This window comes from Falco biarmicus, chromosome 12 (assembly GCF_023638135.1).
Source record: "Falco biarmicus isolate bFalBia1 chromosome 12, bFalBia1.pri, whole genome shotgun sequence".
NCBI classification, from domain to species: domain Eukaryota; kingdom Metazoa; phylum Chordata; class Aves; order Falconiformes; family Falconidae; genus Falco; species Falco biarmicus.
Window position 1 is genome coordinate 34134683 of NC_079299.1, and position 69992 is coordinate 34204674.

Consider the following 69992-nt stretch of genomic DNA (forward strand, 5'->3'; position numbering starts at 1 on the left):
AAGGCTGTTTTGGAGTGTTTGTTCTGGGCTTTTACTTCTATCAGTCTTAACTCTGCCACTGAAATATGGTCTAGTTATGAAACAGGGTGGGGATGCCGGCTGCTCTCCAGTTATGAAGGAGCCACAGCCCGGAGACACAGCTGTCTCCTTTGGGTCTGCCATGGAAGGGGATGCTGGGTTTTCCAAGTCCCGTTGCTGTTCCTTGCAGGTCAACTGAGGCATGGCCACTGGAAAGCCCCGCTGGTTCACGGGGTCCTCCAGGATGGCTGGTAGATTCCCGAGCCAAGTGGTAGTGCCTCGTAAGCCGAAGCTAGCCAGAGGGACAGAGAAGCCTGCAACTGTAAGTACCTGCTGCGGCCAGGTAGGAGCTGTGTAAGGCTGGAAACTGCCCCCGCGTCCTTCCTCTACCTGCCCCTCCTGTTGTCTGGCAGCACTGTGAAGCTGGACACCACCTCCCCGTCTCTCTGCTGCCATGCTTCTGTCGGAGGTGGTGACCATGGTGCAGTAGGGGATGGACTGTGTGCTGCTTCAGGGGAAGTCCAGAGTTGTGTCTGGATGTGCCACTGGAGCCATTTAAATGAACGTACCGGGCATTGCACCGGAATAGCTGAAGCGTGAGCGTGTGCTTCTCTCCGCCCCCTTTGTGTGGGCAGTAACGTTTTGTCACCTCGGGATGCTTGCCAGCGCTGCTCTGACCATACCTGCCCTCCAGGCAGCTGGGCACGTGGTGGGCTGCTCAAACTCTGCCTGAAGGTTTCGAGAGGTATGGCTGGTCCCAGATGGAACAGGTTCCAAAACAGTTGTTCTGTCCCGTATCCCGTGTGGAGCACAGATCCAGCGCTGCAGACAGCAGCGGAGTCAGGGCAATTCCTCCTCCCCATCCTCAGACAGCCCTTTGCTGACCAGAGCTCACTTGGCTGAAGATGACCTGGTGCTGAAGCTCTGTCGAGGAGATACCTTTGCATACTTCTGTGGAGGCGTCTCGGAGGCCCAAACAGAGAAAACAAGTGCTAATTCAAAAGAGATAACTAAAACTTGGAGCCATTCCTCTCCACCTCAGTCTTGGCACAACACTGATTTTCTGCTTTCCTGACTCACCCAGCAGTGACATCTCCACATGTGTGGTGGTTGTGAGCGTTGTGCAAGGGTGGAGTTAAGGGATTTCTGGTAACTCCTCCCAACCTTTTTCAAAGGTCACTGGCTCACTCCGGCCAAACTGGAAAGGAAACAAATGCCCGAAGAGCAAAACCCCCAACATGTCACATCAAATCACGAAGGAGAAGCTAACGGGACAAAGCTACTTGTTTGGAGCATGTGTATTGCGCTCTCTATCATTAATTTACTAATGGTAAATATTTCAACAGGTAGTTATGGGACTTCCAGGACTATCCTAGCGGCTATGATCACAAATTATTCATCGGTGGCTCTTGAAGAAGAAAAGCCTTTCTGAATAAAGGCAGTTCTGTAGCTCTTGCTGGTGTTTTGCATTTCAGCTGACTCCCTCTGCCCTCCTGAAGGAGATGTCTCTTACCACCAAGCAGAGGCTGGCCAGCACTCGGGAGATGCGGCGACCCCAGATTATCCAGATTCTAGACATGAGCGAAGCCTCCCATCGTAAGGTAGCCTTTTCTTGCCCTTTTCCTTGCTGTTTGATGTGACGTTTGAAGAGAGCGCGTGCTTGTGACAGGCTTGCCTCCAGCTTATCTAAATGCCTTGGTGACTAAGTCCTGTTGTTGTTTCAGACTGCTGCTGGTGTGGAGTTCCTTCTGCTGGGGGAAAGGTAAAACATTTTTCCCCAGTGAGATGTTGAAGTCCTGACCTGCGCTAAGCCCATATAAACAACCTCTGTTGAAGTTGGTGGCTTTTGCTGGAGATGAGCTACTGCGGCTAAAGCATGATACTGGGGGAAGGCTGGGGCGGGCCACAAGGATGCAAGCTTGCAATTTCCCACCTTCCTGCTGAAATAGCCAGCCCTTGGTTTGGTGTAGTCTCTGTCGAACACTTGGGGTCATAGGATGCCCTCAGTGGTGGCAGCGTTGGCCTTTGAGGGCTGAGGGCCTACGGTAACTACTCAAGGTGTAGCTAAAGCAATTGCATGAATGCTTTGGGTTGGAACAACGAGTGGGACCCGTACAGGGTGTTAGATTTTTCAGGCTGCCAGGTACACAGGGGAATGGCCCTGGGCAGAGGGGAGTGGGTGTGCTTTATCTGGATCAATGTTTATTTACACGTGTGTTTAAAGCTGCTTTTCTTACAGATCTGCTTAGTATAACACACGTTCCAAAGGGGTAGATGACTGAGGTAGGCTGTTGAGTGGAAAACTGCCAGCGAGAGACCTGTAGCAAATTGGTTAAGGATTGCCCTAGACAGCGCGTGAGGTTGGGAACGCCTCGGACGAGCGCACACAGAACTGGCCGTGTGCTGTGGCCGCTGGCTTCAGCACGACCCTGACTCCTGTGGAGAAGCAGGAGACGTGCCTGTGTCTTGTGAGTGTGAAGAGTTCAGCTGGAAGGGGGGAGGCAGAGCAGGGAGGAGTTTTCTCAAAGTAACGCCTCGGCGCTGTAAGCATTTGCTGTTTCTGTATGTTTTCAGACCTGCTTCTGTAGTGGTATTAAAGAAAATGGCAATAATAGAATATAATGAAGCATCCATTTAAAGCTCGTGGGAAAAGGAGATGCCAAGTCCAGCTTTACTCAGATTGCCCAGTGATGCTGGGAAAGTACCTGGAACTTACCACCTCATCTGTCGCTTTCTTAACGGCGGTGTTCCTTTCTGGCCTGTCTTCTCTTCTTCCTGGTTTCTGGGCTGTGTGTCAAAAAAGAGATTTGAGGATGCGTTGGGCTCGGTCTCTGTGTCTCAATGTAAAGATGATCCCCAAATTGTTTCCCATGGGGTCTCCTGTAAATTCTTGGCTTTCCCTTGCTCCACGAGTGCTTACAGCTCTTGCAGTGAGTGCTCTGGAGCTGTGTGACCGTGTTAGCCCAGGGCTCTGCCGGAGGTAAGTGCTGCCTTGCCTGTTGGAGAAGGCGACCTGGAGAAACACCTGCCAAAAGAGCTGCTCGCTTGAGCCTGCTCTAGTGTGGCCCAGAAACTTTTGATCTGCTCAGAACACAGGTGGGTGAGCTTCTGTTCCCCTAGCGTGAGCTGGGCAGGCGTACTCACCAAGGGACTGTCCTTCGCTGGAGGCCAGTGTTGTATTCTCTCACCGATGAGTCTTTCTCCCCGCGGCTGAAACTCTCTGCTCTCTTTTGCATCTCCAGTTCTCGGCAGTTGCCCTGGAACAGAGCTTGTTCCGGCCTTTCCCATCAGAGGTGGTATTTCAGAGCTACGTCCCCGATGAGGTCTATGAAGTGCCACTGATTCTGAGGAACGTGGACAAGGTAAGTGCTGGGATGTGGAAGTTTAACCCTGTGCTGGAACTGGAGAGCAGTGTCATCCGTGCGGTGCACAGCACAGCCAGTCGCCTGCTGCAGCACAGCGCATCCAGAATAAAACGTCTCACCGCCTTTATTTTGCAAGACGGTGGAAATCTTGCCATGCTGAGGTTTCTCCCCCTGGTTTTGGCTGTGTGTTGGTGGTACCTAGCTGAAAGGAGCTTTTCTGGTCAGCACCTTTCCCCGTGGAAGCCCTGCACGGGTGGGAATGTTGGGGGCTGTACAGTTCTTCCCTGCCCTCGTGCTTTCCCTCGAGTGTGCACCGCGTCCTGGTGGCTCCGTGGTTAATCTCAGTTTCCACAGGGCACCTCTGCCTCTGGGTGAGCTGCACAGAGAGCTGAACGGGCTGTCAGAGCTCGGGGTGGGGTCTTCTCCACTTTATGCTGGAGTAAGTTATAATTAGTGGTAACAGCGCTTCAGGAAAGGTGTTTTGAAACAGCAGTGGAAGCAGGCGGATTTAGCAGCAGCAGCGGGAGGCCTTTAGGTGCCCCTTCAGGCTCCTGCTAAGCTTAATTGGGTTCTGCTCAGGTTTTCCTGAGACAACGTGATGCTCTGCTTCCCCTTTGGAGAGCCACGGCCTGTTTGGAGTAAAGTGCCCTCAAAGGTCTCCACCTTTACTTGAAAAAAACGATCATTTTGAGACTTCCCAAGAAAGTTGAGAATGGAAAATTTGAAAAATGTCAGCAGTTTTGTTCCATTGTCAGGAGGGAAACTGGGACCTTTTGAACTTCAGCTGGGGAAACGTTTGCTGGAATGAGGCATGTGCCAAGGGCAAGCTGGTGGGAAAAGGCAGGAGGGAGGAAAGGAGCTGAGCTTGGTGTTCTCTCCCTGCGCACTTTCATACACGCAGGGGTTTCTCTTGATACATAGCAGTAAGTGCACGGGCAGTAGAGACAGGTCAGAAAGAGGGGTGTAATTAAGGATACTCTTCTGTAATGAAGAGGAAGGGGTATGCGTGAGGGCAGGGTGGGATGGGAAGATGGAAGTGTGCACAAGAGACGGTGAAGTCGCCTCCTTTCCAAATTTCCCTGTTGGGGAGGGCAAACAGGTGGACAACAAAAAAAAGCTGTCGAGGCATATTGCAGGTGGAAGAACAGCAAGTCCAAGTATCTCCTGAGATAACAGGTTGTGACAGGGATATGGGTGAAAATGGAAGACCCTTTGGCAAGGAAGGATGCGGGTGTGCTCCCTCAGTTATTCCGGGAGAGTACTGCACCATTCCTGGTCTGGCATTTAACTTGGGAACATTGATAAGATGCAGCATGTGTGCCTGCACCCGGGGGATGCCACTGGTGTGATCTGCGCTGAATTTTGGGCAGTCTTTGCTGTAGGTATCCTCGTCCCTGATTAAAATGTGCCTCAGTCCTCACTTTCTCTCTTCCTACTCTGTGCTTCATTCCCACTGAGTCTTTGGCTTCACCTGCTCCATTATCCATGCAGCACTTCAAAATGTTTATCTTTGCCAAGTACCAGCCAACAGGCAAACAGTTAATTTGCTCTATTCATGCTTCCTCAAGTGGAAAAGATCATCTGCATTAACATTTCTGCCATTCCCAGTAAATGATAATAAACTTGTACTGTGTAAAGCTGCACCTTGGGATTTACGTGCCCTGTGAAGGGGGAGGCAATGTGTGAACTGTGGGTTTTTTCCCAAAACAATGTCGTTTTGAAGCTAGTTAGAGCTCAACCACTGGAGAGCATGGGTGTAAAAGTAAGATAAGCTCCAGGAAAATCTTTGGTATGTTTTAAATACAGAAAGACAGAGAGGATAATCCTGCGAGGGTGTTATATTCTAAATTGGTTGGCTTTTGGCGATGTCCTGGAGAAAAGCAACGTTGTGCTCCGTCTCAAGTTTTTCGTGCCAGTTTCCCACATTCCTCTGAATCATACTGAGTTACACTGCATGGTAGCCTGAAGTTGTCTGCCCCATAAAAATCCAGCTGACAGCAAAATATGTTCCGCATAGAGGCTCTGTAATCATGCAACTACAGAAGTGCTGTACTATATACTTCCTGCTCTTACCTGTGTTGTAAAAATTGCTTTTCTATTTTCAGGCTGTTCCTCAGCACCCTCAGATGTTCTGGGTGGCTTTTGCTGAAGGTCTGAGCCACACGTGCTCCCCTTCTAAGGGACATGGTGACCAAAATGCTTGTCTGCACTGTGAAGTTGGCTCCTGGAACTCGCTGCCCCAGGACATTGCTGGGTTCCAAGGGCGTTTGGAGAGTTCAGGACTGCCTTGGCCACGGGTTACCAGGCTCGGGTGGGTGGCGCAGAGTGAGCCTCCATTTTTTCCAAGCCTCATGTGGGGTTGTTGTTGATCCGTGAAGCTGCCCACCAGTCCAAATCACCTGCTTCAGACTTTGAGATTTGGCGCTCAGGGGTTGCTCTCTATGTGCTAGGAAAATGCCTGTGTGCTGTCTGTGTGCTGGTGGTGCCCCAGAGGGCAGAACCGTGCAGCAGGGTGCCTGCAGGGCCTGCTGGGGGTGGGCAGGGGTCCCCAGGGATCTGGCTTGCCCGCGCTGGCAGCTGCCTGGCTACAGTCACAGGCAGCAGGAGCCTCCGGAGAGCAGAGGTTGGCTTTTAGTAATGAAACCACCACCAGGCAGTGCCAGTCATGTATCTCGGGGCAGAAAATGCCTTTGAAGCCCCTAGTTGATAGGCACAGCCTGGGGGGTCGCCTGGCTTTCCATCACTTGGCCAGGTTGCTGGCTCTCATCCTCTGCATCAGCCTTTCCTTGTAGCATATTGTGCTTCTCCCTTGCTTCTTTCCCAGCCATCTCTCTGTTTCTGGGGTTGTCTCTTTGTCTTCCTGTGTTTCCTCCTTTTGCTCTTCATTTGCTGCTTTTATTCCCAGTAAGGCCACAGTATCTTGTGGTCCCCTCTTGCTGGTCTGCCTACATGACTGTAGCACCGCAGCTTGACTGCCCCGCTCAAACCCAGCACGTTAAAGTGAATTTCTTCCTTCCGCCAGGATTAACACGTACTGTTTGGTGTTCAGATAATACATGCCCCTTCTAGGGGCATGTCTGCCTGGATGTGTACGGGCAGAAGCCAGCAGATTCTCTGGGCTTATTGAATACACGGGTGACTTGATTCAGATATTATACCGCCGTGCTGCTGGTGTCTTCCCTGCTTGGCCCTTCCTTCCTTGCCCTGCTGCCTCTGGCCTCGAGCTGTTTTGCCCAGGCAGAAGGGATTAATGTTCACTCTTATGTGTTACGTGCATGTACCTCCAGAGCTAAAAGTGCTTTGTGAAGGTGGTATCACCAGGCCTCTTCTCCTCCTGTTTCCACAAGCTGCAAGATCATACTTTCCTCTCTTTTCTGCAGGTTCCTGGGCTGGTGAAGGTCATCTTGGAGAGCTCACCTTATTTCAAGCTGATCAGCCACCATGCTGTGTGCCGCAAGGTACTGCCTGGCATGCTTGCGACTTTCCGCATCGTTTTCTCCCCTGATGAGAACAAGGTGAGACTGGAGGTTCCGAGAGGTGTGTGCCTTCAGTGGGAGGTGAACCTGCGGGGCTGGGTTCAGAACAGGGCATCTGCTGTGGGTTTTGAGGCACTGTCCTGGTTTCGGTGGCATTGCACTGGATCTGCAGCTGGGGGAAACTTTTCCTGTGGTGAAGATGATGCTGTCATAGGCTGGAGGCTCTTCTATGCTTCAGACTGTGATTATCCTTTGGTGCTGGAACGTTTAATGCCATGTCTGTTGGCTTCAGGGATAAGAGTGCACTGTGTGGTGGGGTGGCCTCTCATGGTGTTGGTTTCTAGTATCTGACTATTGCTGCATAATTACGGGTTTGCTCTGATAATTATAAATACAAAAGCCTGTTTGCATAAATACAAACCTGTTGTTTGGAGGACCCAAAGCTGAGCCTGATCAGAGTGAGGACCACCACCTTTGAAAACTGGAGTTGCTTCTTGAATGCATATCGTGTTGGCCGCAGTAGTGAGACGGCGGAACGTTCTGTCTGAAGCCGGCACTTTTCTTGCACACCGGTCATAGCCCATGCCGTGCTGCGAGGTTTGCTCTAGGCTGTGGTCAGGCAGCCTGCAGCTGGTCACATCCTGGCTGGCAGCACCATGCGATGCCACCGCAGCAGGGACTGACGAGCTGTGCGTTCCCTCCCTGTGCTTTCCTGGGCGTTTTCAGGGGAAGGCGCACGTGGGACAGTAGGGAAATGGCAGGGAGGGGTGCTGGTAAGGTGTTTAGCCATCGCACCTCTCTACTCGATGTTAGGGGCTTAATTATGATGGAAAACGCTAGGGGAATGGCTAGATCCAGAGAGCTTTCCCCTTTCCCATCTGGCAACCAGTTCCCTGCCTCACCCTGGGCTGGAGCGAAGGTGATGCTTTTTCATACCCTCTGTGTTCCAGCCTTGCCGCTGTGCTGCCCCTGAGGATACTTGCCCACCTGTGCTCCAGCTGTGATTCTAGGGGAGAAGATGCGCTGTGCTCGTGGCAGGGAGCCAGCCTGGCCCAGACACGCTGAGCTCCAGATGTCTTTAACCAGCAGGAGGCTGGTGTGCTGCAGAGGACTGAGGCATCTGGAGCGCACACAGGAGTGAAGGGGCAGGTAGCATCTGCAGGCAGCGTGTTAGCCTGGAGCCTTTGGGCAGTCACGCTGGTGTGGCTGTGCCTGCGTGCATGGGGCTGTGGTTGCTGTGTCAGCTGGCACCTATTCCCTGCCCCGTGTGCCATGCTTTTGCTCGGAGGTTGGAACATCGGTGCTGTGGCCCTGGCAAGTCTGGCACTGTGCCGTGATGTGAAGGGGCGGCGGTGTTACCTGGAGGCTTGCTAACGCAAAAGGGTTTGGTACCTGGCATGGAAGGGAGGAAGCCCTGCAGGGGAACACAGACAGACAGGCTGACTCTTTACACCAGCACTCTGCTGCCTCTTGGCACAGTTCTTTGCGTGACTTTGTGGGTGATGCAAGGTGAGGGGGTCGCTCTGAGCCAGCTGGTGTTTCTGTGCCAGGCCAGAGGTGCAGGCTCTCTTTGGGCACAGCTGTTCTCTCATCTTCTGTTTGCTGCTTAGATGTAGTTGAACACCCTGTCCTATCCTCAAACAGCATGGCTGTAGCAAACTAGAGAGGAAATGCCCTGTGGTGCCTGGCTCCCCATGCTTGTGAAATGATCTGTTGCTTTGCGGAGGGACTGAGAAATTGTTTTACGTCATTCGTATGGAAGGTTAAAATGATGTTGGCTTAGGGCAGTTCTCCATACTGCCCAAGTGACATAAGAGCTTAATCTCACCGAGGTAGGCTTTGCAGGGGACACTGCTTCCTTTAAAATGTGATTGACTAGTATTCATGAGCATTCATTTTTGGGATGGAAGTAAATCGGTTCCCATGAAGGGCAAAGAGCTGCTCTTCAACTACAGAGAAGCAGCAGAGCAACACATGAACATCACCCCAAATAGAAGTAGGGTGAGGTAACTCCCAGGAACACTCATGTCCAGTACTTTGTCCCTTGTCTTGCCCTTGAACTGGTGAGTGTGTGGCATTAGGGAGCTGTGCCAGCGAGGTCCTCTGCACAGCTTGAGCGACACCCTGGCGGTTTCTGCCGACCTGGGTTTTGTGCTCCTTGCAGGGCATTGGGAGAGGGATGTGGGCTGCTTGGTGAGGAGCACATGGGGACTCTACAGCAGAACCAGAATGTTGTATAAATCGAACTTTTTGTCTCGTACTTGATGGAGTGTGAGTCAGGAAAGTGCCGGAGTGCTGTCGCTCAGCTAGAAATGCATCAGTAGCATGGTCAGGATGTGCAGAGCACCTTGAAAAGCCCTTAGCCAAGAGGCAGGCTTTGGGAGATGGTTCTGTAAAGCCACCTGTGTTGGGCTTGCAGTTGCTTGCCTGCAGAGTATCTGTGTGTTAGTTGTGGAAGGCTCAGGAGTGCTGCCTTTGAATAACTCCTACATCTCTGATACTGCATGATCCACAGGGACTGTGGGTAACCCAGTGAAGTGGGGTCTGGGTCTTCCTGATGAGGAGCCGGTTTGTGTCATTCTCTTGCTTTGAATCTGTTCTTCCCTGGCGTAAGTCTGACTTCAGTGAAGTCACTCCTGATTGAAAGGAGTAAAATTGTGCCTCAGCCCTAAGTAATAGGGCCATGTGAGTTGTTAGTGGCTGAAATGCCACGTAGCCCTTTCTTGGAAAATGAGCAGTTTCCTACTGTCTCGCAGTCATTTGGGAATGTGCCACGTGGTCAGACTGTCAGAAAAGGAATAGCTGATGCGCCTCTTGGTTTATTGGCACTCGTGTTATAAATGAACTGCTAATTTTTCTGCTGGGCAACATTTCCAGTTTGTTACTCTTGCTGCTTCTGATTTGCACGTTTCTGTTTTATGGCTCCATTGTACAGCGTGGGTGTTCTCGTGCCAGCCCCTGTTCCCGTGTGTTCTTGCGTTATGGTCTGACGGCCTCTGCTGAACTGGAAACCATTGTGGCACTGACCGGCAGATAAACAACAGACAGAAATACTTCCATTTGTGCGTCCTTCAGGCTTATTAGTAGTTTATTGTAAAGGAAGAAGGAAGCAAGAAGCACATAAAAACATAGCAGAGCTTATTCTGTGTTGTCCTCTTGCTCTTTTCACTGTAGCAGTGCACTGTTTTCAGGCAGTGCAAGTTCAGTCTGTGAGGTTTGTGAAATTCATTGCTGATGCTCAGTGGAGACTGAATTAATGCACATTGATTACTCTGAAATATGACAGGACGGTGAGTTATTGCATGACTGAAATGAAGTCCTTTAAAATTCAGCCCAGCCCTGCTAGATGTTTTGTTGTGCACAGAAGCTATTCCAAGAATACTTTTAAGATGACTCTTGTGAGGAGGAAAGGGGCAGAAGACCAAGGCAAATGGCGCGGCGCCACAGGAACCTGAAGCCAAGTGACTCATTTCAAAGACTCCTGCGAACCGGCGGCTGAGGGGGGCAGGCGCAGGGGCACCCCCTCTGCTGCGAACGGATCTTCATCCTCTGGTCTCTCCTCTGTTGTCACGGCCCTTATTTTCCAGCCTTTTTTTATATCAGGGTTTCAGCAGGAGCTTTCCCTGCTTGGCTTGCTGTGTTACCTCATGCTACAAGGATCTTTTCTTTGCAAGTTGGCTGCTGCAAGGAATTCAGTGAAGCATTTGGGATAGGTTATGCAGGGAAACTGACATCTGAGTTTGGGGTTCTGGGCAGTTAGGCTTGATATTGCTGCGACAGTAATTACTGTTAGCCTGAGTTTACAAAGAGCCTGAAACAACACCCAAGACGAGCAGCTGCTTCAGTCTCAGTGGGTGCCAGTTCAGACGCCAGTGGTGATACCTGGAAGGCCAGAGCTTGTAATTTACTGCTTGTCACAGGGGAGCACGAGAAGGGGAGCCATCGTACAACTGTCTGTATCTTCCGTGAAACTGAGAGGGGAGTTGTATGCAGGATGAAGTCGTATTTTCATGAAAACCTATAGCCTGAAGCTGTGTCTAAGCACAGCAAACTTTAAAGCATAGATGGGATGCAACCCCTCTGTCATCCAGGCACGTTTATTTAGAAACCTGGTCTTAAACAGTCTGCTAAGGGTTTGCAGTTGCGAAGCAGAACAACATTTTGAACTGGTCTCAACTGTGCCCCTAGGCTGCAAGCAAGTGCGTAGCAGGGTTAGTGCCCTGGTAACACGAGGCAGTGCTGAAGTAGAGACTTTGCAACCTGTTGCCCCCAAGGGAGGGCAATTCGGCTTTCAAAAGCTTAAGGGACCATGGGTTCACAGTGGCACAAACAGCCAGCTTCTGCCTAGCACCCCTCTTGCCTTGGGTTTCCCCCTGTTTGGGCTGGCGCTGCATTCAGCCTGGTGCAAGGTCCCACGTTGGTGGGGTGGTAGAGCGTGGCTGAAGGGTCAGCCCGCTCTGAAGTGCTGAGTCAAGCCTTGCACGGGATGCCATGTCCCACGGTGTCCCTGGAGAGGGGGCTTGGAGCATAATGTGCATCTGCATGAATGGCGAGAGGCATCTTTCTCTCTCAAGGTCGTGGTTGTCTCTGTGAAACCAAATCCTTGTTGCTTTAGCCTTGCCCTCAGGTCCCTGGAGAAATCCCTTGTGCATTGCTGTGCAGGTGGTCCCAGCGCCCCTCACCAGCAACGGAGCTGGGAAGGCTGCCTGTGCTTGCTTTGGGGGGGGATTTATTTCTTGGGCTCTTAATTGCATTGCTGTTGATCCATTTGCTCCTTAGCAATGACAACACCTTGACAATTACTTCCTTTTACTTGCTCCAAGTAGCTCCAGTTGTTGAAGTTCCTTTTTTCTTTATCCTCCTGCTGATCTGAACTTGCATCCTCCTCTGCCTACCTGGCACCTGGAAGAGGGAGCTAAGTAAATATGGCATGCCAAGACTTAATAAGGCAGGTAGCTTTCAATTGGCTTTGCAATGCCTTTGTTACAGTAGTGTGGCCAAAAGAACAACAACAACAAAAGCAAATAACATTCTTCATTTGCTAATGAGTTTCTGAGGATCGAAACAGTGCAGGACGTGAAGTAGCCAGATAATAGGTGCTTTAAATTCATATGGGCTGCCCATAGCTTTTATTTTAGAGGGCTTAGGCTGCAAGATTGAGTACAAAATTGCTAACTCAGAACGACTTGCTGAAGATGAAACGCTTTCCTGAAATGCGGTATTAAATCATGCAGGTTGCTTGCTGCAGTTCCCTTCCTAGTATTTTACCTTCCAAATAGGAAAAGCAAAAGCCCTTCTGCAGTTTCTAGGGTGAATATTTGAGATGTCTAGAAAAGGAGATTATTCTTTTTGTCTTGGATGGGGCAGCATCTGTACTGACAAGCTTAAACCCCAGCTGAGCAGGTGGTAGGCGAGGTGCTGGGTGGTGGGTGAGGCGCTGGCTGTCAGCGCTTGCGTTAGAGCAATAGGTGCGTGTCTGTGCCTGGGCTGGCTGCCTTAGGGCCCTTCCAGGAGGGGATGGGGACAGGAGCAGGAAATCCCAGCTGTGGGGGAGTCTGGATCGGTTCTGCTGAAGGGAGTTTGCTGCTGTATGCAATTCCTAAATCATTAAAATCCTAAAGCGCTTGCTGCTTCAACAGTGATAAAAATATCAAATTAATTAAAAGCACTGAGGAAAAAATCAGGGCAGCCAGTGAGTGACGAGAAGCAGAGTTTTTATCAGCTCATCCATAAGAGCGCTGCTGGGGGTAATGGCTCCTGGCCCTATGGCAGCAGATTTACCACTGATTTCAGTGGGGGCAAGGTGATAGTTCCAGCGCAGCGATGCCACGCCATACATCTGGAGACTGCTCTGCTCATCTCTACAGTAACATGATTTTGGTAATTTGATTTGCCTTCCTGCTGCTAAACGCCAGACAGCCGGGGCGCGGGGGGGATTGCCTGGCTCTGTTCTGCAGAAGGCAGTGGCTGGGACTGCACAGCCGGCTTTGCTCTGGTGGGGTGTCTGAGTGTCCCCCGTGTGCAGCTCCCGATGCCGCCTGCCTGGGGTGGGTGTGCTAACCAGGCACGCCGTCACTTACTCCTCTAGAACAGACCTTACAGAGGGGTGTGATTACGGCATCAGCCAGGGCTGTCTCCTGTGCCCCCTGAGGCTGGGTGAGATGTAAAGGGAAACGGAGTTCAGACACAGGAAGAACTAACACCCTTTAATTCTAGCGCAGAGGTGGCATAGGCTGCTGAGGGCAGGGGTGGAACTGTTAGCACTTCTAGGTACTTGTGAAACCTCTCGCAAAAACAGTTTGGGTCTGGAGCTGAGCCAGCTCTGGTGTGGGGAGATGGATCAGGTGGCTTTTGAAGGGTGCGTGTCCCCAGCCTTGGCCCTATAACGCTGTGAGAAGGGGCAGGAAATACAGCCGTACCCTGCACTGCCCTGACGCTGCCGCAATTACCGTGTCCAGCTTGTGAAGTATTTCACCGAAGACTGACCATTGACTATGCATGTGGTGAAGTCCTTTTGAAAGTGTACCTGAGCATCCCCTGCCAAGCTTCAACGAGGTCGCCGCGTTGCTGGCACTGGAGTTAGTGCTGTGGCACAGCTGGGTTCTCAGTGGTGCTTCCAATAGTCTGCAGTGGCGATCGAAGCAGGTTGCGTTAGTGCTGTGATCCCTTGCATGAAGAGACTGTTCTGGTGTCTCAGAATCAAAGCATCAGATAATTGTGGTGCTGCCAGCTTGCTGCAAAAGCAGGTGAATCAATGGGGTTGTTTCTCCTTTGCAAGTTAACGACCCTGTGCAAGTCATGCTACTGGAATGAAAGCTCATGAAGGTAAAAAGTACTGTTGCGTTACTGAATGATACTGCTACAGCCATAGAAAACAGCAGTTTTCCTTCTGCCGTGGGGAAAGTACTAAAAGCATTGTGCTGAGATTGTTTCTTTCCCCGCAGGATTATTTCCACGAGCTCATCTGCATCACAGAAAGGGGAGAAGTTTGTTGTGCCTCTCCGAGCTATAGGTGCCCGAGCTATCCTGGACTTCCCCGACCAGGTGAACTTCTCAGCCTGTCCAGTCAAGTACAGCACCCAGAAAACACTGCTGGTTCGCAACATCGGTAACGGGGCAGCCCGCTACTGCATCAGCCCTCAGAGGTAGGGAGCTCATCTCTTTTTGTGCAAAACACTGTTGTGTGATAATACAGTTGGTAAACAGCGACAAAAAGGAGCCAGAGCGTGTGAGCTGCTGTACTGCTGCCGTGGCTGGAAATGGGCAGGGCACGTGGGGTTTGCTGTTGATTATAGTGTTTGAAGCATGGCGCAGCCTCTGCTAAAACCCTGCAAGCTGCAGAGTGGAGTTTTATAGTGCAACGGTGTCTTCAGTGCACAGTCGTGCAAGACTGATTCTGTTAGATTGAACGAGCAAATGTAGGAAGGCAGCTGGACTGCCCTCGGGCTGTGTAAGATCCTGCGTGGCAGACGACAGCTCTAGGAGCTCAGTTCCTGAGGACCAAAGGCAGTGTTAAGAAATGGGCAAGCTCTGAGCTGGTGGAAGAGACATTTAAGAATTTATCATCAGCTTTACCAGCAGTTTGTCTATAGTAGCAAGTGCAATCAGAGATGATAGATCAAAGCAACTGGTATTGAGACCCTGACAAAAACCCTGTGGGGTCCAGAACCTGGTTTTCCAGTAGGTTTGATCTGGTCCCTGGGATCCACTGTTCTTCATTAGAATGAGCTCTTAAGTGGAGATGAGCTGGCAGCGGCTTCAAACCTGCACTTTAGCCCCAAAGCAGAATGCCGATGGGCGCACAGGCAAAAGGTGCAGCAAATGCCTGGTGCGTGGGTTGGGAGCCTTTTCTAGAGCTTTGTCTCTCTCAGATCTCCTGGAAAGTGCTCTAGCATGCTGTAGTAGCTACCAGCAACCCCCTTGATCTTCAGTACCTTCTGAAATGGTTGTGTGGCCCTATTGGCCAAATATACCCATTCCCTGGGAGGCCACAAGCACGTGGCATTTCGGCAGTCTCCTGGTCAAGCGCCTGATGTGTGCTGTGTCGTGGACAGCCTGTACTGTTCCTCTTGGTCTGAGAAGACAGTCACTGGTTTTCCAGTTTGCTGAACTGGAGAGGGTAATGCGTTTTGGAAACTGCACCTGCAAGGAAACCACTTCAGCTGGCTGGTAGTTAGCTCCGAGTTGCTTGGTCCCAGAGGTTTTGGTGTAGGAGCTGAGGTCCAGAATGCAGCAAAGACGTGCCATCTGCCTTAGTGCACCTGAGTTGCTTCGGTTTCTTCCCCAGGAAAACAGGGGTCAAGAGAAGGCTCTTTGCTCTTTCTCCTGGGAAATGCGAAGGTCCAAGAGGCTTCTACCAAAGCCTGGCAAGGCTGTTGAAGCAGGCTTCCAGGATGCTGTTCAAGCAGGCTGCTTCTTTTCACTGTGGAAATACATAGGCAGGAACTTGTAAATCCCTGTACAGCTTCCCTCTGGGATTTCCAGATCTACTTGTCACCACCAAAACAAGTACCCAGTCGTGTGTAGCATCTCTTGGCAATGTCCTTGCCAACTGTTCTATCGCGTGATACGGCGTACGTTGAATCCTGCTTGATATGGATTTTATGCTGAACTTCACCAATTGAATGTTTCAGTCCTGACTTGCAACAAAGGGATGGGAAGCGTTACGAAAGCTTTATTTCAAACTACACAAGAAAGTACAATTCTGAATAACTGGATTGCGTGTGCGCAGAGATCAAAAGCTGGTAAGATTTCCCATGTCAGCCAAAGGCATCAGTCATCTCTTCCATTTCGTTATGAACTTTTGAAAGCCAGTCTGAAATTTCAAACTGATGATCTTTGAATATAAGCAGCGTTTTATTCTAATTAGGTCGCCCCCACTTTCATTCAGATTTCTTTTTTAAGTACTCTGAGGTTCCTGTCTTTCTGCTCTTTTATTTTTTTTTGCTTTAAGTGTTCAGCGAAATGTCATAATGAATTCCTCATTGGGAACTTTCTTAAAGGTTGAGTTCCTCTAATGCCTGTGTGTCTACCATCTGCCTATATATATGCACAGATGTATAGGAAATAATATGAGAAATTTGGGGAACACGTGAAATGGAATTGGGCTGCTGGAGAAGATAAAATCCTAGAATAACTTTGGAAGAGACCTCTGGAGATCATGTGAGCAAACACAGTGCTCAAAGCAAGACCAGTGTCAAAGTTTGATCAGGTGTGCACTCAACACGAAAAGTAAGACCAAGTGATACCAGCCTTCGTCTTTCCTTCTCAAGGCTGTGCAAAGCCATTTATCCCAGCATCTCCCTGTATGTGCTGTGCTCCAGCCCCTAAGCTCCTCTTCTGTAGAAAGGCTTTCGTGCCCACCAGCCTGCACTGCCAGGGATTCTTCCATCCCAAATACAGGTTTTTGCATTTTCCATCCCTCGGCTGCATGCGGTTCTGCTGTGTCCCCTGAATAGCAGCCCAGCCCTCCAGTATCTCGACTGTACTCCCCCAAGCTTGTATCCTCCACTCAAAATCCGAGTGCTCCCCACTCTTGACCAGGTCACCACGTCCCCTTGCAGCCTGGGAGCAGAACAACCACGTTCTCCCTGCGCGATGAGGCCATGGTGTGCCAGGAGTGGTTTCTCCAGCCAGTGCTGGGGACTGCGCTGGGTGACAGTGGGTTCCCTGCTGCTTGTGCTGTGAGAAGTTGCTCAGGTGCCTGCCCCGAGGTCCCAGGTGAGCTCAGTGGCTCCAGCAGCCCCAGCAGAAAAGAACTGGCCTCCCAGCTGGCATGACAAGTTGGCTGGAGAGTCTCACCAATACACTGCTCCACAGGCGAGTAGGTCATTAGCTGTTAATTGTCTTTGAACAACTCTACTTACAGAGGCTTTCGCGGGAGAGACCGTTTTCCTCCTCATGTCAGGGGATTAATTTCCCTGCGTTAGAGGCTGTGACCAAGGCTGCATCATTATTAACGACAGGGGAAGTTTTTAGTTTAATGTCATTGCATTCTTTTGAATGACTCCCGTAATGATTGTTCAGCATCACAAACACTTAAACCTGTGCTTTGGACATTAATGCGTGATGTTTCCTGTCCTGGAGAGCTTAATGTGTAGATATGAGACGCAGTATTTAAGAGTTATGGCATAGGTGGTAGGCGTGCCAGCCTTACAGACTTACATTCAGGACTGTTTTAGTCTCTTCCTATTTAGTGGAGAACTGAAGCAGCTTTAGTGTGTGCTTAACTTTTGCTGAGTACGGATGTAGTGTTGTGTTAAAGCCAACATCAATATCACGTAATAGTTTTGTGTGCCGCTATGTGTAAGCATGCGTGCACGTGAGAGGGGGAGGAGGCTTAGTGGAGTAGAAGGGAATGAGAGATCAAAGTTTGCGGACCATCAGCTGGCCTCTGTGTCCTTCATTCTCTCTCTGCACAACTGAGACTTCTTAGTTGCTGCAACTTCTGTCTTCTGGCCTGGGCGAATTCAGGCTCTTGCCCCTTTGCAAGGCAGCTGCAGGCGCCACAGTTTCCTAGTCCAATGCGCCGCTCGTATCACTTCTCTCTGCCTCCTTTCTCAAAATTCCCTTGGCATCAAGTGTAACCTACCAGCTTTCACCTTCAGTGCATTTTTCAGCCCATCTCCAATGCTAACCTTTCCTCTCGGTCAGTACTGCGAGCTCTGCTCTTGCAGCGGGTCACTTCATAAGGACATTCCTTGCCTCTTACAACTTTATCTAAGGACTTGTATGGTGTATTTTACTCCACGGCAGAGCTCTCAAATGAATCCACGGGGCCAGTTCAGCATCCTTCTGCTGTTGCTTGTTCAGAACTCTCCCTTGCCGTGGTATCTACCAGAAAACATGGACACGTTTTGACTCCTCTTTCGTAAAGGGGGTGTGTGTGTGTGTGTGTGGGAACCCTGACACCAAAGCACTCCCCATTATGCAGCTTGGCTCTGTGCCTGTCCTCCCCCTGCATGCCCATACCCAGCTGTTCACTGCATAGTGTAGTAATAAAAAAAAATAACAATAGTATAAATATAAAAAGTCTTTTCCTGCCGTTCTCATTGTTAAGGCTGGTTAGTGAGTTTCTTCTCCACGGCATTCACGGAGATAATTGTCATTCCAGTACATTTCAGTTGAAAATGGTGCCTGGAAGCAGATCTCAGTGCAGCACTGCCTTTTCCTGACGTTACACTGTGCTGTGCTGTGCTATGGGTTAGAGAGGATCTGTCTGAGAAGGTCCATTTAGGAATGTCCCATTAAGCTCTGGAAGCTCAGGAAATGATCCTACATGGCACAGTGCCAGGAGCCGCCTTGCATCCCTCCCTGCAGTACCCATTATACTACATGGAGGTGTGGGGCTGGAGAGTTACCATGGGATGTACAGGGATGTGACAACAGAGCCTACGTGCAGGGAAAGAGGGAAAGAGAGAGCTTGTGAGATGCTGGCTCTGTGCAGGATTTTTTCAGTATGGAGATGGAGTCTTGGATGCTTTGACCTAACAGACTGTGTTTACTGGAGTGGTTACAGTGCTCGACTTTGGCTTTTATACCATTACCAAAAAATTACGTATGCCAAGATTAAGTGATCTTTGGGGTTTTTTTCCTGCGATAGGTCTTAGTTGACAGAGGGGGCAATTCAATCACCAGTAATTTTACTGTCGGTCTTGGGGTTGGAGGCAGCTTTTAATGAAATCAATTCTCACAAACTCAGATGATTTTATAATGCAAATTAAGGCACCAGAGGAGTAAAGGGGTTTTGGCTGTAGAAGAGAAACATACCATGGGACGAAGTATGTTGCAGCCTCGTTGCACGCTGCACTGACTAAACGTATGGTTCCAGGAGGAAAGGCAGCGCGGTAGTCGGGAAAGCCTGAGCCACAGAACTGTCAGCGTTGTTCACTTGTCAGTTGGTTGCTAAATTGTCAGGAGTATTTTGCCCGTGGTATCCTCATGGGATTTAACTTTTGCCCAGCTTGGGGAGCTGATGCCTGGTGAAAGCAAGCAAGATGTAAACGCCAAGGCAGATCACAATGAAATTGCTTACTAATCTGGTGTTGTTCCCTTTCTGAAGGGCAATTACGGGCAAGATCTCAGCAGGTTCTGCTGGGAAGGTCTCCCTCAGATTGGTGCGGCTAGATGAGTTTATACAAGCTGGGGATTGCAAGGCACCGTTGGGAGATCTGGACCTGTGAAAGTTTAGATGTTGTACAACAAAGCAAACGTACAAATGGACGTAGTTGAAAAGCATGTCAGAAGAAGAGCTATTAATAAACCTCCAAACCTTATCTTTCCTGTTTTGTCAGGAGCAGTAGTTATTCATTACAAGGGTAGATCTAACAGGACAAGAATTACCGTAAAGAACAGCTCACAATTAATGGCTAAAAGGCCAAAGTTGAGCCTGCCAGCTTCATCTGTTGGCAGTGGTTTTCATGTGGCTATTAGTGTGTCAGGGACGTTTCCTTAGCATCTCTTATCTGTAGGCTGCAGGGAACAGCTTAGTGATGTGGACTGAAGTTCAGAGTTCAGGTGAAGCACGGACCTTACATCCCTCTGGGTCTTGGAGAAGCAGGTCTACGTGAGGGATACCAAGCTCCTGCTACATCAGGAACCAAGTTGTCCTGTGGGTACAGCGTGGGGTGGGAGGCAGGAGGTGCGGTGTCTGACTTGTGCTCTGTTTCTCCGTCCTGAGAATGAGTCCTGACCTCGGTGGGATCCTCCTCTCTGGTAATTTGAAGATGTGAAGGTATCTACTTTCTCGGGCATCCCCTGAAGTCATCCTCAGGAGTGTCATTCCCATCCCAGCTATCTGAGGGCAGGGGTATGCAGACATGGGGATGGAGTAGGAAGGGCATGGGATGGGAGGTAGTGCTGAAGTGTGGCCCTTAACCGGCAGCTTTTCTGTTCTGGCAATGTTTCTGGTAAAAACAACAAACTAAAAGAGGTGGGGGGGAATTTTTCTGTGCCTTTCCCACAGCAGGCAGTGATCCCCGCCAAGCACCAGCAGAGCCCTGCCCAGTATAACCAGGCACAACCCCCAGCGCAGGTGCAGGGCCATGTAGAGCAGCCCGGTTCTGAGGCTGGCGGCGCCTTGGCTTTCCTCCTCCCTCTCAAAAGCCTCAGGTCCAGCACGTGAACATTGCGGGCCCAATGCTTCCCCGTTAGTCACTGGCGATGTTCTTGCTAGTCGTGATGGGAGCAGGTCAGGCCTCCAATTGCATCAGTGTCTCCTTAACGAGCAGGAACTCCAGCAGTTTCATCAGCTGTCACTGCTTCCATGAGCGAAGCGAAGCTTGCGCATGGCTCCATTTTTTCTCATTATTTCTGTGGGCTGCACTCCCCAATCACTGTAAAACTCTGCAGAAAATATTTTTAAGGTGACAAATTGACCACCAGCAAAGCACTAAATCCAATAACTTTTGCTTTCTAAGTGAGGCTGTACAAGAGCCGCAAAGCCCAGCTGCTGTTATGCAGAAACATGTTGCATCTGACTTTTCCCTGAGCATTAAAGGACTGAATTATGTGTCTGTCAGCTGAGAGCTGTTTACCTGGCGACAAATCATAATTGCTCTTGTTAAATCTAAAGTACACCGACACATTTTCATACTATTTCCCACACATTGCACAGAATTTCTCTAGTAGGCCAAGCAAACAGTTACCAAGCCTGGATTACAACCCAGAGCCCCAGACTGCATTGCTTGTGAATACGCAGAAAACCTCCTGTTGAAGGTGCCTTGATATGCTCCTGCTAGCGGTGCTTCATTTAGCTAGAGATTTAATTGTTCAGGCTGTAAATGGGATACTCCTTTTGTGTCTTGTTTTCTTGTTTCTGTATCACTCTAATCTGCCTTTGCACTCGTACAGATTTTTCTTTGCTTAGAACAGCTTTCATTGAAATGCTGATAAAATGTGCCCTTTCTGAGGCAAAACCAGGATGCTTTCAAAGTAAAAAAAAAAAAAAAGAAAGATAGATTAATTCTGCCATTAAAGTCTAATTATTCTCCGGTCAGTCAAGAATAAACTTCTGTTCTCCCTGTCTGATTTCCAGGCTGTAATCTCACTGGGACAGGTATTGCCTTGACATTTGCATCTCTTGAGGTTTATAGGTGGCAGGAAAAGACGGATTCCTGAGGAACTCAGTGTCAAGTTGTGCATGCAAATAACTCTTGCCATCTCCGTGCCCTTCAAAAACCCTCCTCCGATCGTATCGCTAGCAGTCAGACTCTTGAGCCTTGCTGCAGAAAACTGGATGCAGGGTATGGGGGAGACGAGGTCATTTTATCGCTTAGGATCTTCTGAGGGCTGGAGCTCTTCAGGAGTTGGGTCGGTGGCTCAGTTCCTGGCCCTGTATGTTCTCTTTTTCTGCTGCTGACTGTGGTTTCTTGGCCCCTTGCTAATACAGGTGAGCTGGAGTGAGCTGGACGGCAGAAGGAACGTAGTCCCCAAAGGTCCCACAATAATCCTGATGTGCCTCTCCGTGTTGCAGCCCTTTCTCTGTTGATGCCTCTGCTGGGACTCTTGGGATTGGCGATGCCATGCAAGTAACGGTGGACTTCCACCCAGAGAAGACTGGTGATTATTCCAGGCCCCTGACAGTTCACTATGACACAGGTAAGGTCTGGGCACTGCATGGTGCCCAGTCTCTGCGTCCTTCAAAACAGAGACCTTTCAAAGCAGAAAAATGTTAAGCTTGCTTTGCAGACTACTTCTAAAACCTTTTCTTTCAAAACCTCTGTATGTTTCGGTGCTTAAGTGAGCAGGTAAGGGGCAAAGGCTGCGTGTGCCCTCGTTCTGTGTGGCTGTGTGCCGGTCTCTCCCTGGGGGATGCTGGTGTCGGCTGGGTGCTCTCCACCCAGCACCCCCCATGACTGCCATCTGCCATCATTCCCTGTTGTCCCGGTCACCTTAATTGCCTCTCCAGGTGTATCTCCCCTGTCCCGGCTTTGCCTCAAAGAAAAGTGACAAATAGTTGGTGTTTAGGGGGCTTTTAAAGTGCATCCCCTCAAGCAGGAATGAGGTTTTTTGGAATCCGGTTTTGCTGGGAGTTGCTGAGTCGGAGGCGGGAGGAACCTTGATTCTCCGTTACGGTGTGCATATGCACGTGTGAAGCTTCATTCCTTGGCGGTGCTATGTTTGAAGCGCGACGTGGGAATGCGTGCCTCTGTCAGACTCGCTCCAATGCCGCTGTCTCTTACACATCTGTCCCCTGCACTGCTTCTACGTTGTTTTGCCGCAGAGCCTTGTTCTTTCTTTTTGCCTTCTCCCACAGCTCACGACATCAGGACTAATGCAGCCAGGACTTGAGGGCTCTTGGGATTTGGCAGGAAGAGCTCGCTGCCTCCCGAGATAGGTGTAACATTTATATTAGGCTAGGAGAAGCTGAGGTCAGGCCACAGAAACACCATCAGCTTTACGCTTCACTGAAGAGTAAGCGGGGAATATCTTTAGGAAAAGGCGCCATGTTAGAATGCTTCTGTCGGCCTTGGCTCAGCAGGGGTATGTTGTGGTGCCGAACGAGGCGCTTCCTCAGTTGCGTGAAGGCACTTGGCGTGTGTTTCCTCTCGCCTGAGAGGGAGGTTTGGTTTGTCCCTGTTCCTCAGCGTTGGTCCTTGGAAGTGTGGTGTCCTAACCGAGGGGATACTGTGTGCTGCTTTAGCCCGGCAAAGAGCATTTTAGTTGTCTTGGGTTTGTGGAAGTTACAAATGCTCCTGTATCTTCCAAACACTTATGTAGCCTCACGACTTATTTCAGCTTTGTCTAATGTTTTCCAGTTATTGACATATTCACGGAGAATGGTTGATGCTCACTCAGAGGAGCTTATTGTTTTGGGTAACAGTTTCTAGGACGGGTGACTGAAATATCAGCTAGGGAAGCACAAAAACGTGCCTTATTTGTATGCCTATACAGAATCTATAGGATAAAATTCAGAGGGCTAGAATTTCTCTGGGGCAGATGAGCAGTGACAGTGGAGATTAGGGCCGTAGGGTTTATACTTTGTGACGGAACAGAGTGAGCGAATAATTAGGGCCAGGATCTTCGTGGCTCGCTTTGAAAAACCTGAGAGTCTTGTTCTTACTGAAACAGCTGGTTCCCCCATAGTCAATCTTTGCAAAAGTGATTTGTGTGGGTAGGCCACGGGGATAAACTCTCTGCTGGCTCTGAGATGGGTGTTTTCCCAGGAACACGTGCAGCTCCCTGGGAGATGAACCCAGGATTTCATTCCTGCCTGCCAGTACAATGTTGCAGTTATTTTGAAATAAACTACGAATTGCGAAGGAGAGCAAGGGGATAATGAAGGGATTATCTCTCTAGCTTTGAAGCGTACAGGTAAGTGAAAGGCTGCTGAGATGAATTGCTAAAGTGAAGCAGAAACGTGTAATCAATCAGTCTTTCGAGGTGTGGTGCAGAGTTTATTGCAGGAGTAGTGCAGAGCACCAGACAGCGTTCCCTGACCTCGCGTGGCGAGCCCTGGCTAATGTGTCCGGCACCACGGCAGGCTCCCTGTGACGCGCGTACAGAAAGCAGCCGGGTTGCTCTTTCAGAGCCACCAACAGAGTGTTTATTAAGAAACAGAAGTGCTAAGAGCAAAACAGCAGTTTAAGGTGTTGGGAGGCGTTTCCCTCGCTTGGCTGTGTATCAGTACTGACTTGCTCGCAGGCAGCAGTCGTTCTCAATGGATCACACCCTTCTTAGGGTGACTTACGCAGGATCGGGTGAACATTGCTTAAATTTCTGCTGAAGCTGGGTCAGATCTGTCCCTAGCATTGCTTAAGCAAGCATGGAGCTCTTCCATGTGAACAAGTCACAATTTTTCCCTTAGCGTATGATTTGGTTGATTTAAATTGTGTGTCTTTTGGGCTGGTTAGGAGCACAGGTACTGTCCCCTGGATAGACTGTGTGTGTGGTGGCGGTTCTGTTGCTACAAATTTATGGATGAGTGTGGAGAAAATGTTTGCTGCTATGAGCGTAATGATTTACAATGAAAACTTGTCCTTCAGTGCTTTACATGCCTAAACTCCTCCTTTTTGCCTGTGTACATGTGTCTGGGTGTGAAAAATCCCAGCTCGTACTGAAATGAGGGTGACTTGGGATGTTCTGGGCTCCAGCATATCCCTGTCCAGCACCTTAACATCAGATTATGGTACTTGAAAGGGTTTCTGAAACCTGCGTGCGAAGCACTCGTACAGCTTTGGAAAAGGTTTCAATACCACTGAAAGTCCTGTCGGTCACTTGGCCTTTCCCAGATGACGTTCAGCCCACCCTGTGTGGACCGTGTGGATGTGGGAAAATAAGTTTATGGAGGTAAGTCCTAGTCTCAACCAATCCAGTATTCATAAAGTTTCGATATTCTTTCAGCTGTCAAGTCCTGCTCAAGTGAGATGATGCCCAAGCTGCTTGCCCTGAGTGCTGCTGATTGTACACCAAACCCAGTTTGCTGCAGTAACAACATTTATTGCAGCCTGGCAGCGTAGCACCAGCTTGGTGTGGGAAGGTGAGCTTTGCTCAGGGACACGTGGCTGAGGAGACGCATGACGGGTTCCCAGAGGTGTGCCAGAGGTGCAAAGCAAATCCACCAGTCCAATGCCATCCAAAACAATAACGTCTACGGCAGGTGCTCCATGCAGGTGAAGAAGGCTGCCAGAGACAGGAGGTGCCGGCGAGATGCTTGGAGTTGTGGAAGGAGAATTGCTTCTCTACTCAGAGCTCCCTAAATGCTGACTCACATTAGGCTCCTGTCTCCAACGAGTACTAGTATAGTATGATGGGTGGTCTTCAAGGTGTAGGAACAGATCCTGTGCCTGTATGTGGGTGCCTCCAGTGCCCACTGGCCCTTGTGGCAAGGCGCTACAACACGCTTCTAGCCCAGGGGATCTGTGGTGCGGTATTGAAATTCCTCTGTGCAGTTTTTCCCCATCGGTTGCTGCATCCCTTGGCATCTCTTTGTCAGCACAGAAAACTTCAGTAATTAGCAAAGCACCACTGAGCTTGTGCGTGGCCGACGGACGCTATGTATTGAGATGCTTTTATTGCTGTCAGTAATAAAAGTAGTGATGCGGATGGCTCTCTTTCAGTAGCTCTGTGAGTCTAATGCAGAAGCAAAAGCCTGGGGCAGGATCTCACCCTCTTTGAGGGGGGAGATCAGAACCCATACCCATAGGAGTATTTTAGGAGACAGCACACCCAAGAGGAGGCAGCCCTCAAGCAGAACTGCCTATTCCATTACTCTTCTGTCTCCCCTTGGTTCAGAGCCCCAAAAAGCGGTTTCCCCAGAAGAGAGGTAACGTGTGTGGCTCAGGAGTAGTTCTCGGTGGTTTTAGTCCTGCTGGAAGCCTCCAGCCTTGTGCTAAAAGCCTGCTGAGGAACCGTCTAGGTGTTTGGCAGATGAATACCCTGTTTTCCCTCAACTTCCCACACAGCTTGCAGGAGGGCTGACAGCTGCTGAGCAGGAGCTGTGCTAAAGCAAATCTTGGCTTGTTTGCTGTGGATGGCAGACCCAGGCTCAGAGCATCCTTTGTGGTTCTGCACGCCCAGGGCACAGATGGGGGAGTTCAGCCTCGGCTCCTCAATTGCTTACTTCAAGGGCAGGTAGAAAGTGCGAGCAGGGTCTGATTCTGGCTCCGTGGTTGTTAATCAGAGTGAGTTTTCCTGCGCTGGCTGAGTTCCTGTCCCCGTAGGAAGTGGGTGAAGTCATGTCTCCCCTCCTGAGCCCTGGGCAGCAAAACTTGCTCTGTGCCAGATTCAGGTTATTCCTATATGGCAGGAGAGAGCAGCTAAACAGACTTCTTCAGTGCAGCACGCTGGGAGCTGGAGACAATGTGGAGCAGAGCTTGCCTTGCCCTGGGTCAGGGAGGGGTCTGGCTGCCTTGTTCCCCCGCCGCTGAGCTTTGCTGCCTGGCCCTGGAAGCAGGGGGTCCCCAGCACCGTTTCCTCCCCATTGCTGCTTGCTAGGCGTGGGGCAAATGCCAGCAGCCTCGTAGAATCATAGAATGATGGAGGTTGGAAAAGACCTTGAAGATGACCAAGTCCAACTTAACCCCGGATTGCCAAGCCCACCACTAAACTGTGTCCCGAAGCACCACATCTGTGTGTTTGTCAAACGCGTCAGGGGTGGTGATTCCAGCCTGCAGCGTGGAGAAGCAAGCCCTGCCGGAGCCGTCTCCTCCCTGGCAGGCTCCCGCCAGCCCCCCAGTCCCGAAGGCTGGCCAGCAGCTGCTGCTTAGGCTGCCCGCACGCGGGGGGCTGCTGCAGGGGGGTTTGGTACTGAGCACCGGAGAGCTGCTGGGATGTGTGGTTTGGGTTGGTCAGTAAGCGTGATGAGCTGGCCTCAGATCTTCCCCTTCCTCTAAGCCAGCACCAACACTTGCACGATAGACAAGATCTCCTTAGGGCAACGTAAGCATAAAAAATAATAACAAAAGAATTTCTTGGGTAGATCTGGAAGAACTGGCTGGGGATCACTGTATTTAGTGCGGCAGCAATGCTCAGGGTGGCAGGGGATGTCAGAAGAGGATCTGGGTCTTCTGCCCTACGCAGGACGGCCTGAGCCACTGCCCTGAGGTGCCTCTGCCCTTCTCGGTCTAACCACAGGCAGCTTCTCTGTGCTGCAGCAGCCTCTGGAGCTGTGAGTGATAACCGCCAGCTTGAGAAAGCACCGAGGTTTCATCACAAATGGGGGAAAATGAGGCATGAGATCACAGGAAAAACCAAGGCATATGAAACACGATTAATTAGGGAGCTGATGTGGAGCTCTTCAGTCACCTGTGGCACGACAGAGAGTTTGGTGTGGTGTGTTAGAGCCATTTGGGTTTGGTGAAGATGACGGTAACTACAGAACCGGGTGTGCTCGGCTGGCAGCAGGGCAAGCACAGCCTGTGCATCTCGGCCGCGGTGGGAAACTGTGGTAGGGGCTGCATCGCGTTGCAAATGGGCCGAGGGGAATTGTCAGGGGCGTTGCTGACTGCTCAGCTCCTGCACAGATCAGCATGGGGTTCCCAGCCGGGAATGTCGGTGTGTTGGGGTGCTGAATCCCTTTCTTCAGCTGAAATTGATGCTGGGCTTAGCTGGATCAGCTTACGTTGGTAAATGAGGCCACCTCTGCAAGGGCTTGGCGGTGTGTTAGTGGCCACTGTACACACGCAGGAAGCTCATTAAATCCCAGCCCTACGTGTTTATTGATGTTTGAGGCTGAACGAGTAACGGCAGCACGGATGTGCCATCACCTCTGGGCATCTCAGCTACTCGCAAGAGTAAAACATTACCTTGCTGTGATATTAGTCTGTGGTTTTGTGCAGACTTTGGAGAAGACAACCACCTCTGCATGCCTCTCTTCTCTTTCCTTTAAGAACCCCCTTTCTACCGAAGGTCCTGTCATCTTGCCAGGCTGGCACTGCCATCAGTAGCTTCCAGGAACTTGTTTGAAAACAAAATGAAAATCCTATTGGCTTAGCCTCTAGATCAAGCCTTTTTCTTTGTCTTTTCTCTCTGCAAACCCACGGATGGATGTGGATAGGCAGCAGGGTTTAGCTGAGGTTCAGCCCTTGCTGTGTTGCGTTTCACGTTCCTGAGATCACTCAGGTTGCTGAGCCCTCGCGGTTTGTGCTGACTCCAGCCGGAGCGGAGGAGGCTCAGGACTTGCCTGAGCAAACCCTCTGCCTCGCTGCATCTTGACCGGAGCTGTGCCTGTGTCGTGCAGGGTACCAGGGTGGGAATGCCAAAACCATTTCTGGTTTTAACCTTGGTCTGGTGTGAGCGTTCACAGCGGCTCTGATGTCGCAGTGTGTTCGGTTCCTATCGAGCTAAATTCACGGCAACAGCCCCATAGCTTCTGGTGGCCACCGCTGTGTGCCACTGCTGGTCAGGTCTGTAGCTCTTCATCGCCGCGCAATTCTCCGATCCTTCAACACCAGGCAGGCTGGTAGTGGCTTCTTACCAGTGCTGGGAGGTGGGGAAACCTTCTGCTTCCCTAAGCAGCAGCCTCTCTTGGCTCCAAAGCTTTACTGTAGTGCGTGAACTGATGTAATTATTTCCGTTTGTGTTTAGTGCTAGCAGATGCAGACAAACTTGTTTTGTTTGGTGAGTTTTTAAAGATCTTGTTTCCTGTGTTATCCTAAGGTGTAAGCCAGGCTCTGACGCCGTGGTTATTACAAGAGGCTGCTCCAGCTTTTCCTTGGACTGCCAGGCATTTAAGAACTTTGCAAAGGGATTTTCCTTTCTGCTTGCCTCAGGTCGTGGGTGCATGTTGTGCTTTTCTTCCTTCACTTGTGAGAATTCCCAGCAGGATTGGCTAGTTTCTGTTGGACTTTTATGTTCTTGTACGTCTGCTTCAAAGCGAGTGCAGGGTGGCATATACTGTAGGCAAAAAAAGGTGTAAATAGGAGTTTGTGCAATTATATGTTGACTTTGCATCTTAATCGTAGCAGTGCTGCAGCGGACTGAGGATTGGTAACTAATACGTTATACAAATAATTGGTTATATAGGCTTTTATGGTTCAAATCAATTAGATTGATGGGTGAGTATAATTGCTCTCCAAAGTGTTCCTTTATGTCAGATCAGCTAACAGTTAACAACTGTTTCCTGTCTTTGTTCCCCTTTTCCACAACTGCCTGTAACAATGATTTTTCTTTATATATACTGTTTTAGATAAGGTTGTTAAATTTCTTGCAAACAGAGTATGGCCTTCTCCCCTCTCTAGGGCCTTCTGTTTCAAAGCCGATGGTCTGTCGCTTTGAGGGTAGAAGAAGAGGAATTAAGTTTGTGCTTCATTTGCTTGATCGTTTTTTTTTTTGTTAGTCATGGCTTTATATCTCCCAAACTATGTAACACCCCTTCTGACAAAAAAGCTGCTAAAGCAACCCGTGGCGTTGACTGCATGAGCACGGCTTGGGGGTGGGTGCTCGGAGGGTTATTTGGAGTTAAAAGTCTCCTTTTGGCTCTTTTGTTCATCCCCAGAAGCAGACTTCCATGTGACGCCGCCTATCCCGTTCTTAGCCTGTGAAGGATTTCTGGGAGAATGTAGTTTTCATCTCTTTGCAGGGCATCCTGGACTGCAGCTTGTCTCTTCTATCATCAGTGGAAATCACTAGTATGTTCTTAGGTGCCATGAACCCTGGATGCGTTTCGGGGCAGAACTGAGCATTCATTAGTCTCCTTTCCTGGTGGATCAATCAGCGTTCGCTGAGAAGCAGAAGAGTAGCTTGAAGGGTGATTGATTTATGAAGTGGCGTATTAAGCATGTCTTTGCCAGGCAATCAGAAGGAAGGTTCCTGCCCTGTCTTTCCCCGTGGGCCAAAAGCAATGTTTCAGTGATCAGCAACCCCAGCGTATCATGGCTGTAGTACCAATAATGATTATATATAGCCCACGGCATCCTGGATATGCGGCAGCGCTGTCTTGTGTTATCCAACAGTTTCGTTGTCCTTTCAGTCCATTCTGCGAGGCTCCTTCACACTGGGCAGCACAAAGGCTCTGTGCTGGCTCCCAGATATTCCTGCGCTGGAGTATTTCATCCCGTAAGAAAGCCAACAGCCCTTCCTAAGCACAGTGCGGAGGAGGTAATGGGGAATCCTTTGGGTGCTCCATTACAGGAGGATGCACAACAAGGAGCCTGGTGGAAAGCAAGGTGACTCCTAAGTGCAGGAGAGCCGTCTGAAGAGCCTGCGACCTGTCCCGTAGACGCTGTGGCTGGTCATTGCTCTCCATCTCCCTTTTCCTGCCCATCTGTTGTCTCACGGTGGCTTGCAGTGCTCTGGGGTAGCAGATCCTTTCCTTGCGATGGGCTGCATGGGCTCAGAGGGGGCTTTGCTGGGGGCTTTAGCTGTTGACAGCATCAGCTGTGGCAGCAGTGATGATTAGGGTGCCCTGAGCTTTGTTGTAGCCTGGGCAATGGTCCTGTAGAAACCCCTGTGCTGGCAGCAGTTATTTAATGGTGAGGTTTATAAACAAGCTGCTCCTAGGGCTGGAGTAACTAGCACGATGGTTTTAATGATGTCTGAAGGTAGCTCATGAGCACTGCCTCCGAGAAGCACTTAAAAATGACTGTCGCTGCCCTGTGTTTTGCTCTAGTGCTGGAAATACGAGCGTGGGGACTGACAGGTGGCCTTTGTCAGAGACCCAGCACACTTTGTAGGTGATGCCATTAGCTTCCTGACAGCAAAACAGCTCAGAGCAGCGCTCCTGACTCTGACCGAGGTAGCTCTGTGGGAGGTGCAGCCAAAAGCATATGGTGGGGAGGGCTGGATCCAGCCGCAGGGGACTCCTCTCGCTTTCCAGAGATCGTTAGCCTGGTGAAGTGACTCCCTTCTCCGGTGGTGAAGTGGTACCAGCAGACCTTTGCATGCTGTTTGAAAAACCAGAATATGCTGGTGATGGTGAGGCAGTTGGGTATCGTGATAGTAGCAGGAGCAAAAGAACTGCTCAAAGGGTCGATGTGGAGGTACAATGACACTTCTGAGTGAAGAGCTCGGCTTTCGTTGCTTGCTTGTATTTTCAGTGAAAAAGCAGCAGGACCTGTCTCTTTTAGAAGAGGTGAGAGCCAGGCATAGTTTTCTGACAAACTGGGCAAATTAACTTAAACTTGCTTTCCCTGTTACCCAAATATTCTGAACCTGACTGTCATGCACTCCTAAAAAGGTTTAAAATCCAAATTCAGCGAGGAGGGAGTTACAGGGATAGAGGGAGAATATTACGGTGAGGACGAAAGGCAGCAGAGTGCTGTTTTGTTTCTCTTCAGTCTAATCCATCTGGCTACCAGCTTCCTAATATTTAGAGCAGTAATCGATGGAGGAAGGTACTGGCTGTTGAATGCTGGGAACGCATTCTTCATAAAACCTGAAATTTGTTTTGAAATCTTGTTCAAGGGTTTGCTTAATATTCGGAAAGATATTTTAGCTCTTCTGTAAATTCCCTCTCCTCCTGCACAACAGGCCCCCCAGAGGACGACCCAGTGCTGGGTTTCTTACTTTCAGATAGTTAAAAGTTACCATGATGTGCTGAGATACCGGTGGCCATAGCCATGCAGATGGATGCTGGAATAAAACACGGTGGTGTTCCCGCTGTCTCAGAGAGCATCGCTCAGGAGTGCACAGCCCAAAGCACCTGCTCTACTGCTGTGTAAGAAGCCTCTCTTTTAATTTCAAGTTCAGGTGTTGCTTTGTTCAGGTTGCAGAGTGAGCTGTGTCCTGCTGTCTCTGGGAAATACGTCAAAAGCATGTAAGAATGAGAGAGCTGACAGCCTGTAATAAGATCATCGTGTTGTGTAAGTAACGATAGGGCAGGTACGTCTGGATTCAGTAAATGTGCTTTCATGGCAGCAAAGCATCCCAAAGCACAGACCCATGGACATTACCCCATCAGGTGAAATACCTAGGGCTACATTGCTGGTACAGTACAGAGATTGTTTTGTTGTTGTTTTTTTCTTTTCCTCCAGACTTATATAGTAAACCATCAAGAGTCTTAAATAAATGTCACATCTAATTTGGCACCCAGGCCGTGAAGCCTGCAGCTGCCCTGGGCCAACCCTGACAGCTCTGCTGTGTCGGTTTATCTGCCTGGCAGAAAGACCTGCTGCTCCCTCCTGACTCGCTGGCGTCTGCACGCTCTCGTCTGTACCGGGAGGTTTGTGGGTTTACACAGTCAGCACGATGCCAGATCCTTCTCTCTGTGGTAGAAGGTGCTCCGGCAAAGCCCTCCAGCCTTCAGAAGCGTCCTCGGTGCCTGCAGCCGGGAGTGTAAGTGCTCTCCAGGAGAGCAGCAGTAGGGGATGCTTAGCAAAGCGTGTAGAAGCAGGCAGTGCATATGCTTTCTCCCTCGTGGGCCTTGGAGGCAGCATTTTTCTGTGCTGGAGGCTTTATTCACGTCTTTGTTTAATCGCTTCTGATGGTTTTACCTTCCAAGCCTTTGTCCAGTTGCTTTGTGGATTTATAGCGATGAGCGCCTGTAGGCACCTATGGCAGTACGTTCCAAAGGAAGGAATATTCCTAGGAAAAGTACTAGAACTACTTTTCTCTCATTTTAACTAATACCATTTCAGGCCCTCGGGTTCCTGTTTTACAACAAATTGTGACAATTTTTTCCTTGTTCACTTTTTCCCAGGCCATTCATACTTCTACAAACCTACCTATCTCCTGTGTGGTTTCTAGGTTGAGGAATCCTGTTCAGTCTTCGTATAGAAGCTGCTCTGTACTTCGGAGAAGGGCAGAAATTTCAAAGGCTTCAGCCTGGTTTTTAAGATCAGAACTATACCCATTATTTCAAGACCCACCTGGCCATGGGTTTAGACAGCGAGATCATGATAGTTTTCATGGAGTTCATTTTGCAGTAGTTGAAGATGTCAACATCAGGCTAGACAGGAACTCCTTGACAGCTGGGAAGACCTACATCACGCTGTCAAACCACAGATCCGTGGTCATCCACAATCGGAGTAAAGTCATAGCCCACTCCAGTGGAAGGCTTTTGTTAGTCAAGAAGAGGAGGATCAGGAGAAGCTGAGGTTCGTTGGGAAGATTCATTTCAGTAAGACACGCTGCCCAAGGGTAAAACTAACGTACGGCCTCAGAGGGATGTTGGTGCTTTTTTGAATGGCGTAGGACAAGTAAACCATCCACGACACCAGGGTGTCCCCCCCTGGGCTTCAGGGTAATGGAGCTCAGTGCTTCCCATTCCGGTTCCATCCATGTTCCAGCTCATGTTTTGGGGAGGAAAGGCTGCATTTCCTCGGAGAGCAAATTGCCATCTGTGGGAGCCCTAAGTCAGTGAGGCCAGGTCCCTGGGCTCGCAGAGGGTCTGTGAGGCTGAGGAAGGTGTCGGCACTCCTTACCTGGGACTGCGTTGAGCGGTAGCACCTAACAGCTGCAGGCAGCGTACCTGCTGTGATATTCACTGCAGTTTCTTCCCCTCCAGCTTTGATAAGATGGCAACCTTCTTCAGCCTTCTTGTCCAGTAGTGCGCAGGGCAGGGTGCTTTGCTGGCCCCGAACGTTGAGGCCATCCGGCTGTAGGATGCTGAATTGCCTTGCGCTGTCCCGGCTTCCAGCACAGCGAGGTATCCCTGCCCCTTCTCCGGGGCTCGGAGAGTTCGGAGGTGGAGGGTTCTGCGGGGAAGGCAGGGCAGCACAGGACTTGGAAGTGCCTTTGGGCGTCAGCACCTGTGTCTTCGTGGTGCTGAGAGGTGGGGCAGGCTCTCCACAGGGTGTCTCTGAAGCTTTGAAATTCCGTTTGGGGCAGCAGGGAAACACTTCTAGCCCAAGGGGATGCACTGGAAAAGACACTTAGAAGCTGGGGTGATTTAGGGAGTCCTTGTGTGCCTTCTCAGAGTTGAATGGCTGTAGGTGTATAGGAGTTAGTCTGAACCCAGAGCTGGTCAGGAAACTGCCTTCAGCTGGAGAACTTTTTGAGGGCTTCTGAGCAAATAAAGTTCAGTGTAATTAGGTCAGAAATGCCTTGAAGGCCAAAACTAGTTTTCCACTCTTCTCTGTTTTTAATTGCGCAGTGTGTGACTTCTGTGCAAGATCAGTGTGTTAACAGAAAAAGTCTCATGACCTTCTCTTAGTACGTCCCTGCGCCATTCTTTTAGCATCTCTTCCCACCTGCCTATCTCAGATGGGACCCTGAGTGATCCTCTCTCCCCTCAGAAGCAACCAGGCTTCCCCACAGTTAACTTCAACCCATTTTTTTCCAATGGCACTTGATCTTATGCCAGCTCGTGTTCTGTACTCTGAGCAGAGTGCTTTGTTCTTCCTTACTTGCAGTCTTAGGGGTGGTCATAGCTCCGAGGCCTCTGTGCTGCTGTAGCAGAAGCTTTTGAGATGTCAGAGCAGAGAGGACCTTTCCAATGGGAGGAGGCAGTTCAGCACCCTGCGCTTGGCTGTCACCCCAAAAGACCTGGATCATCACAAGGTCTACCCAGGGGTTTGCTCTGTCTCCCTCCTGCAGGACTTTCTGGGATTCAACAATGGAATTATTGTCTGTTGATGAAGGCTTAGTTGAGGGTTGCTCATCTCGGTGCCTGGAAGCCCCCCTCATGCACAGCGCTGTAGGTCAGCCGTGGAAAAACATTTCTCATGACACTCCACAGGGAGCAAGCCAAAGAAAGTATTTTTGGCACTGGTGACAGCATTTGCCCGAGGCTCTGTCTGCGTGCTGCTAGTAATGTCCATGGCTGTGTTTCCTTTCTAAATGCATTGGAATTCAGCTGGGTGGTGATTGCGGTCCTGTTTATACCACGTTGCCCTGATGTGCTGTGTATGGAGCCTTCCCCTCATCCCCCTCGAGTAGTCACCTGCTGGTCCTTGGTGGCCAGGGGACTGGAGCGTGAAGGGGGCACATCCACGTGCCAGCTGGGAAGCAAGTGCTCTGCAGCAGTGCTCCCTTCTCACCTCTCGGTTGCGAGCTTTAAACACTAGAATGATTGCTGCTACAACTACCGAGTGAGGGAGAGGTGACCTGTGTCAAAGCTCTGTGGAGAAGGCCAAAAAGAGAAAAATGTTGCAGTGTTTCAAGGCTGGATGTAAGGGTTTGCATTCAGAGATGCTGGTCCTGCCTTCGTTATTGGGTGATGCTAGGCAAAGTCCCTTCACCTCTCGGGGCCTCTGTCTTCATGCATATAAACCCATTAATTTCACTGAAGTGATGCAATGCCTGAAAGTCCGTGAGTTGGCTTTTCAAATGCTCTGGGATCCTCTGCTGGATGGCAGTGTAGGCAGTGGAGCAGATCTAGTTTGCTTATCCCTGCCAGTCCAAAAGGGAAGGTAAAAAAGAGTGATGCTGGTAACCTGCAGCTGAATCCCAGCTGCTCTCCCCTTGCCAGCGAAGCACTGCAGTGTGTGCTCCTTCATCTTCATCCATCTCCCCAGAGCACCTCTACGGGAGGAAAAGCCATCTGAGGGTGTTGGTGGGTTGTCCATTAGTCGTGGCAGTAGCTTTGAGCCAGGAGGCTCTCCTGAGGGCTGCTAGCTTTCAAAAACCTCCTCTTAGCTCGTGAGTGTGGCGTAAAACTACCTGCCGTGCCAGCGAACAAGTGATAACCTGATCTGCTAGGGACCCCGTGGCTTGGGGTCAGCCCCTTGCTGAGCTGCTCCTGCTGTTCCTCCCCCAGTGCGTGGCTGCTCCTGCGCTTACGCGACAGTCTCTGCAAATATGTTGTTTATTAAATGATCTGCTTGGTTTGTGTCTCCCCATGGCTGCAGGGGCTGTCTCAGGCTGCAGAAGCAGGAGGAGAATGAGAGGGATTCTTTTCTCAAGCAGCGTGCAATGGACCCCACGCTCCAAGAACGCCTTTCCCTTCTCTCCCGTGCCTTCCAGAACCAGAGGGCAAAGGTGCGAGAAGACTCTATGCTTTTCTCCAGTGATATTTTTGCCATTGAGCCGGTGGTAAGCAATAGCTGAGAACCTCTCTTCCTCCTCCTCCTCCTCCCTGAATGAGGTCACTTGGCAGATACCCGCGTCAGCGTCTTGATGTGCCGAGAGGGAAGACATGAGGTTTCTAGTGAGGCTGGGAGAGGTTGTTGCAAAAAGCGTTTCTAAACAGTGAGCTCCTGGCAGGCGGCGAGAGCCTGCCTAAAGCTGAGCTCTGCTGCAAGGGCTGTAAATTAAGGGCACTTCATAAGTGTCCTTACAGTGTTCAGGGGTACTGATTATTATATATAAGGGCAGGCCTTACACGTAGCGTATGGGGATTAACCATGGGCATTAGTTCACCTATTGAAGAATGAAAAGGTCCTCTATGGAAAGGAGGCCAAGTTCAGCCCGTTTAATCACGGAAAGACCAATCCCTTCATATAATCTGGATTTATACCATGTGTGACTCTCCCTCCCAGCATCGTCTGTGAGCCTGCACGCAAGGCTGGCAGCTTTAAACGAACTTTTTGAGTTTCACTGCAGACTTGGAGAAAACTTTTTGCTTTTGTGTTTGCGCAATCAAAACCTCATGTCCTTCAACGAAACAGAGCCCTGACTGAGTATTTGCATGGTCTGAGATGAAGAATGCCTGCTGCCTGAGCAATGCAAAATCCCTTCTCATCCTGTTGCAAACGCTAGAATAATCCGAGCCTCTTCTTTCTTTTATAGTAGGTGAAACTATTATTTTTTTTTTTTAAGGAAGGGGATCTTGTTCTCTTCTTGGTTACTCCTATAGCCCGAATGAGGCTGAGAGCCCCCCATGTGAGCACAGCTGCAGTTTCACACCACTGCAGCTGAGAGCAGCATGATGGGACCAAGAGCCTGTGTCAGAGCAGCAGGGGTATTGCAGAGAGCGGGAGCCGATCGCCTGAGCTGTGCCAGCTGGTTTTGGAGCATGTCGCAGGGCTCCTGCTTCATTACAACTGGGCTAGGTCTCCATAACGAGCTTAACCTGCTCTTGGGCTCCTGAAGTGCATTAGGGTGAGGTCCAGCAGCCTGGCTGCCCGCTGAGTCCTGGTGCTCCGTGTAGCGCTGTACGGACCCAGAGTGTAGCCTGGCCTCAAGTCTTGAGTGGAAACCTTTCCTGAATGGCTGTGTTGATGTTACAGTTTGCTTAGGACTGGGTGTAAGTGGGATACTACAGGAGTCGTTCCCCTCCTGGCTGGTTCAGCATTATCAGTCTTTAGATTTCCATTAATTCCATGATTTATGGACCAATGGGTTTCACATTCATAGTTTTGCTGATGTCTGTCTTCCCCCCTGGCGTACGGGTGTCTTCACATCAAATGTTAGTCTTTTTTCCTATCAAATGTAAAATCTAAAAATCCACTGCTGCTGACTTCCACAACCTTCTCCCCGGTGAGAGTCCCGTAACTTGTAGCGTGGACAGAGACCCTTCTTGCAGCGCCGTGTAAATCTGCTGGAGGGGCCCCACCAGAGCTGGGACCTTGCTGCCTCGGACCTTCTGGCCAAAAGCGGCGGCTGCTCTTCTCACCTATCACCTGTGGTGCCTGGGAGCACCCTATAGAAAGAATCAAACCCTTGGAACAAGTGGCTGGAGGTTTCCAGAGGTTAGGAGGCCGCTGGAGGGACGATAGCCTTGGAAAGGCTCTCTGGGCAGGGTGGCTTTGCAGGGTTTGTGCAGCAGCTTTGCTGTGTAAGCGGGCCGTTAGCTGCCAGGGGTTGCTCTCAGTGGAAGCTGCAGCAGGCTGTTTCAGCCTGTATAAGGTTAACTTGCTGATGAAAATAATAAGAGAAAAGAGGAGGAGCGGTTTTGCAGTCAGCCTGTGACCATGAACGTTTTGAGCAGCCGTCCAAGCCTGTGGGAAACAAGCTGTTCTGTAACTCTGACTTCCTGAGTGCATCTCAAAGTTGATTTATTTTTGCAAAGACACATGGTATGTCAGCAGAAGCATCTGTGGTAGAAGCCCAGGTGGCTCTCAAAGGACAAAGTCCTTGCTTTTTGCTGCACCTTCCCCACCACAGCTTAGCTGTAAGTCACAGTACAGACACGTGGGAGCTGACTCCTTGGAAATGGAAACCAGAGGAAAGGGAGGAAAAGGATTTGTAATCATTGCTCTTACCTTGACAAGTCATCACTGTCTTGTCATTGCCTGGTAGCGACTCCTCAGTGCCACGTGCCAGCTCTGAGCCGATGGAGGTGGTCTTCAAGATGTGCAGGTTACGCAAGTGCTACTGCTGTTGGTGCAGAGGTTGGGCCAGGAGATAACAGCGATATTTGTTCCTGCAAACGTCCACCTCAGCTGAGGTGCCCAGCTGGTCCCCATCCAAATGAGAGGGGACTGCAGAGCACTCTGGTTTTTGGCAGAAGGCGCCATCTCCAGTGGGAGCTATGGTCCATCCCTCCGCTCGCTGTGGGTTCGGTTATTGATGGGAAGGGGCAGATACTGGCTTTGGCGCTGCCTTTTCCCTGAGTGCCCTGAACTAACAGGATGCACTTTGGGGAGTCACTTCAGTACTTGTGTTGCCAGCTCTGTCTTTGGGGGTTTTGGTGTGCTTTGAGCAGTGATTTCCTTTCCATGGATCACCTTCTCCCTCCACCAAACAAAGCAGGCCGACAGTTGGTGGTGCCCCACTTTCCAAGACCAGCTTTTTCCTTTTCAGGCTGGTGGAGGTTGAGGAGATTCGCATTATTTAGGGGCTGAGGGAGGGGAAATAGGATCTGCATCTATTTATGGTTGGTCTCCTTATTGAGGTCACTTCTGTAGCGGTGAGTCATGGTGTGCCGTCCCCTCGGGTATCACGTCGGCATATGCTGTAGCAAAGCCAGGGCACAACAGCAGGAGTTTTTGTGCTGGATCATCATACATCCACCGTCTGTATTTTATGCCACCTGCCAGCTGCAGCCTGCCTGAGGCTGACATTAAGCCAGAAGTGTTGCAGTATCGTGTTCACAGCACTGCATAGTTGCATTTCTGTCCTGGCAAGCATCCACGGTAGTTTTCCATGATCTGACTCAACTGCCATCTTACGGAGAATATGCTAGCCGCGGCAGACCGCTGGCTCCTGCCGTGTCCTAGGGCTGGTACGCCTATGTAGCAGTAGCCCGCAAGGGTGAGTAGTGAAGTGTATCCTTTTAACCAGCAATTCTTTCTTCCCCGTGGGGTAGCAGGAATGTGAGGAACCTTTCCAACAGCCTATTTTCATTTCCCAGGAGAAATAGGTCACAATATTTTCCAGTTTTATGGTCTGACATACAGCAGTAATGAAGGGAGAAATGGCAAAGGTTTCCCAAAACAGTCATGTCCTTCACAATTTTTTTTTAGCCACAGAATAGTAGAATAATGTGTAACTGATGATTTCTTCTTGCCCTCTCCCTTTGAGTCAAACAGTCTGGCGTGCAGCTTCACTGACAATACAGGGAAGCTGATTGTGGCCGTACTGCCTGAAGTTTCTGTCCAAATACGTTGAATCCTGGAGAATGGTGATTTCATGTCAGAAGCTCAAGAGGTTTGAGTCTGTTAACTGCTGGTGCAGGTTTTCTTGGGAGTGAGGATATGAGTGCAAGGCTCCATCAATAATGCTGCGTTAGGATTGTTGCAGAGAGCTGTGCGGGTGCATATGAATGGATGGGTTGTGTTGCTCGTCCGTAGGCTTGTCTCCTCTGATGCCTTAGAGCAGTCTCATCTGACTGTGCCTTGGGATCCAGCAGCACCCTGGATGTAGGGAGATATGTCCCTTACCAGGATCTTATTGCACCACTGACTGGCTTCCTGGAGCATGGCAGGACATCTGGTGAGTTATACAGCGTACAGAGAGATGCCAGCAACACTGCAGCAATCACCGTGGTCTCGGTGGTGTTGGGCAAATCATCCCGCTGGGGCCTCGGCCGCTGGGAATAACACCTGCAGGGACCCATCGCCACTCCCTCGCTGTTTGAAGATTTACGCTTGCAGGGTTCTCCCAGGTTCTTGCTGAAGCTGGACTTTTTTTGTGCAGCGGAAGTTCACCATTTTGGTGTTCGGTTTGGGTTATTTTGAGCCAGGATCACATTCTAGTGTCAGAGAAATGCCACGTGGGCACTGACCCAGCTCCGGTTCCGCTTCCGACAGCAGCGGTGATGCAGGAACGGGAGGAGGCCAGGACAGCTAGGGCTTTGTGTCATGGGCAATGTCTCATACCCCCTGTGGAGACCTGCAGGCAGCTGGAGCAGATTGCAAAGCCCTGATATTCCTCTTCTGCCAGTTGTTGCCTGCAAGCAGAGGGAGGCTTGGACAGTGAGCCCTGGCCGGGGTAGCCAGCCCTGACGGGACCTTGCCTTTGTTTGTGAGCTGGTTTACAGATCTCTTCTGCAATGATGAAGGCAGGCATGGTTTTCTTTCTTTCTGTCTTTGTAACTAAGAATGGAAAAATCCATTTGACTTGCTAAATCTCTTCTGATCTGAGAAGACGTGTTCACATGGCTGTAGTGACACAGGGATATAAGGGAAGGTTTGGAGGGAAACCGTATCTTTTCTTTAGGTCAGCTGGCACTTCTGAAGAGATCCTTGGTATGCCGAAGCCAGCCAGTTTAGTTCCTTTATTATAGCCCTAATTAAAAAAAAAAAAAAAAAAAAGGCAAGCCTTTACCGGGTGCTAGTTAAGGTAAGGGACTTAATTTTTTTCACAGCTGCTTCCAAAGTCTTACACATTTTGTAAGTGTTGTTTGCTCCTTGCTCGTCATTGATGCTCTAAATAAAGGCTTACAGGGCTGTGGTTGAAAACAAGAAATGTAACGTTTGAAGGTAAATGGTTTGTTGTCTCCTGTCTTAGGAGGGAGATGTCTGGCCAAATTCTTCAGTTGAAATTTACGTGATCTTCAAACCCCGAGAAGCCAGAGTGTATCAACAGTCTGCTGCGACATCTCAGGTACAGCTCCTTTCTCCTCCTCCTGCTACCCACAGCAAAGGCGAGGCACAAATACTCTTCCAGCCCAGTTGGTTCCCACGGAATTCCTAGGAAGAGCCGGTGGTCAGCAGGGCAGTGCCAGCACCTTCCTGCTGTCCCCGTGGCTCCCAGCTGGTCTGTGCAGAGCCAGGGCTTAGCGCGCCTGGCTCCGACCGCTGATCCCAGAGCAGCCAAAGCAGCGAGCTTTCATACCATGCATTCGTTGTGCTGCAAGGTGTTTGTAAAGGCAGAGAGGTACACAGCAGAAGAGCTTTGGTGGACGAGCACTAAGCCCCTGTAGACCTCCAGGATGAGCCTTTATTACGTGGATGCACCATCGGGCTCCTGAGGCGGTAGGAGCTGAGTGAAACGTGCTCCCTGCCCCTGGGTCACCTCCCGCTCTCCAGGCGCTGCCAGACCGTAGTGGCTGAGCCCTGCTGAGCGCAGGGTGTCTGTGAACGTACCACACGTGTGCTGCTGTCCCTGCGTGGGAATCGTCACCTCGTGGCTCAAGTCTATGCTTCATCTGGGTCGCGTGTTACAGGGCTCGCTGTCCTCAGCAGGGTGAGCACCCTCCCCAGAAGTCAGAGTGCGAGCAGCCTGCTAGACAAGCTTTATGCTCCTCCCGGCTGACAGAAGTGCTGTCAGGTCTTTTTCTGGGAGCGGTTATCACTGACCCACCGAGTTACGCCGCCTTTGCCCTTACAGAGGTGATGGCCTTGCTGTGCTGGCACGGGGCAGGGAATGCCTGCAGCAAGCTCCGTGGTTCAGGTTACCTTGTCCTTCCTCTCCGTCCGTGTGGTGCTGCTTGAGGTGTTTTTCAGGAGTGGGAGGTCCCTGTCAGATTTCCATCCAGGGAACGCTCTGGTTTTCCCCATCTAAGAGGAAGGAGGTGCGAGGCCCGTGGTCCCCAGCAGCCAGGCTCCCGTTCTGGAGGGTGCTGAGATCACTAACCCAGCTGCTTCGAGCCATTCCTTACTGCTCCAAGCTGACAGATACAAAGGCCATGAAACAGCTTTTTATTGATACGGTAATTGCGCAGGGTTTACTTGGCAGATGCCACCTACAGTAATTAACCAGGGCTCGTGTTAACAAACCGCCTTCCTGGCCGCCAGCTGCAGTTGTTAGAGCTGTGGAAGGAAAGGGTTGATTTAAAAAGTTGCTCCCAAGGGAATCCTGGCTCAGCGCTGTGCTCCTGGCCCTGGGATTTTTGCTGTGGTGGTGGGGCTGTCCATCACTTTGCTGCAGGGATCTCCAGGGGTTGTGCCTGGAGAGCTTTTGTTGTTGTTGTGGCAGAGAAATAGGAAAATTACTTACATGCAACCTGGGAGTTACAGGAAACAGAGCTGGGCAAGCGATCGGTGTTTAGAAAGAGGAGCCTGCTCTGGAAAAACCCTCGTGGTCCCTCAGGAGATCTGAACTCTTCCATGGGCCCCTTGGGAGAGGACCTCAAGGAGGTCACCTACCCCCCATCCCTCACAAAACAGAGCTGAGCCGCTGTATCGTCAGGGTGGAGACTGTCCCAGGGTGCAAAAAGAGTTTAAAGAAGAAACCCGTGATCTTTAACTAGGGAGTCATTAATTTTGCTTCTTGACGACTCTGAGCAGTGTGACAGCCTTCCTCGTGCATTTGCATGCCAGTCACAGATCCCTTTGGAGGACGATTTGCAGACAGCGTGTGCCCCTTGCAGGGAATATTTAGTAGCTTTGCCCTAGTGCAGCACTGTGAAATTGCAGTTGGATCTCGAGCCCCACGGGGAAGTGGCTGGCCTCCATGTGTGTTTTTGCAGTTGCCTCCATAAATTGCTTAGCCGAACGCTTCTGGATCAGGTGATTTACAGAACTCATCAGCACTGTGCAACTTGCAAAGCCAGCGGTTAAGAAGTGGTTTGAAATTTGTTTTGTTTAAGCTCAAAATGAACTTTCTTAGTTATTCATGCAAATAAAGCCATGGCTCTTGAGTGCTGGAAGGAAGCACGTGGTGGGGGGGCTCAATCACCTAAAATTCTTTTTTTGTTGTTTTTTTCTGGATGTGGAAATGTACTGGGTTACATCTGATTTCTTCCAAAACCCATTTCTAAGCCGCTTTTGCAGGGAGAAGCAAAATCCTAAGTGCTGATCCCTCCTTCACTTGCCGTGTCCTACATCGTGTAAAGCTGGATCTCTGTGTTCATGTGGTTGGTTGAGAATCACGTTCAAAACCAACCTCAAAACCTGGGGACGTTCCGTGGGCAAAAAGATGAGTGCCAGAAAGCAGCAGAAGTTAGGGACTTGGGAAACAGTTCTGTGCTGTTGGGCCACCCACACCCCTGTTTCTTTGAATGCCGAGTTGTAATCCCTCCATGATGTGCCAAGGTGTTAACCCGACTGAGATCCGAATTCTCACTCCACAGAACCAGGTGTGGCTTTGGGACTGAGGACAAGGAGGCTGCGGCCCCTCCATGCCCTGGTCCATGTGCTCTGGGACATGCTGTGGTGGGAGCATCACACGGTCCCAGCCCGGGGCACCCAGGCCTTGGCCAGCGGCTGGGTGCTCCTGGAAGCCCCAGCTGCTAGCGAGGAGCGGGACATACTCTCTTTTTTCTTTCTTTTTCTCTCGGCTGTCCTGAATGGTCTGTATTTTACTCTGCTCCTCCTCCTTTCAGGAGAGCACTCTCTGAGGTTCACCTGGAAGGAGAGAGCGTAAAACTCCCAGGGTTTCCTAAAGTTCCAGCATCAATGGTGGGGCAGAAGAAAGGATAGCTTCCGCAGACCTTCCAGGAGAGGCTGAGGGCCTGCTGCAGAAGGGAAAGAATGGCCACTGATTTTTTTTGATGATAGTGGCCGTGGGGCATGCCTCACCCATGATTATGGGCAAAACTTGTCCCTTGGAAATCTTTGTCATTTCCTAAGAGCTTTGATGGTTTAGAACATCAAGTTTTTAATGAAAATTAGGCCACATGTGATGCAAGATGGAAAAATCTTCTGAACAGCGAGCACCCAGTACTGCCTCTTTTCGGGTGTCTGTGCAATAGAAGTACACAGCCCTCTGATGCGTGCCTGAGCTGTGAAGTGTAACTCATCTCTGCTGTCAGCTGGGCTTCGGCTGGATCCACTGAAAAACCACTGAATTCAGCAAAAGCTCCCTAGCTCTTCCTTTCTGGCTTTGGATGTGATCAAACATCCCCGTGCCACGGTTGCAAGCCCAAAGTCAGGGATCACTGAAAAGGCTGTTCCAGGAGGGTTTTTTCCGAGTTGTGATCTAGTCACACGTGGGCTGCTCTTTGCAGTAAGAAGTTGGTTTGGACATTCTGGAATGGCTAAGCAGCAGACTTTTATAAAAAAAGAAACCAACTTTCAGTCCCTAAGCTTTAGTTAATGGTGGGTGTCACACAAAAGGAGCTCAAAGGATAGAGGAATAGTTTTGCACAAAAGCCACAGTGACGGTTGTGTACAACTTCTGGGGCTATCTTCTGCTCCTTGTGCTACTCGCTTTCCGTACAAGAGTAGAATGGGATGGCAGTGTTACCGAAATCTCGGAATGAAGAACTTACCGACACCAATGTGATGTAGATAAGCAGACATTTCTTTATGGACGGCCGGGTGCGTGAGTGAGTCCCCTCACGATCGACGCACACCATGGTTCAAAATCGTACACCTTGTATAGAACTCATTCATACATATTCATTAAATATCCATGCATAATCGTAAGATTTCCCATAAATCATTAACATACTCTCCTCTCGTACCCGATTCTGCGCAGTAAAGGTTAGAAAGGTCCGGAAATGGGTCTGGGGTACGATTTGGGTAGGTGGTATGTGAGTCGGTGGTCTCGATCTCCCCCTGCCGGAATTACCTGCCACTTGAGGTAACTGTTTCTTGGCCGGCAACTATGGGTTGCTTCACTCGACTCTTCCCAGTTCACATAAAATCTCATTTTGACATTTTAGTACATCCTCCTAGGTTACATATAAACAATCATCTCAAATCTTAAGTCTGTTATCTAAGTTCTAAACATTCCTACTAGGTGATTCTGACCAATTCCTCCGGCCTTGGTACGGGGCTGTACAGAGGGTTTTCTATAGCCGCTTTTTACTATAACTGTAAGTTTCATTAAAATATATTTTCTTATCCTCTTATATTTCTATTACATGATTGATTTTATAAAATCAAATAATCAATCAAATAAAGTCAATCAATCTTAACTTATTAGCAAATCTATAACAGCAGGGGGACCTAAGCCAAAATCTGAGCTAGAATTCAGGCACTTTAGGCTGCTCCAGTGGTTCAAGAAAGGCTTCAGACTGAAAGATCCCGCACTATGCCATCTTAGCAGACTTAAGGAAGAAACTCAGCATCCTGGAGTTCAGCTGTAAGCCTTGTGGTCTCAGTTGCCTTTGCAGCAAGGGATATGTGTGTTAGCAGTACACTTAGAGCTTATCTGGTTTCAGTAGCGAGGAGGCTGGTTTTCCGTAACTGCTCAGTATGCTTCAGGTGGGGCGTCTTTACAAAGCTGAGCTCTTGGTTTGATGGTGGGAACAGGTGAGTGCTGCTCTCTGGAGACCGTAAAGCCCCGTCTTAACAAGGCGCTGCTGCAGGCGGTGAGCCCTGGAGCACCCCGGTACGGAGCCCTGCGTTAGGCGCAGGTGGTGGCTGAGATGCTCTGCCTGCTTGAGGCAGCGCTCGGGTGCGCGTGTCGCTGTCAGCAGGCTGCTGGGGTATCGCTGTCAGCAGGCTGCTCTGCCTTGCTTGGGCTCATACTTCTCAGCTCCCGTGCGGTCGTCTCCGATTGCAGCGATACAGACAGCAGATTTTTCTCTCCGGCTCTGTTTTGTGAGCTTTGTGCCTTCTCTGAATGGATTTCAAAGCTCGTTTAAGTGCATGGGAAGGAATTCAGAAATCATGTTTTATATGCAGCATCACTTTCTGAGGGTGCAAACTGATCGCTAAGTTACAAACCAGCCCAAGGGCTCCGTCAGAAGTTAGAAACCAGCCGCAAAGTTGATGTGCTGAGGGAAGAGAAGGGTCCCGTATCTTCTCGCGGAGCATCTAGTGCTGGTGCCACCCAGCCCGGAGTCGGGGACTGGCTCTGAGGCTGCCTGGAAAATCCAGGCGAACCGAAGGAATTCTGTACTGACATGGCAACCTCTCCCCAGGCCGTGAGACCAGGCTGCCCCTGCGCATCAAAGGGAGCGGCATAGGGCCCCAGCTGCGCTTCAGCTTTGACCAGCTGGACATCGGGAAGGTTTTTGTTGCATCAGCCCCCAGCTACGAGGTGAGCAGTGGGGCTTGCTGGGGTTGGGGTGGATCCTGATGGCCCCTGGGGCAGCAGTGAGCTTTGTGCACCTGCTGGATTTCTGGCAACACAGGCAGTTATGTGCACGCATTATTTGATGTAAGTTAAATGTGGGAGTTTTTGCAGAATCTGGATAGTTTTGATGGGGTCTGAAAGGTGTGTATGTTGTCCACAAAGCCCCGATCCCTGCGTTTTGGCAACCTCCCTTTGAGACCAGCTGGGAGGCTTCATGCAGAAAATCCAGCCCTTGACACATGATAGCAACACCGGGTCAAAAAGGTCAGGATCCAGAGGCTTTTGTTTCAGCCCTAGATGCACTGCGCCCTGGTACCCTGGCGGTTAAAAAGCAGCTGGAACAAAGGTGTTGTGTTCCGACTCGAGTCCGTTGCAAACACCTTTCAGTGAAGCGCAACTTGCTGGCTCCTGGCGCCGGAGGGAAGCCGGGCAGCCTCCCCGCGCAGAGCTGCCCGCGCAGGCACCGGGAGCGCTGTCCCTGCTGAGCAGCCTCCTGCCACCCTTCAGACCTGGTGCCCCTCTGGCTCTATGAACAGAGCAGGGCAGTTCTGGAAATGAAGCAAAGGAGCTTTCTGGGTATTTGCCTCCCCCCGCCGATGGTGGCAAGTTTTCTCAAAAAAAAACCAACCAAAAAAACCCCCATGATACAGCAACTGGAGGCGGTAGAAAATGAGGCAGTACATCGTGCCCGACACTTTCAAAAGCTTGACTGTTGCAGGGAAGGACACGTTAAGGTGTTTTCTTGCCAAAATATTGTGCACTGTATGTATGCATTTTTTAATGCTGATTCTTTATTGATTCTATATATATCAATGTGTTGGTTTCATTACTGGAGAAAATGTGAATAAGTAGATGATACTCCAAGTGCTGTATTAAGTAGCCAGACTGGAGGTAAACTTCAGTGTAGGATCCCTAAGTGCAATTTGTAATTAAGGTGTAAAACATATGAGTAGTTTCCAAGTTACCAGTGCAGAATTTGAATACAGGAATGTTTTCAACAGCAGCTGCAAAATTAAAAAAATAAGGGCTGTACCTCTGCTTCTGTCTCAGTTTTTCTGACAGGTTTTGCGAGGACAAAACTTAGGGAAAATAACTGCCAAGCAGGTAGATAAGTCCACAGAAATGGCCGGATTTCACCTGCAGCCTTCGGAAACTGTAGAGCTTTGCTTTGGGTAGGTTTGGTGACCACCAGTGTGCTGATACTCACAGGCAGGTGTGGGCATTTCTTGCTGAATCTCAGCAAATGCTGCAGGATTGTGTAGCTTGTTGGAACAGTAAATAATGGTAAATTAGTAGATGATGGCTGTGAATATTTATGAAAGAGATTCTTTAGAGCAGGTGGAGCTGCTATGCCCCTCACTCTCATCCTTTCTTGACATGTCTGGTTGAGCAAAGACAAAGAGACTCTCAGATCAAAGAAAAGAACAAAATGCGCCTCACTGACGTACCCTAGCAGAGTCGGGGAGTGCTGCTGAAGCTGGTTATGGGGCTGTCCCAAGGTATTTTCTACATCCAGTAAACTTGCTGGCTGTAACGGGAGCTGAATGTGTTTTGCCCTTGGCAGGACTGGGCTCATCTGGAGCGGGAGCAGTTAGGTGACGATTCGCTAGTAATGCTGCGACCGCCCTTTGCTGCTGTTTGGGGCAGGTCTACATCGCCTTGGTGATGCTGAGCACATCCTCAGCCCTGCAAGTCCAAGCGGACTGCTCTGTGTCAGTGGAATAAACCCAGAGTGACTCTGTTTATGTGAAGTTATCACTGGGGTTTTTTGCATGCAAAAACCCAAAGGCAGAAACTGTCCTGTTGTGTTTTCTTTGGCTTCAGCCAAGCAGCAGCACACAGCATCTTCTGCCTTTTGTAGAAGTTTAATTAGAAAACAAATCAGCCTTCTGTAAGGAAAGAAGATTCCTCATGTATTTCCATTTTGCTTTCTTGCTGCTGCAGGTGATCCTGTTTAACAAAGGAGTCATTGATGCCCCCTCCAAGTTGGTCCTTCCGGCGACCGCTCTGGGCTCCTGCTTCTCCTTTCTCCCCCAGGAGGGCATCGTTTTACCAGATGTCCTCCAAGTCATCCAGATCTCCTTCAGTTCCACCGCCCTGGGGCAGTTCACAGAAGGATTCCGGTTCAGTGTGGATGGGTCCCCTGAGCCCGTGACCTTGACCGTCAGGTGAGGAGGGTTACAGGAGCCTGGGGGGTGCCTCCACAGTAATTCCCACTGCAGACTCCTCTCCTCGAGATGGCATCTGCCTCCTTGCTTTCTGTCTTGCCTTTGTTCCAAGGACCCCTGTCCAGCCCTTATCTCTCATTCTCCAGCCCCACAACTCAAGCTGTTTGTTTCAAATGCTTTTGAGATGCCCACCCACCGGGGCAAGCCGAGCCTCCCTCTTCAGGGGGGGTTGTGCACTGGATTTAGTTCTCCAGGGAGGGAAAAACTCCCAGTTCTTTTGAGTGGAGATGAGCTGGCTGGTGGGACATGGGGCTGCAGAGGAAGGAACAGCGGTGGGAGTGCAGGTGGTTCCTCTCCTACCTTGTGCTCCTTCCTGCTCTGCGAGGACCCCGATCTCCCTTCAGAAGCACTATTGGAAGATGTGGCTGTTGCCATAAAGACTGCCCTCTTCCCCCGTTCTCTTGCAAGCTGCGCTGTTACCGGCTGTAGCGCACAGGGCTCTGGGCTGGCTGCTTGGCCGAGCCCTCTGGGCAGTCCTTCAGGTCTGACTTCCTTGAGCACAGCTCCTGTGTGCTCAGCAGAAACGGCAGTTATTTCCCCCCTCGCTGCAAGGCTCACCCTTGGCAGTTTCCCAGTGTGAGACCCAGTTGTGGCTGGTTTGGAGGCAGTTTTCTGTTGTCTTTTGGCAAGTGCTATTACGGAAAGCATGTCTGCTCCCTTTGCTCCATCCAGAGTAGGATGCTGGGGCTTGGCAGGTTAAGTCTGATTACGTGAGGTCCTTGGAGAGGGAACCTCATTGCCAGAAGGGATTTGCTACCTAACTTGTTCTCAGGAACGGATTCAGCTCCAGGAATCGAGAATTAGCATGGGATTGAAACTCCTGAAAGTCAGATTTTGAGTGCTTTTTGATTGTGCAGTCAGAAGATGCCCAAACCATAGGTGATCACTCTTTGCTTGGAAACAGACCTGACGAGGTCCTGAACGCTTGTTCTTTTGCTCTTTAGAAAGGGATGCTGGAACTGGGACACCACGGGTGAGTGCAGGTCCCTCCTGCGGGAGGCTGGGGTCTGTTCATGTGTACGAGAGACCCGGTGGCAGTCCTGTGAATAAAACTAGGAGGCACGGGTCACTGTGCTCCTTGATCTGTATTTGTTTTTTTCACCAAGAGGCAGAGCTGGCATTGATTGGCATCAACCATGAAATTAATGAATGTTGTGCAGCTTCAAGTGCTGATTTCAGTGGATGTTGGTGAGTTTGGGAGTTTGGAACCTCTCTGAATTTAGGGATGGGCGGGCTGGTGTGGTGGCTTCAGGACACTCATGTTTGGTGGTGCAAACAGTCTTGCTCTTGGATGTGTCAGCCGGTGCACTGGTGACAAGCTGATACTTTCCTCCAAGATTCCGCCATCCACTGTGTAGAACTTGTGCTGCGTTTCTCAGTAGATGTCTGGGGCTCCTGTGGATTCGTGCCTCAAAATCCTGCACGCATAATGGTAGTGTGGAATAAGGTCTGAGGAAGATGTCCATCTAGCCCGTGGAAAGGCCAGTTCCAGCAAAGAGATACCAAAGCAGGGAACCTGTGGCTGAGAGGGCTAGTTACAATGAACCTGCTTCTGCATGGACAGCTCTGCCCGTCACACGACAGATGGGGAAACTGAGGCACAGAGCCATCACTTGTTCAGGGTCCTTCACTGGGCCAGCAGCAACCTGGGGGTGTACCCTGCCTGCCCTGGTGCCCTGAGCCACCTCAGCAGCTGCCACCTGCTGACCACGTTGCTTTGGCTGCCCCTGTGCACAGGGATGCTGTGCCGAGCGCAGGGGTGACGGGTTGATTTGAAACCCACCGTGCTGCTGAGACCAGCTTCTATCCGTCCCAGTGGTAACGAAAGCCGAACACTTTGCAGTTCTTTTTAACCAAGCCAGTTCCTCCTCTGCCTTTGTCCTTACAGGGGCTGTGTCATCGGACCGACTTTCCCTTTCCATGTACCTTCCCTCCATTCGGCGACGTCTCCTTTGGTGAGTGTGCCCTGGGCTTGGACCGCTGGTGGGGAGGTCTGTGCCTTACTGAAATGAAGCGCTTTGGGAGCGTCTGTCACTTGTGTTCCTCCACAGCAGCCTTCAGGGTGTTAGAACCAGGGCTGCCGCTTGCTCAGGTGGTATTTTGCTGCCGTGAGATCAAACAGGACCAAAGGAATAGAAAGTCAGGATTTTCCTGGTGCCCTCAGAGCCTGCTCAGCCCCAACCTCCCAATCCTTGGCGGCAGAATGATGGTGAAAGCCCTTGTCCCAGAAGGGCCCAGGGGATGGGGCTGCAGGAGAAGGGAGTTGGAGCCACACGCTAGCCTGTGGCTGCTCAGGGTGAACGTTCCTGTTGCAAGGCGAGGACACCACTTACCCACTTGACCTTTAGTGTGAGCTGTTAATTTGTGCTGTGAGGGCTCCTCGTTATCACCTGCCCGGTAATAAGGCCAGGCAGTAGCTCGGCATTGGTTTGGGCAGTGATGTCTCCAGAGATGTGGGCTCCTTCTCCTTCCCCAGCCGAAGCACTGCTCCACTGACGGAGCCGGTGGCTGAGCACCCAGAGCATCTCCACTGAAATGCAGATTCTGATTCTCCATCTCGAGTCTCAGAGAAAAGGCTTTGTACTGAGATGATCTAAAGTTTACATGTGAAATCAATTGGGGATTGATTGAAGGGCCATGATCATTCTGTGCCCAGGATGCCTCTGTGGTTTCATGCGGTTCGTGGACTTTCTAGGAAATCTCAATACTTTCCCTGAGCCACTTCCCCCTCTCCCTGCATCACCACTCGGCCACTTCTCTGCTTCCTTTTGAATAAATAGACCCACAAGAAACGCACCGGCAGAAATGCGGTTGTGTAATAGGAGGTTCATCCTACTTTAATCTGATTTCATTAACAAGGCCTTTTCAGCTGAAGGCAGCTATTGTATTTTTGCTTCTTGTCACTGTGCTGCTGGCTGTTGTCTGCATCTGGTGACTTCGGTCCCATTTGGGGCTGTGCAGTGGGTCAGTCGGTGCATGTCCTTTCTGTGCCCCACCCCCGCCTCCCTGCCGGAGTAATTGCTGGCGGTGGGCAATGGTCACTGCTGCTGGGCACAGAGGAACTATCTGCTGTGTCTGCAGGTGGTTTTCCTCCCTGTCTTTATTCAAATAGCACTTGGTAAGCAGGGCATGGGAGGTGTCTTCTGGCAGAGCTGGTGTCCGCTCCAGACCAAGCTGCGGGCTGGTGTCCTGCCTCTGCAGAGCAGCCACCCCCTCACCCAGTGTGGTTGTACCACTGGTTTTCCGTTGTGGAAAGCAAGTGTCAGAGCTGGAGTGATGTCAGGCTTTGTGGGCAGTAATCAAAGGCAGTGTGGATGTGATGTCCCCGTTTGTTAGGTAAGGTGAGACACAGTTCCTGCTCATTTCTAAGGAAGCATCAGGTTTGCCTGCAGTGAGGTGGGCCGAGTTGTCATGTGCTCAGTCTGGTTGCCCAGAAACAGGAGATGCCTTAAGGGTCCTGCCTAGAGAAACTGCATTAGAGTGCAATGCATCATGTTGTAGTGCCCGGTCTCATCCTTTCTTTTCCTTACATGACAATGCCCTACTTTCATATATTGAAAACTGGGGGAATGTTCATGGAGTTAATGGGGGATTTTACAGACTGAATTTTCAGAATAAATGCTCTGTCTGGGTGCACACTGATCAGTGAGAAAGAGTTGGGGCTGGTTTGGGGGCAGGTGAGAGAGCTCCTCACAGGTAGAGACAGCTCTTCAGCACCAACGGCACTGCCCATTGCCAAGGAAGCAAGCTGTGCCATCCATGGAAAAAGCAACTTCAGTCACAACTCACTCCTCCCTGAGCTTCTCCATTACCTCTCATTCACACTGAAAAGAGATAAACAACAAGCACCGGTCTATCCTAACAGGAGAGTCACACCAGGAATCACGGGATAGCCGGGGACTTGACTGATATTTGTCTCACCTTCCCAGGCTTTCCTCGCACCCTGCCGTGTCGCCTCACTAACACCTCCTTGGTTCCCATGACTTTCAACCTTCGCATCCCTGGCGAAGGCTCAGGACAGCGCAGCGTCACCAGTTTTGCTCAGATATCAGACAACACTTGCCCGTCCTGGAGAAAGGGAGCCCAACATCACATCAAGCCAACTGAATTCACCATAATGCCCTGCAAGGGGACCATCCGCTCCCAAGGAGCCCTGGGTATCCAGGTATGGCACGAGCCCGGCCATACGTGCTTCAGCAGGTGGAGCTGAAGCTTCACTGGTGCGCAGGAGGGCTGTAGTGCTGCTGGCTTTGGGCATAACGCAAGTAAGAGATCGGTGTTCGTGTTAGGTTTTTGTGAGCTGGGGTACTCTGGGGCGGAGCACCGTTTTGTTTCCAAAGTTGTAAGCCAAGGGTCATGTACCCTACGGTGAAGCACAGAAGCCATGCGTGTGTGTCTGAGCTGCTTAGAGCAATTTGATTTAAAGTGGGCCGAGGAAGGATGGGGACAGAAGGTGACTGTTAAAAGAAAGATGTCATTGCATAAAGCAGTTTGCTATTCTTCCCGGTCTTATCTTTCCTCTCGTGTGGAGCAGAATGGTTGCATCCACTGCAGCGAGGACTGGAAAAGCTCCAGCAGCCGTGAGCTGCACAGCTGCTGCTGGGCCACGTTTTGCCCTCGGCTTCCCACTGTAAAGCTGGACTCATTCTGTGAAAGTCAACAGATTTCCTCTGGATTTATGCTGTTGTAGTCGAGAGTAAAAATTGGTCCCAGTGGCAAGTAGAACATGAATTGTGCTTTAATTTAGCTTACATATGCCCTGGTATGCAAGGCGTACTTAATAAATCGGATATCGCCAGAAGAGTTTTGTTACTCGGAAAGACAGTGGTCTACACGTGGACCAGCAGGAGAACTAAGGCAAAATATCGCTCCCTTTCCTGACCGTGGGTGAGAGCCAGAGGACACCACGCGTGGCTGATGGCTTCTGGCAGTGATTAAGTATCTGACGCTCTTCTCCTCTACCAGGTCACCCTGTGTTCCAACACGGTGAGGCGATACGAGCTGGCGCTGGTGGTGGGCGTGGATGGTGTTGGCCAGGAGGTGTTGGCGTGCCTCTCACAGCCAGGTACCGGCGCTTTCCTTGCAGCTGGCCACCTTTCCCCGCGTACCCATGCCCAGCACGCTGCCTGGCGTGGGGTGTCCTGGCTTCAGCTCCAAATGAGAAATGTTGCTTAACGAGCTAGTTCTGCCCAGCTCGCTGTGAGCACAGCCGTGCTTTGAAAGCAGCCCATGTTGAGAGGCACCTGTGCTCAGTGCTCAGGGCCATGCCTCTGTCTTTTTTTTTTTGGTTTATTTTATTTTTAAGGGAGCAGTGATTATATTCACTATTGGCCTGTTGTCTGGGACGTGAGGAGTAATGAATCTCCAAAGGACTGCCCCTGCTTCTCCCTGCAAGCGGTGGGCTTGTGCTGGGTTGGCCCAAAATGCAGCATTTGTTTGGAAGGCGGCGAGCAGCCTGCTGAAAGCTGGGGTCTGGCTCAGTTAATGAAGGCGTGTGCAAATGGGAAAGGGGCTTACGGCAGGAGTGGTGAGGGGAAACTAGTCCTTGGTGTGGCAGGTGAGCTCAGGTTTCTCTGGTTCTCTTGAGCATGAACGTTCCCAGACTTAAGCCAAAAGCTGCAGCGTCGTTCAATGCCGTTGCGCCGCAGCGGGTGCCAGTTTAATGACGAGAGGGACGCAGTTGCTGGTGCTGTTCCCTCTCCCCGGCAGAGTCACCCACTGGGTGCCTGGGCTGCAATTTTGTAAAACGAGTGGGCATGGGAAGAGTCAGTGTGTGGGCTGGTGTGTGGAGGACCCAGGCAGCTGCAGGAGCTGGGAGAGGCTGGTCACCCACTGCGAGAGGCAGGCGGTGCTGGTGCCCTCCATCGCGGGGGCAAGCGGCTGAGGTTTCAGGCAGGGCGAGAGCGGTACGGGAGAGGAGGGAGTTGCTTTTACTGAGATGCGGGAGTCTTGTTTTCCTTGAGCTTTGGGGAGCGCTGGTCCTCAGCGGGAAGGCTCCCGCAGAGCTCGTGCCTTGCTGGGACTGTGGGAGGGTCCTTGCCGGCCTCCTGGGGCAAGGGAGGGGCAAAGCTTGATGAGAGAGCACTGGGGCAGGGCACTGGGCAGCCTCTGCCACGGGAGTCTGGGGCTGCCCCTCCTTTACAAGAGGCTGTTGAGTAAGAAGAAGTTAGAGGTGATCGATTGCCGTAGAGGTAGGAAATGTCTATCTGGCAGAGACAAATGCCTTGTGTCTGTTTCATGCTGTTTGGGGAGTAAACAACTTCTACGTTCTCTCAGTGTCTCTAATTCCCTTTGGTCATCTCTTCACCCGGATGTGTCGTTCCTCCACTGCCCGTGCTCAGCCCTGTTCTGACATTTGGACGGTGCTTTCTGAAGTTCCCTTGCGAGTGGATGCTGACCCTTGTGAACGACAGCGATCTTCCAGGCTGCTATGGAGTCCTTCCTCAGGCTTGGCGTCGTGTTCGCCTCCTGCCCTCAAACGTCGTTATCGAGGGGTTTGTTAGGAAAGAAACGGGGTTTGGATAAGACCTTGCTGTTTTATATTCAAACCTAAAGTTTTGGAGAGAACGGGAAGCTACCTGAATATGAACTTCAGGAGCGGTTTGAACTCTTCAGAAAGCAGTTTCGGTTCTAGTCTTTGGGGTGCTTTCATGCAGGAGAACTTGGAGGGTTGTGAAAAGCTGCTGCAAGGAGGCCGCCAGCACCGGAGTGGGCGTTTGCGAGTGCAGCAGCTTTTGGACCCTGTGAGGATGCTAATTAGGCCCATACAAATCTTGCTCCTTGTGTTGTGCCTTTCTGCTTTCTCCTAGGGATTTTTAAAAATGTGGGTGAATTGCCGTTGTGGTGGATGTTAAGAAGCTTGGAGTTTCCTCAGAGGTCACTCTGAAGTTGTCTTTGATTCTGTCCCTTATAGGAGCACAAGGAGGATGCTGCTGTGTGGTACTCCAGCCCTGTGCCGTGTGGGATTATCCAGCCTCACAGCTCGGTGGAGATCCCGTTGACGCTGGAAGCCCAGGCGATAGGAAGGCAGGACACTGTGGCTAGTGTCTCAGTGTTTGGGAATGAAAGATCCCCGCTGGTGAGTGCTAGGCGAGATGCGTGCCTTTGTGTGACTCATCTTGTTGGGCATAAAGTGTACAGGGGTTCTGCCAGGGAAAAGGAGAACGTGACAATACGTGGCTGGTGCGGACACGGAAAGAAGGGATTCATGGCATAAGTAGCAGCTAATGCCTAGAGAAGGGTGGTGTCCTCTTAGGTGGAAATCTAAGTGTCTGAGATGGTGTTTAATTACGGACGTGTGAGGCGGGATAACAAGCCCAGTCTGAAACCCAGAGCAATTCCTGGGTCTCTCGCTCTCCTGCGTTACGAGATGAGCAGCAACCGCTGCTTCATTAGAACTCTTGTTCGGGAGCGCACGGGGACATCGCTGAATACCACTAAAGCAAGAGCGGTGTAAGAGACCGTGCTGAAATGATGATTTCTGTAAAGCTGGATTTAAGCTTTCCTGAAAGTCAGGTCCATCCCGCCTGAGAAATATCCATCATATCTCTTTGCCAAAAGCCCCAGCCAAAGACGCATGAGACTCCACACTGCTTGCATCTGGAGCACAAGCTTTTTTTTCTTTTCTTTTTTTTTCCCTACCAAGCTTGAAAAGGGGTGAGGCAAAGCATTCCTGGACTAAAGGCTCCTACAGGACATTTGCATTCAGGCATATACAGCAGCAACAACAAAGTGTAGGCAAGAGAACGTTGTATCTGGTGTCCTGGCTTCCACTGGCTGAAATCGAGAACAAATTTAGTTAATTAAACTTTAATTTAAAAGGATACTAACTTTTGAAGCAGCTGTTTTAAAATGTCTTGTCCTCTCTCTGAGCACGGAAGGGGATATCAGAGGATTCCCGAGAACGTGAAGCTTTCTGTAACAGAAAGGAAGGCTGACATTTTGAAAACAATTGCAGGGATATAAACTTTTTATAAACCGAATTGAAACGATGATGCCAAATCCCTTGGATGCCACTGGTCATCTCAACCCTGGCTGCTGGGGATGTGCATGTAAACCAGTCAACAGCAAGGCCAGGCAATGCAGGCTTTGCAGGGAAGTCTCACGTTTGACAAAACAGTTGCTTGCAAACAGAAGGCATGCTTCCCCGAAAGAGGAGGGTTTCTCCCCACTGGAATAACCAGTTGTTTAAATGTCAGCTGGATTTTGAACTACAGGTCCCTTGAAAAGCTTTTACGCTTGGGCTAACAATTTATAAATTGAAAGTTGACCTTACCTTAATCTTTTCTGTTTGGACGTGAACGTGTCAATGTTTTGCCCAAAGGGCGAGCATTTCAGCTGGAGAAGCGTAGCTGTGCCTAAAGAAAGGACTAGATGCGTTGCATTTTCTATAGGTCTGTCTTCTGGTTGCAGTGCAGTTCCAGTAGTTCCCTGGTAGCTGACGCACCCAAAGCTTTCTGGGCTGGCAGAAGAGCTGGCTGTCTTGTTACGTGTCCTGCGCTGGTGGCAGATCCTACCCGTACGGCTGCAAGTCTGACCTTGGGAATCGCTGCAGTGTGTTCCAGTAGAACTTCAAAGCTCGTTCTTGCCTTAGGCTGGGGTGCCCAGTGTCGATGCCTGGTCTTTACCACCGTTTCAGGCAGAACGTGGTACAGATCTTTCATCCAGGCTGTGCAGAGTCCCTCCACAGCTCCGTTGTCGGGTATTTTGTTTGCAGGTGAACGCGTGCCAGCTCCAGTCTGGCGTGTGTCATCTGCATGAAGGAGCTGGTAAATCCCAGCGCTGGCGTTACTGGTGGCAGAGCTGCCATCGCTTGTTGCTGCCTTTCCCTGTGCCATGTTGCCTGTAACGCTGTTGCATGGCATTTTCCTTGTCCCTTTTAGAACCCTGTAGATGAAGGGGTAGCGTTTCTGAAGCCCTCTCCTTGGTGGTGAGGATGCGTGGTGTTAGTACACAGGCTGACAGAAGGCAGCTCTCCTGGGCATCCTCCAGATGTTGTTCCGCTCATCCCCAAAGGGCTCTGCCCTGCCTTTGCTGCTGCTGTCCCGCTGTCACCGGGAAGCTGAGCTGGCTGGCGAGGCGCAGCTCTTCCCTGCAGCTCCTCCTTCCCGGGAGCTTTGGGCAGCATCGCCCAGACATGCATCATCGTGCATGGCTTCAGTTCCTTATTTTGGAGGCCCCAGCCTTGGTAGGTGAGGTTTTTGGCTCTTAGTTGCACGCAGCAGTGCCCTGTCAAGGGATGAGCATTTCTGGATGCTGCTGCTTCTGGCTGAGTTGGGCTGGTGATTCTGACAGCGGTCAATACCACTTCCTTGAGCCAGACATCATTAAAGGTTTTACATCGTGGAAGCTGGTTTCTTTTTCGGTTAAATCGTACTCTGTGCCCTCCAGTGAATCCTACGGCGTCTGGTCAGTGTTGGGAGTTCTATGCATTCAGATCCTGTTGAAGTGTTGAGGTGTTTGGAACCAGTGAAATCCACCGCAAGAGCGCACAAATTCTCGTTGTTTTTAATGATGTGGGAAGGTGGTTTAGCAAAGGGATCTGTGTTCCTCCTCCAGTAGTCTGTGCCAGTTCTGCAAGGAGAAAGCTTTTGGTTCTGACTGTCAGAGAAAAAACACCACTTGAATGATGTAATGAATAATTAATGCCTGTTATTCATGCCATACCAGGAATACACATAAGCACACATCAGAGGCCATAACTTGCACGATCTCTGCTCTGAAGAGCCTGCTTCGCTTCTGGCTTGTGCTGGTTTTCAGAGGTGCATTTTTGGGAATGTCAGAGAAGTAACTGTCCAAGTGTCGCTGTGCAGCAGCAGTGGTCAGGGAGGTTTGGGGCAAGGCTGAGCGGCAGAAGGAGCGGGAGCAGGCACAAGGCAGAGAAAGGAGAGCTAACTGTGGACGAGGTCTGGAAAGGAGAGCGTGGGACCCAGGGTTTCTCTGTCCCCTGAGAACGGGAGCTTGTGGCTTTCAGATGGGGTCACTCCCGAGCCTGCACTTGCCCCAGGCCTTCTGTTTCAGCCTTGCAACACTGAAAACTTCCAACAGCCGTACTTATCGCCCAGTCGAGGAGGACACTTAGAGCTGTCTCATATTTTTTAACTTCCCCTGCTTTTCTTTTTTCTTTCCTACCTGCTTCCTGGAGCAGAATATCTGTTTAGTGAGCATTGGAGAAGAACGGGTTGTCTACGTGCATCTGAGTGAGATAAATTCCAGCAGTATTGAAGTTCTACAAGATGCGTCCAAAACTCTCCACCTCTCCAATCAGGCTGTCATCCCTGCTTCCTTCTGTGTAGAGATGGTAAGTATCTGTGGGACTATTTCCCAATGAAAATTGACTGGTCTGTAGCAGCCTGTGGCCTGATTTTTACATGCAACGTTCCCATATTGCTGTCTCGGAGAGAAAGCAAGATATTCCGTCCCAACGCAGCGAGAGGAGCCTGGCTCTGGGGGCAGTTTTAGCTGGGGCACCCCTCAGTAAAATAGACAGCTTGCATAGATGTTTGTGCAGAAATGAGTCTGGATCATCTTTACAAGTTTTCCCTCTGTTTTCTGGAGGGTATTTAACGGAGAGTCGTGTCTTTGGAGCTCTGAGATCAAGAGGCCCCTGTGGCCCTTTGCTCCTGGAAGGGCATGGATTTCCCGACGCTTTCCCCATTAGGTCTGCGTTTGCTTTGTGTCAGACTGCTGTTTGTGACAGAGTCTGGGGTGTGAAGTTTGTCCTCAGCCTGCCTGTGGTGAGGTGAGTTTCACACCTGCTGGGGGCCCAACCAGCTGTGGTGTTGCACAAAAATATAACGGTAAGGGTTGTGTAGCTACAGAGCGTGTGGGCTCCGTCGCGTTGCAGGGCATCTCCGGAGGCCAGCCGCAGGGAAAGGCCGTTGAACTGATGGAGGCTGCAGCTGACAAGCTGCGTGGCAGGAGGAGGTTGGGTCGCTGCCCTGGCAGGGGGGGGGCAGGGCTGGTGCAGCCAGGGAGGGCTCCTGTGCGGACGCTGGGTGGGATGTGCCGCTCACTGGAGGTGGGATCTGTGAGGGGCTTAAAAACAGGGTTGGGAGGAGGTTTGTTCTGCTCCACGCTAGGTGGGCTGGATTTGTGGAGCTGGTTCACCCAGGCCTGGCTCTGTGGGCTTGGTTGGGTCTGCGGGTAAAGCATCAGGCAGCGTGCGAGAGGCCAGGCTCAGCCTCCTGGGCCAAGGGGGAGGGGGGCGAATTTCCTCCTTGCTGCTTTTCCAGCTGTTTGGGGGACAACAGTAACCTCCAAGTGGGGGAGGGATTCCCAGGGCAGCTTTCTTTGAATCCACCATGAAAACCCGCTTTCCATCTGTGGCGAGAGCAAGCCACCAGGGATGGCTGGTACTGGTGTTGAAATGATGGGTTTGCATGCCTGTCGCAGGCAGTGACCCGCAGAGCTGTTCGGGTCCTGCTGCCCCGGTGCAATGCCTCCCTCCTCCCCGGGCAGCTCGCGGTGTAGCCGGGGGGCTTGCAGGGTACATCTGCCCCTCCGTTGCCTCAGGGCCCTAACCCATGGGACTGGGCAATAAAGCCTGTCGTGCTTCACCGCCATCTCTGCCAGTCCTGGGGCTGATCAGTCACTAGAGCAGTAATACGAGGCGGCTCAGGGACGGTTTCTTTCCCTGCAATAAAGACGGGCTCTGCTTGAGCAGTGGCTTGGACCAGATGATCTCCAGAGGTCTCGCCAGCCCCAGCCGCGCTGTGACTCTGTGTGTGTGATGATCCCCCCTGCTGACTCCACGGGGCTGAGTTCCCCCATGGTGAGCATCTCTGCTTTTCAGGGCAGCTGCTGCTCTCATGGAGACGTGCCAGGAGGCAGGTCCTGGGAACCTGCTCCATCAGCCGCTTCACCAAAGGCTCTTCAGACAGACTCCGGGCACGGTGCTGCTGAGGCTGCCTGATGGGAGCAGCGCGGGCGTGGGCGAGATGTGCCCGAGCTGCGCCCTGGCCCTCAGCAGCTGCCTGCTCTGCCACTCTTTTGCTGCCCCAGTTGAAGTTTTGCCCTTGGCTGCCTTACGCTGCCTGGCAGCTCCTTGACGGGAAGCAGAGGGGACTGAATAATTGTGGAGATAAAGCCTGAGATGCAGTCGGGTGTCAGGGTGACGTGCACGTGTCCACCTGAGAGCGGAGCAGGCTGCGCTGTGCCTTAGCCCAGCTGATGGGTGACACGGGCATCCTTCATTCCCCCGTGTCCCTGAACCCAAGCCTTGTGTCCTCTAAAGCGCCAAAGCCGCTGCTCTGATTCCTGCTTGGAGGTTGCTGCAGGGGGGTGAGCCGTCATTTCCCTGTCTCCCATTTGTTGGCCAATCTGCAAACGGTGGCTGTGAGGCTCAGAGATCATGGTCCCCAATTGAAAGGGCGAGTTATCGACTGAAATTTTCACAGGAGCGTTGCATCGGGAATGTTATGCAGACTGACGGACAGCCTGACAAACTGAATGAGGTTAATTTAAGGGGCGGCAACAGGGCAAACGAAAGGCTGGTGTCTTGTTTGAAACAGAAAAGGAAAATGCTGTAATGCAGGTGGCCGTGCTGCCACCCCGGTGGTACTCTTAACCCTCGAGTGATAATTGCTCTTCCTGTTAAGGCAAGCTTGCTGCTGGCGTTGTGGGAGACAAGATCATTACCTGAGCAAGCCAGCATGATTTGTGGTGAACTTCACTTTGGGATAGTGACTTCAGGAATTCCTTGCAGTCCCCCTCAGGCACCAGCTTCCCTGTACCCCTCTCCTCTCTGCTGGGTGAGTTGTGTCTGTTCTATTCTCAGTTGCAGGGAGCAGCAGGGAGGGAGTATCTCTGCCACCAGAAGAAAATAAGTAAAAACCCGCCAAATCTGTGTGTTGAGACGGGGCTTTTTGGGTTGGAAGAGGGGTGTAGGGACTGCGTACCTGCATCCTCGGTTGGCTTATCCCTGCTTGCCAGGGTGTCTGCAGATCTGCGACCCTTGGGACCAGTGTGTCGTCCTGTGCTCACACTGTCAAATCCTGTGTCTGTCGGGTGTGCTTTTCCCTGTCAGATTGCTTTCCCAGCTGCCAGGCAGCCCAGCGTGTTAGGGAATCCTCTGGATCCAGCAAGGGGAGGATTTGTGTCTGTCTTGGGTAAAAAAAGACTGGAGGAATGAGTCAACATGAAGGAGCTGTTGCAGCTTAGCTGGGGGCTGATGTAACCTGCTGACAAAAGTGGCTGTTTCTCCTCCTTGCTCCATTGTCATCTTCTTTTCCTGCCTCCCTAAGTGCCTGATTTTTGCCATATTGACAAGTGCCAAAGGCTTGTTATGGACTGATGGAAGTGTTTGCTCTCCCTGCAGAAAGGAAAAAGCATCATTCTTAGGTCATTTCCTACTTGTTCTTTGTCATGCTGTCTTCTCGGAGATGTTTTATGTGGCTGCTAAGGCTGACATCTCTTGGCATCACAGAAGGCAGCTGCATGTCACGTCTCTGTGATCAGGAAAGAAGAGACAGGCCTAGGGTGTAAGGTTTCTTAATCAGTGGCAGCTTTTTTCTGCCTGCATAACCCCCGTGCTGGGTCTGTTATGTGCTGCCACAGGGCGCAAATGGTTTCCCAGCGCCTTGTAACGAGGGAGGAGGCAGAAGACCTTCCTTGGGATTTCCTCTTCTCATGACAGTCGTAATGCGGGGTCCTGTCTCCTTCAGCCTGGTCCCTGACCTCCCTGATCCAGAGCCCTGTGCTCCAGGTGAAGCTCGCTGCTGCCTGGTTTCCAGCAGCGGTCGTACAGCCAGCTGCTTCGTCTTCAGGAGGGTGCCTGGTGGCTCAGTGCAGATCCCCTTCGGCGTTCCCAGGGATGCGCTGCTGTCACATTCAACTGGAGCTGACCTTGCAGAAGAGACCAAGTTTTGTTTGTTTTTTAAAAAAAGAAAAAAAGCTGTAACTATTTGTCTTGTCACTGGGATTCACTTGCAGATAACTGATTTTTCAGGCAATGTATAAAGGCTCTTGGTCAGGTGTGGTGTAAGCAAGGGCAGAACACGCAGTTCCCATTCCCATACTGGCTTCTCCCCTCTAGCACACAGTTTTTTTCATTTACTAATTTAATTGTTTATTACCTCAAGCCTTTGGCGACACTGCCTTTATTAACAAAACGGCCATATGGAGAGACAGCAAAACACGGAGGAGATAAACTTAAAAACAGTGCCGATGAGGGGATGCTGCTTTAGTGATTCTGTTCCTTGTTCTGGCTGACGGGCAAGTCTGTTGCTCTCTGAGCAAACCGTGCAGGCTGGGGGCAGTGAAGGCTTTGAAGAGCATGTCAGCATTGACTGCAGTTCTCCCCAGCTGCTCTCACTGAAGTCGGAGCAGACTTGAATTGGCAAGAGGGTGGTTTTTAAATCTACTGCAAATTACCACCACCACCACCACCACCCCCGCCCCCCCAAAGCAGCTGAATAATTAGCCAGCGGGTCAGTGTTTGCTCCTAGTGAGACAGAGGCAGACAGTGCTGTGCCCTTCAAATGGTATCTGCAGTGCTATTTAGAAATTAGGGTTAAATTAACCTTCCAGGGTACGGGCAGCGCTAGCCCTGCATATGTGGCCTCTTCCAAGGTGAGCAGAACTTTTGAAGATGCGTAGGCTTAACTCTTTCCAGAGCTGTCCCACCAGAGCCTCATGGTGCTCCAACAGCTGACCTTTAGAATTAAACCCTTGGTTTGGGTTTAAAGGCTGTGCTGCTTATACAGCAGTACCAGTTTCTGATTTCCACCCAGTTTGGTTTTGCCAGAGCTGTAGGGAGCTTGTCATGTCGTGGCTGTTCTGGAATGTGGTACAGTGAAAGGAGAGACTGAAATGGCAAATTTTCCCCCCAGGGCGATCAAATGCTGGCAGAGGTTGCCCAAGGAGGTTGTGCAGTCTCTGTCCTTGGGGATCTTCAAAGGCCAAGGGCACACAGTTCTCAGCAACCTGCTCGAGGCGAGCGTGCTGGAGCAGAGGGCTTGGCCCAGAGGACCTCCACGGGTCCCTTCCAACCCCCCCCTCCTGTGTGGCTCTGTGCTTTGCTTTTCCTCCTAAAGCCCCTCAGCTCAGCCCCGATGCCCGCTGGAAAGGGTGCTGGGGCAAGGGACCATCCCAATCTCCTCCCCGAGGGTCCACCCCAGCACAAGCGCTCCCCACTCCACAAGACCCTATGGCAGACACAGTCAGGAGAGGGAAAAGATTCTTTTATTGTCAACAGCAGCTGCAGGGGCCCAGGAGTCACAGCTGTTCAGCCGGTGAAAATCAGTCGGCACCTGCAACGACAGAGTCAGAAAGCTCTGATAAGCCCCCAGAGGCAGGAAGAGGCAGGATTTGGTTCCCCCCTCTTTGGGGGACGCTGTTTCCGAGGAATTCCTCATGGCCCAGAAGGGACAGCTCTTGCTGGCCTCCACTCGAGGCCGGCTCCGGTGCCTTCTCCCCAGGGGTGATGTCCCTAGGGAGCTGTGCGTGCGCAGGGATGCTGACAGTGCCCCTGTGCCGCGCAGCAGGGCTCGACGGGGAGCCCCCGGGGAGCTGCCGTGGGGCTCATCCCAAACCCTGCTCAGCACCAGCCCTCGCCGGCCCTTGCCAGCCAGCTGGGCTGACTTAGGGCCGTGTTCAGGGCTGGGAAAGATGGGCAGCAGCGCGTGGTACGCACCTGGCCTTCCTGACGTGCTGCAGCTTCCTGCATTTTCTCAGGTTTGGGTCCACAAAATCACTTCCTCTCTTCTCCTTTTTATTTGTGCTTGGCTGTCCCTCTCCTCTGCCCAGGCTTCTTTTCTCTTCCTTTTCCTTGACTTTTCCTTCTCCTGCTGGGAGCCTGCAAACCTTTCCATCCCACAGCGTGATGAGATGGGGAAAGCCCCAAGCCCCTGCAGCGAGCTCTCAGGTCAGGCAAGGGGAGCTCTTCCTACCTGGTTTCCTGGGGCAGGCTGGTCAGTTGTGGCAGGCGTGCCAGGGACTCTGCCGTGCCCTCGGGGGTGCCTGGAGGCAAATCTGGAGGTGCCTAAACCAGAAACTTGGGAGGTAACGGGTGGCAAGTGACAGCCTGGGGTAGTGAGGGCCTGACTGCCAAATTGCTGTATGAGCTCTACAGAGGAGATGCTGGTTTGCATCGTGCACATTTTGCACAGTCCAGCCAACGCAGCCTAGACTTGATGAAGCTGCGACGGAGTAGGATTTGAGCAAAAGCCCTCTCAAGGTGGCAGCTACTCCTTTCTGTCCTTTTGTGGGTATTTTGTAGGTATGTTTTGTTTGATGAAGCAGATCACACTTAATGAAGTGCATTCCAGAAACAGCCTTTCCAGTTTTCCTTAACACGCACCACTCTGGGGGAAGAGGAGGGACCCCAAAGGCACAAGAGAGCGGCTGCCAGGAGGAGGCCCAGCGGCTGCTTGGCCTCCTGGGAAATTACTGTCCCACCTGAGACATGTTGCCCCAGCGTCTGTGGAGCTGCCGTACCTCTGCCGCTTTGGGCCCTGCCCCTGTGTCTCCCCCAGCTCCGCTGTCGATGCCCAGCAGAGAGGCGGCTGCATCCAGAAAGGCTTTTGCCGGACGCTGGGTCTCTGCTGTGCCTGCAGGGCCACTTTGCTCTTCGCACCGCAGCTCTGGAAAGCAAAAGCACGTGCAGCAGCGCGACTTCTTGGAAGTCAAGAACACCTAAGCAAAGCCCAGCCGAGCCCTACACCACTTGTCTCGTCAGCGTTGAGGTTTCTGGCATCCCAAGCCCCAGTGTCTGTGACAAGCCTCAGTCCCGCCTCCTACCTGTGCCCCGGTCCATGGGTGCTGGCACCTCCTCGGCTGATGGAGGGGAGAGGCCGGCCACCTCCTCCCCAAAGATGTCCCCGCAGTTTTCAATGAGGAACTCCACCAGCACGTTCACCTGCAGACATCAAAGCCTTGGTCTCAAGCCAGGTGCCTGCAGACGTGTCAAGCAGCCTTTCCCACTGCTGACCCTTCGTCTGCGCAGGCGGCTGCGGCTGGGGGTTGCTCTTCCAGGCACCCAGCCCACCAGCACTGGCCCAAGGAGGAGGCAGCCAGGGACCTCGCAACAGCCAAGCTCCGATGGGCCGGGAAGGCAGCACTGGCTGCTGGGTAGGGCGTACCTTCTCGGTCACCGCCAGCATGGCCTGCAGCGGGAGCAGGTCCTCGTTGGGTGGGCTCAGCAGGTTGGGCCCGACGCAGATGGCCAGGTTGCTGCAGCTCATTCTGCTGGTGGCTGCGTTGTGGCCGATGTGCTGCAGCAGGGCCATCAGCCGCTTCAGGAGGAGGAGGTTGGCCGCAGGCAACTTGTTGGCCACCCTGAGGGAAGAGGAAGACAAGGCTGATGAAGCAGAGGGTGCCCACAGCCGTCCCCGCAGCTGGCCCCAGGCGGGTGGGAGCCAGCGGCCGTGTTGCACAGCTTTGCAGCTGCCCGAAAAGACAGCTTTCTGAGGAGCCCGTGCCTTTGCAGGCAGGTCCCAGAACTCTCCCGGTCCCTGCTCACCAGGCAGGCTGCTGCCCACACTTACGCTTTCAGCTCCTCCACCTTGGCCTGCTTGCTGGCCCTCTCCATGGCTGCCATCCAGTCCTCGTAGAGGTCGACGACGAGGAGCTTGGTGGGGATGCTTCGCAGGAAGTCCTGCAATGCCAAGGGCTGCAGGTGAGCCTTTGAACGCTGCAGGCCAGCCAGGAGCTCCTCCAGCTGCACGTCAGAAGTGCTCACCTTCAAGATGACGGCCAGCAGCAGCGCAGGCTGGCTTCCTACGTCGATGTCCTTGCCGCGGTCCAGGGCCTCGCGCAGCTGCCGAAGTTCTGTCCCACCAGCAGCTCTTCGGAATATCCCCTCCGTTGCTGGTCCTTGCTGGTGCAGGACAGCCAGCAGCTCCTGCAGGAGAGGCAGGAGGCCACTTGCTTGGCTGAAGAACCAAGCAGTGGCAAGGACCAGAGCTCTGCCCCAGACGTGGTTGCCTAAGCACCACAAAGGGTCTGGGACCAGAAGCAGGTTCTGGGGGTGCAGAGCCCAGTGCCCTGTCCCCGCAGCTGCTGGGGACACGCAGGCCCTCTCCAGAGCAGCCGGAGGGAGGGCTGGGGACCCCGTCTGTCCAGGCTGGCTTACCTGGATGGGCCGGGGCAGCGTGTTGTCCTCCCCATAGAGGGCTGCCAGGGGCTGCCCAAAGAGCACCCTGCTGCAGCTGGAGCCCGCCTGCCCTGGCGCCTGGGCAGCGGCCGGGGTGCGCCGCAGGGCGAAGGGCCAGGGCAGCCCCATCCTCCTCCTGCTGGTGCTGCTCCCGCTGCTGCTCCCTCCTGCTGCAGGGGAAAACAGAGTAAGACACCACCAATGGAGACCCCAGGCCAGCGGTCCCAGCGCCTGCCCTGCCCTGCGCTGCCCTGCCGGCAGCACGGTGCTGTGTGGTGCGGCAGGATGGGCAGGGAGGCAGCAGCTGGAACCGCGGCTGTGGCTCGGAGGTGTTGACTTAGAGGCTCTTGAGAGCCATCGTGCCACGGGGTCAGCCTGTGCCAGCCTTCGCCCTGCCGTCCTGCAAGCTGCGGGCAGCAGCAGAGGCTCCGTGTCCCCGCAGAAGCATATCCAGCAGGGACTGCCCAGCAGTTGTCCTTGTCCGTCCAGGTGACATCCTTCCGTGGGCTGCCCAACCTGCATGGCGACACTCGGGACAAGTGAGCACAGCATTGCAGGAGGTTGCCTTGCTTTCCCAAACTCACCTGGTGCGGGGCAAAGTCCCCCTGCGTTTGCAGATGGGGCCGTCGCAGGCCCTTGCTTGGGATGAGCCTGCAAGAACCAAGAATCGGGCTGTGCTTGGAGAGCAGCCCCGCAGCAGAAAGGGCCAGCAGCAGCCTGAGCGCGGCAGAGCTGGGACCCTCTGCCCTCCCGGGCTCTCTTCCCCATGTGGCAGGGTTCCTCCCAGTGTCACCAGTCAGAACGTGCTGGCGTGCTGCTGGCTTCCCAAAACTCTCTGCTCCCTGAGTGGCACCATCAGACCCTCTGTCCCTCCCGCACAAGCTCACCCCAGTCCCTGCGCATCCCGGCGCAGCCAGAGGCAGGTGCAAGGCAGCCATTCTCACCTCTGCCTGTGCCTCCATCAGCCTCTCCAGGCTCCTGGCGCGCAGTGTCCTCCACTGGGCAGGAGAGAAGGAGGGGAAGAAGGTGAGCAGCCATGGCTCTGCTGCTCGGCTGCAGGAGCAGTGCTTGGGGACAGGGCCCAGAGCAGAGAGACACTCACGGCGTGGCGGCGGCTCAGCTCCCTCTCCAGGAGCTTGATGGATGTCAGATGGGTGACGCGGGCTCCCTTGCGTCCTTCTGGTGTCCTGTGCACCGGGAAGGGAGAGGGAGAGAGCTGGGTGAGCCCCAAGCCGTCTCTTGTCTCTTGTCAGGCAGCTGTGCCCGAGAGCTGCTCGCAGCCACGGGGGCACCTTCCCCAGCTGGGGGCTGTGTTCCCCCGTCCATCCAGCTTCTCCTGGAGCATCCCCCCGGCTTACCCCAGCAGCGTGGCCACCCACAGCTCCTTCAGTGCCTGGGATCTGCAGATAGAGAGGAGAGAGAGCGTCAGGCCCTGCTGCCCCCAGCCCTGGGCAAAGGTGGGTGCCTGCACAGCCCTGTGCTGTGGGGCAGGATAGAGGTGCTGTCCAAGCCCTGGGTCGCTCTGTCCTGCCTGAGCGGCTGCATTTGCCCTTCCCTTCTGGGGACCAAAAGGTGACCAGGGGATGCAGAATGGGGAAACATCCCCCATCCCTCCCTCCCTGCCACCGGGCTGCCTGCTCCCTGCCCAGCTCTGCACGCAAGGCAGAGGCCTGTGTTCATGGGATGGCGTGGGCACGGCTGGGAACCTCTGCTGCCCGACCACGACTCACCCAAAAGTGGCGATGCAGGAGCCGGTGGGCCAGGCGAGGATGACAGAGGTGCTGTCCTCATCGGTGCCTTCCTCCTCCTCCTGTCCATCCTGCCCCGCAGCCTCCTTCCCGCTGCTGAGCACCCACAGCTGGTCCAGCGCCAGGCGGAGCTGTGGGCGCAGGCTGGTGCCATGTCTGCAGAGAGCAGAGGCGGGCACTGAGCTGGAGGGGGGCTCCTTGGGCTGGGTCCCCACGCGCAGAGCCCTGTCCCCCACCTGCCCTTGGGACGGACATTGGTGCCTCCAGCACCGAGGGGCCGGGGCCTGGGGCTGGTGCCAGGGTGTCCCTGGGCCGGGGCTGGGGGCAAGGATCTGGGCTCTGAGGGTCTTACCGCAACTTGGCGACCACCAGTTCCTCGTGGAGGAGCAGAAGGTGCCTCTCGCTCCTCTTGCGGCCCCGCGTCAGCCGCACGTCCGCGCTCAGCACCGGCTCGGCGTCGCTGAGAGCCTCCCTGCAGAGCAGAGAGCGGCGGGCGTGAGCAACGCCAGTGCTGCGTGGCCCAGCTGTGCCCGCGTGTCCCCGAGCCCGGGGGGAGCCCACCTGGAGCCGCAGCAGCAGCTGGCCTGGCCCATCCTGCCCGGGAGAGGAGGGCCCTGGCCGTGCAGCGAGGAGGGGGCCCAGCCGGCGACGGCGAGGCTGGGAAGCGGGGTGCTGGTGCTGTGGCAGCGCTGCTGGGCCAGAGGCTGCCTCCTGCCAGCGCCGCTGCGTGCCAGCACGGCTCTGCCCTGCTGCCTGTGGTGGCCGTGGGCTCCCCGTGACCAACGGTCTGAGCCCAACGGAAAGTGGGCGGGGCCTGCGGGGCGGGGCTGGGGCCCTCTCCAGTATGGCCGGGCCTGCCTCGCCCCGGGGAGCCCCGCGCAGGACAGGGCAGGGGGCAAGGGCCACCTCCCTGCGCCTGCGGCCAGCGCTTTGCCCTGGGGTTTGGACAGGGTCCTGCTCGATAAAAGAAGCCGTTTTTCCTAGAGATGACCGTTGTGGCCTGAGGCAGACTCCTCTTGGTGGAGGCCGGCCTAGCGGTCGGAAGGCCTCTGGCACACAGGCCGTGCCAGGCCTCAGGCCCCAAGGCGCTGGAACTGGAGCAGGCCCAGCAGGAGGAAAAACTTCCATTTTTACCAAAAGACGGGGGGACTAGCAGCAGTCAAGAGCCGCTCGTGTCCTGCCAGGCGCCACAGGGAAATGAAATGTGTGGTGAGCTTCGGCAGGAATTGTGGTGCCCCTGGAGCACCACCCTTGCTTGGGAAGGCTTTATTCCACCTGGGTGCTAAGGCTTCACCCTTGGCAATCAGGGCTGGATGAGCGCCACACAGGAGCCCCTGCCCGGTTAGCCATGACCTTCACCCAGCCGGTGGCCGACACGGCCAGGGGCGAGTCTGTGGGGTAGGCCGTGACCATGGCAAAGAAGGGGAAAAGTAGTCAGCTTTTGATGGCCCGTGTCTCGTTTCACTGTTGACCCTAAGCAATGCCTTGCTTCAAACAGAAGTGATTCAGAGAGTTACACACCCGCCCTGTTCAGGAAAAATGCAGGAAATCAGAGACATCTAGCAAATTCTCTTGTGGCTGTTGTACACTGCAGCAAGAAGCAGCGTGGGTCCAGTGGCTAATGCTGGAAGGGGAATTCAGCACTTCTGGGAAAGGGAGATAAAGGCACTCTTGTGGGCCAGGCTGGGATTGGAGAGCCTGGGTGGGTGTCTGGGGTCCCAGCTTTCCCGCAGTGCTGACTGTGGTGCCTGCTGCTTGTTCTTCCCTGCAACGCCGGTTGCATCCACCTGCTGGGGCTGTGCTTGGGAAGGGCTCCGGGGGTGAGCAAGCCCATGGGAGAGGCCTGGGGAGAAGCTCTTCTCCAGAGATCTACCAGAAACTGTCCAGAGCATCCGAGAGGATGCTCTGTATGACAAGGGAAGGTGCCCGTTGGTCCAATGTATGAGAGCCTGCAGGGCTCCCATCAGGGTCCTTTGACCTACCCATCCTCCAGCCAGCAATCCAGGTGCTGGGGGGTCCCATGTAGGTCTCCTGAGGTACCCTTTAGCCCCGGGCAAGGTGTCGTGCCTCAGTGTGTGCTTGCAGGGCATGTTTCCTTCCTGCTGACAAGGGCGGAATTGCAGTTAAATGCCCCTGGGCGATCCCGAGCCAAGCAAACTTTTTTCTATGGGTCACACTGCTTTGCAGTCCATGTGTGTGGTTCAGCTCCTGCATGGGAGCTGAGGACACGAGGTGACCTAGCTCGGAAGCTGGCCACTCTTGCTCCAGGCAACTCCAGTTGCTTGCGTTTTCCTTCAGCTTCCCCAGCCTGATCATCTCCACTGTCACCTCCTCCCTGTCCTACAAGAAGTATCCCTATCCCAGCCATTAGGACAGTGGCACAGCACTCAGAATCCAGATCACTGGTAGAGAAGAAGGACAGAGGAAAAGAGAAGTTCTCCTTTGAAAGAAATCCTTCTTTGTCCTCCTTTAGCTACTAGTGGATGAAAAAAAGGGGGACAGAATTT

The 69992-nt window shown here is 52.0% G+C and overlaps 1 pseudogene; it reads left to right on the plus strand.

Moving 5' to 3' along the window:
• Positions 1-210: 210 nt before the first annotated feature.
• LOC130157685 (hydrocephalus-inducing protein-like) lies at positions 211-59115 on the plus strand (annotated as a pseudogene).
• Positions 59116-69992: the final 10877 nt, after the last annotated feature.